The sequence below is a fragment of the Nycticebus coucang genome, chromosome 1, assembly GCF_027406575.1.
Source record: "Nycticebus coucang isolate mNycCou1 chromosome 1, mNycCou1.pri, whole genome shotgun sequence".
NCBI classification, from domain to species: Eukaryota; Metazoa; Chordata; class Mammalia; order Primates; family Lorisidae; genus Nycticebus; species Nycticebus coucang.
The window spans coordinates 34,128,262-34,200,350 of record NC_069780.1 but is presented as its reverse complement, the minus strand read 5'-3'; positions in this window follow the sequence as shown (position 1 = coordinate 34,200,350).

Below are 72,089 nucleotides of genomic sequence, written 5' to 3'. Positions count from 1 at the left end.
CACCAGTGACTATAGGGCACTCTTCCTTTACTTTCCCTTCCTCCCTCTGAGTAATAAGCCAACAGCCCATTAGTTGAGGCTGAGCACGATAGGTGTTGGCACTTGGATCATGGAGTGGGTCACAGGGATCCGGACCCATCCATCTAAGCACTGGTGTCCAGATGGGATGTGAAAGGCAGAGAATGCCTGTCAGGAATGTACATTGAAGCTTATGGAGGGCAAAGAGGGTATCCATGCCTTGGATCATCCCACTGTAGGGTATTAAAGTCCAAGCAGAGTGAGTAGAGCATCACCACAGAGGCTGGTGTATGAGGGGTGTCAAAGCCTAAATGGAGATAGAAGCAACATCCAGAGCAGGGTGTAAAAACCCAAAATATGTGAGATAATCATCCACCCAGGAGAAAGGCTCAGAGCCTGAAGGAAAAGAGGGGACCCAAACAGGTGGGCTGGCATGGATTGTCAGAGCTTAAGTGGGATGAAGAGTTTCCATGCACAGCAGCTGCCTGGCATGGCATGCCTGGAGCCAAGAGGATGAGGAGAGCATCTGGAAGGATGGCCTGACATGAAGCGGCATGGGGTGAAGAGGACTTCCATGTGGGGATCGGGGGTGACAGGCTGGTTGAGGATTCAAATTCTAAGCAGCATGAAGAGAATGTCTATGCTGGCAGGGGGTAAAGCATTGTGTGGGAGGCAACAGGAGTGGTCTGGACAGAGTATCAGAACCTGAGTGAGGTTAAGAGCCTGTCTGCAGAGAGGAAAGGGGAGAGGTAGTGAGAGTTTAGTTACCTATATATGATTATTGAACAAATACATAAATATCTTCTGTGAAATGAGAGCAGGTATTCTCATGGTCAGAAAGGGGACTACAACTATAAAAGGATAAAAGTAGAATAAACTCTGCTGTGTTCCACTATATATATTTTCTATCTCTGTCCAGAAAAGGGGCCAAGGAACAGTGACATCTCAAAATTGAGGAGCATACATTGAGCACAAATTCTTGTTTCTAAAAATTAATTTCCACTGATAAGAATCAAGGATTCTTGGAGAAAATAGATGACTCCAGAGTTAGATAAGAGAAAGCAAAAGATGAGCTTGAAACTTAATTGTGCTGGAAACCAAGGATGTACTCAAAGAACGATGGACACGTGTCAAAGTCTGACAGAAAGGGCTCACACTGGCCAAGTCTGAGACGATAAGAGCATCAGAATGCACAATGACAGTGATGAATAGGAAGCCACGATTCAATATCACCATAAATAAATAAATGAATAACCGGACAGCTCGATTGGTCTATTAGTTTTCTATTCCCATATCACAAATTTTTACAATCTTAGTAGCTTTGAATACCACAGAATTGTCATCTTGATTTCTGTACATCAAAAGTCTAGGCACTGCTTAGCTGGGTTCTTCAATTTAATGCCTTTCCAGGCTCCAAGCCAGCTGCCAGCCAGGACTGTGGGCTGACCAGAGGCTCATAAGTTGTCTCAGGTTCTGGGCAGAATTAATTCTGTTACAGCTAAAAGACTAAGAGTTACAGTTTTCAGCTGAAAGTTCCCGTCAGCTCATGGAGGCCATCTCCAGTTCCCTCTATGCAAGCTTTACGAACGTTGCCACTCATTTCATGGCAGTTTGCTTCATAAAAGCCAGCAACAGAGGGACAGTTTATAGTCTGCTGTAGATGGAGTCTCATATGACATGGCATAACAGTTATGGAAATGACATCCTATCACTCTTGCCACATAACGTAAAGTAACCAAAATGTGACGTCTCTTCACTTTTGCCATAGTCTGTTGGTGAAAAAGAAGCAAGCCACAGGTCCCACCCATATTCAAGGTGAGGATATTATACAGTAAATCCAAGATGGAGGGAATTATTGAGGTCCCCATAGGATCTACCCTGTAACTCACCATGATTCACATCCCTCCCATATACAAGTTGGTATTTCACATATTATTACTGGGATTATAGATTATTGAAATCTCTCTAGAGGAAAATTGGATTATAAACCTTTCTTGCATTAATTTCTTTTCAGGGAAACTTATATATTTAGGCATAAATGAGTGAATGCACAACCATTGGCTATGATGGAAACTCTTTGTTTTATGTATCAGCAAAATCTAGAACATTAAACTTCCACATACATTGAGAGAAAGGTCTAGTTACTAAATAAAAAGACATCAAGCCTCTGAAAATACCATAGAGATGTTTATATTTGCATATCCCAATGTGCAAAATGTGATGTTTAAAAAATAGGATGCCCTCCCATATTTACAGTATAAATTGATTTTTGTAAAATCTATACCATATCCACATGCACAAATGACAAATTGAGGAATATATATTCTAGGGTGTTACAAAATCATTTATTTTTTTTCTTTTTTATGCTTTTACCTTATATATATATTGCTAATTTTAAGTATAGTTTTATTTCACATATTTTACAATTTTAATAACATGCTAGTTAAAAATAAACTTATTAATCCAACATCTATGATAATGTAAACAATGATAAATTCATCAAAGGATAACAATTACCACTAAGACTTAGGGCATTCCAGCAACAAAAAACTAATTCCAACTTACTGATGTGAGTAACATCTCTAATCAGTTGTCATGCATTTTATCTTACTGCATATCTTCATGAATGATGGATTAATATAATAATATCCATTATATTCCCCAAACATTTACCTAGGCTGAGACAGTGTAATTAAGATACATTCCTAAATTTATCCACAGCAATTCTTTATAGAGACTTTGACATACAATTCTTATTTTCTCTATTTCACATATTTAATTTCTTCTTTCTTTTTTCCTCTCACTAAAATTAATCTTTTTTTTATTTCTTTTTCAATATCTTAATGGGGCAGGAAATCAGAGCCTGGAATTTCATTGTGAAATAAAACAACTTCTTCTTTTGGATCTTCTACTCTTAAAAAAAAAAAAAAAAAACCTCTTCTAATTTATTCTCACAAGTTTTTTCCTTCTTTTCTTTTGCCGTGTCCCCAAAACTCAGTCCCCTGTTTTCACCTGTGACTATTTTAAGCCTCTGCTGCCTTCCTGTCAAGTCAGTACTGTTTAGTTTTCCTCTGCCTCTGTTGCTTGCCTGCTGCTGGAGAGCTGGCATCAGGGCTGCCCTCTGTCCTCAGCTGACTCAGAGGCACATTTTAATTTTAGTTGCAGATGCACTGTGTTCAGTGACCAAGGGATGATAGTGATGTGAAACTAAGGATAGCAATAATAGAGCAGGTAACGGGTCATATTTTTTGTCTATATATTTTTTGGTTGTTAATATTATAATATAATATATCATAGCTTGCTTTCAAATTGAGATAAGAATTCTTAAACCAGCCTCTTTGAAGCTTTCTCCTAAACTTGTATTTGCCTCTCACAGGAACTTATTAGTAGTCCTAGTTAGTGCAAGCTGAAAGCCATAAAGTGCCCCAAACAAAATGGATCAAGATTGGCTAAAGATCCTTCCTTTAAGTCTTCTTTGAATTGAAAAAAAGCAATCAATTAAAACACATATAGTGTTCATGAAAAAAGAAAGCAAAAACGTTGGTACCTCATAAGGCTATAGGGGGAATTCTGTTTCGATACAAGACATAGGTGACAGATTAGTTGGCGAACAGTGACGAATTAACTTGATTCATTTTTATGCAGTCCAGTGGCTCTTTGATTTATTTCTTTATTCGACAGCCAACAGTCAGACAGATAGGCATTTGGCTTTCAGGGATCTGTTAATATTAAAGCTTTTCTTCTCAGGCAATATTATTTCATTACAAGCCTCCTAATGCCAGTTTATTTTATTGATTCATGGTCATTTTTTATGGACAGGTAAGGTTTTATTTTTCAAATGTATGTGTGTGCGTGAGTGTTTATTTTTCCCCTCCATCAGAGGTAGGGTAATACATTGGATAAGACTACACTTCTTAGGTTTGAATCCTGACTTGTTTACAAACTGTGACCTTAGAGAAGCTATTTAATTTCTTTGCGCTTCCATGTCCTCTCTGTAAATAATGAATAATAGTATACAATAGAATATATTATTATTATACTTCAAAAGTTGTGATGACTAAATGGGTTAAAGTGTGAGGCACCACATGTGGGATATGCCATGGACATTCTAAAATTTGTTTTCATTACTTTTACTTGATACATTATAATGTAAATGTATTCTTGTATAATATGTAATGCATTTTACTTAATATTAAGTTTAGATGTTAGATCTAGCTCTGCTTTTTATGGCCTAATCTTCACCAAATACTTCCCATAATAGAAAAAATGGTGGAAGCATTTAGCGTAAGCAATATATTCTGATATTTTCCTTGATGGCCTTCAGGATATTAAAGTTAATAAACAAAAGTCCTTTGGGACAATAAACTACAGATAAGGATCATAGAAACCTTTCAGGAAATGTTTACAGAATCCCAGCATTTAGTAAACCTTAGTTTACTAGCAAATGGAATCCTAATGAAATAACATATTGATTACCATTTCAAAACACCTGAGCACGTAAAAGTTAACTTCAAATGGGCTGGTATCCTGCCTCATTGCTTTTATATCCTCCTGCTTCTCACCATCATCAACATCTAGGCAGGAGAATCAAACACACACACAAGGCTATACTTGTGTCCTTTGTTCTTTATTACTCTTGAGCCATTAACAAGAAAACTCTTAAGTTTATGCAGCTTGCATGCACACAATGGGCTCTCTTCTCAGTCCATCCTGCTCCCTTACCTTTCCCCTCATCTGGACTCTATCCCTCCATTAGTACCTTCGCTAGGTCCAGACCCACTGGGTTTTACTTTCTTGGCCTGGTTTCAAGATTCATAGCTGTCTCGCTGCTGGCCCACTGTTAGCTGATCAAGAGCTCCCCAGTGGACATGGATCTAGATGCCTGTTTAACTTCTGTCCTCAGCATTTCAAAATTATTAGTCAGGATCTGGACTGGGGCCAAAAGAATATGAATATTATAAGATGAACAGTTACTCCTATATTTTCCTCACCCCCCTGCATCTGGAAGACAGATAATGACTCCCCCAGAGTCTTGTTTATCCATACTTCATATTAATTTTAGTTATGATCCTAAGTTAAGAGCTCATTTCTGGCTATTAAGTTTAGGAAAGCTCAAACGGATCTGGAGACATCTGGCACGCTGAGCTGCCACAAAGTGGCTTTTGGATATCATGAGAGACGAGCAGAATTGAAAACTTGTGCCACAGAGCACTTAACATTTACAGCCCCGCCCGCGTCATCCCTCATGTCAGTTGATTCTGCCATTTTCATTCCAGTAGGATAGGTAGAGGCATGACACTTTGGATTAACTATAAGAAAAGTACAGTTCTAAGCCAATTTCTTGTCAATATAACCTTCCATTCCTAAAACCAACTCAATCCCCAGGCATTTGTGCCTCCAGCTGCATCACTACAAATGCAAGGTCCTTGTTTCTGAAGACCCCAACTGTTAAACTCGTCTGCAGGTATGTGGTGCCTCATGGAAGCCCAGTCCCTAGCCAGCCTTTCTGTCTTTAATTCCTTGGCTCTCAAGTTTTTTTCTTTTTTTTCTCTCTGGGGAAAGATAACCCTGCTCTCACTAACTATTAGTTTCTTGGAAAATAAGAACACAAGTAAATGGAATAAGGGTAACCAGAATAGCTCTTTTGCCAAAGTGGCATTGTGAAGCTGTTGACTTCTCCTTCTGCACTCCCGTCTTCCTAACTCCATCGAATACTTTTTCCGACTCTTGCCTCTTAGCTCGTCCTTTGGTCATTTAATGGATCTCTTTCTCTATCTTGTCTTCCCTTTTCTGTGAACACCCAACTGTATTCTTCACTGTTTTTCTTCTTGACATCTATTTTTTTTCCTTGTCCGTCTTTATTTTCTTCATTCATTGATTTACTTATTTTGAGACAAGGTCTCACTCGGTTGCCTGGGGTAGACTGCAGTGGCGTCCCCACAGCTCACTGCAACCTCAAACTCCTGGGTCCTTGTCAGAGGACTTTCCCAGAAGACATCTCCTATGTTGTATAAGAAATAGGTGTATGCCAAAATTTTTCTTTTTCTTTTGATTGACACAGGAAGAATATTCCATAAACTCAAAGAAAAAATTTAAAGCTAATGTTTTTTTCTTGAAAATAAATACATAACTAACAAAATAATCTCAATGGAAATCAAGCTGGGGGGGGGGGGATGACTGAAGCCATACCTAGTGAGTCTGCCGCACACTGTCTGGATGCTGGCACACTCAATTGACTTTGACTCGATTCCTGCAAAAAACAAAGTATGTAAACAAAATACATGTACTCCTAAATTTTCTGAAATTCAGAAAAGAAAGTATACTAATACTTTGATTAGTATACATCCCAAGCCCTGAGGCAGATCTATACATTCTTTATTTCCAGAAAAATAAAAGATTAAAATGAAGCAGTCATTGGTTATACCTATACAAAATTCTTTATATTTTGGGAGGGGTCTCATCAATATAATTAATTTTTTTCTTAACTATTTTTTATTAAATCATAACTGTGTACATTAATGCACTTAGGGGGTTCAATGTGCTGATTTTATATACAATTTGGAATGGTTACATCAAACTAATTAACATAGCCTTCACTTCACTTACTTAATTGTTAAGACATTTATACTCTACTCTTAATAGATTTGACATGTATCCTTGCAATATGCACCATAGGTGAGATCCCCTTTTAAACAACATATTTAAACTAGCACAATATTTCCATGAAATGTAAAATTTTAAAAAAATCTGAATGTGCTCTAGGCTGAGAAGGAATAAAATTTTCTTTCCCTCAATTTGTTATGAGAGAATTAGAACCTTTCATATACGACATATAATTATAATTTACATTTACATACAAAATAAAAGCTGGATATGAAATTAGTGACTTTATATTAATAATAATAAGATGCTATTCTATCTCTTACAGTCAGTGAAAAAATATGTGCTGACAAGAAATAAATTTTAACTACATTTAAACTGCTAATTATGTATCTCATATATATTTATAAAAATAGGAATATAACCACAAAGTATGCTAGTATGAAATTTTACGATGAACAAATGATAAATATTATCTTCTTAATATTTTGCCAAATAAGAGGAAATTTTAGAGTTTATGTACCAATTGACTGAATAGAACAAATAAGCTGAGAATTAGTAATTAATCAAATTAATTAATCAATCAAATTAAGTAATTAATCAAATTTTCCTTATGAACCATAGTTAGGGAACACAATTATGATTATATTCTATATAATGGAACTCATTGTAAACACAAAAAGAAGACATCAAATATAACCATATGTATGTACATATTAGAGGAACTCATTCCATATTTGAATTGTTTTATGTTAGCCATAATATTTTCTTGAATTTATTTTCTTAGACCAGAAATGAGTTTCAGAAATGGAAAAAGACATAATTATTTTCCTTATATATCTTTTGCTATATTTTACAGGGCCTATAAAAATTAATGGAAGGTAAACGAGCAGTTTTTCAGATGCAAGTAAAAAGCAAATAATATTTGCATTTTTCAATACAATGACTTCTTATCTTTAGGCAGATATCCAGTAGTCAGATTGCTGATCAGATGGTAAGTCTACTTTATTTCTTTGAGGAATCTCCATATCTTCTTTTGGAAAAAAAAAAAACTCTACTCATGTTTTTTGTCCATTATTTGACGGAGTTTTTTTATTCTTGCCAATTTGTTTGAGTTCTTTATAGACTCTGGACTTTGTCGGATGTATAGTTTGCAAATATTTTCTCCCATTCTGTAGAGGTTGTTCATTTACTCTGTTGATTATCTCCTTTGCTGTGCAGATGGTTTTTTAATTTAATTTAATCCCATTTATTTATTTTTTCATTGCTGTATTTGCCTGTGGGGGTCTTAGTCATAAATTCTTTGATTAGGGCAATATCTAGAAGAGTTTTTCCTATGGTTTCTTGCAGAATTCTTAGGGTTTCATGCCTTTGGTCTATCTTGAATTAATTTTTGTATGTGGCAAGAGATAGGGGTCTGTTTCATTATTCTACCTTTGGCTATCCAATTTTTCCAGCACCTCTTATTGATCAGGGAGCCCTTCCTTCAGTATTGTGTGTGGGTGTGTGTGTGTGTGTGTGTGCACGCGCGTGCGCCCAGGCATGTACGCATGTGAGAGCAGGTGCTTTGTTGAAAACCAGTTAGTTGTAGGTGGATAGTTTTTATTTCAGGGTTATCTATTCTGTTCCATTGATCTATGTCTCTACTTTTATACTAGTACCGTAATGTTCAGGTTACTATAATTTGAAAAGTCAGGTAATGTGATGGCTCCAAATTTTTTCTTCTTTAAGATTGCTTTGGCTATTTGGCTTTTTCTTTTCTCTTTTCCCCTCCTCTCTCCTCTGCTCCCTCTCCTCACCTCCCTTGTCTTCCCCTCCACCCCCTTTCTCTCTCTCTTTCTTTTGGTGAGAGAGTTTCAAATGAAACCTAGAATTGTTTTTCTAGGTCTGTGAAATATGATATTCATACTTTTATTAGGATTTTATGGAATCTGTAAATCACTTTGGGTAGTATGGCCGTTTTAACAATGCTGATTCTTTCAATCCATGATCATACGAAGTTTTTCTATCTGTATGTCATCTGTGATTTCTTTCTTTGGTGTTTTGTGGTTCTTCTTATGGAGATCTTTCACCTCTTTGGTTAAATATATTCCTAAGTAGTGTATTTTCTCTGCAATTATTGTAAATAATATTGAACTCTTGATTTGATCCCCACATTGGCTGTTAGTAGTATATACAAATGCTACTGATTTGTGTCCATTGATTTTTAACCTCAGACTTTACTGAATTTATCGATCAGTTCCAGAAGTCTTTTGGAGAAGACATTGGAGTTTTCTAGATAAAAGATTATATTGGCAAATAGAAAGAGTTTGACCTCCTCTTTCCCTATTTTGGTGCCTTTTGTTTCCTTCTCTTCCCTGATTGCTCTGGCTAGGACATTTTATACTATGTTCAATGGAAGTGGTGACAGTGGGCACCCTTTTCTTGTTGCAGTTCTTAAGGGTAATATTTTCAACTTTTCTTCACTGTGATTTGGCTGTGAGTTTGTCATATACAACATAATTGTCCGTAATTATTAAGTATGTTTTTTTCTATGCCTAGCTTATTGAGTGTTTTTATCATGAAATTATGCTGAATTTCATGAAATGCTTTTTTTTTTTCATCTAATGACATAATCATAAGGTTTTAGTTTTTACTTCCATTTATGTGGTAAATCACATTTATTGATTTGTGTATGCTGAACCATGGGATGGTTGCCTCACTGGGGTGAGATCTACTTGATCATGGTAAATTATTTTTTTGAGGTGCTATTGAATTGTTAGTATTTTAGTGAGAATTTTTGCACCTACATTCATAAGCGATTATTGCTCCATAGTGTTCTTTTGGTTGTTGTGTCTTTTCCTGGCTTTGATATTAGGATAATACTGGCTTCATAGATTGAGCTAGGGAGGATTACGTCCTTCTCAATGTTATGAAAGTTTCTATAGAGTAGGCACCAGTTCTTTCTAGACCTGATAGAATTCAGCTGTGAATCTATCTGGCCCTGGGCTTATATTTTGTGGAGAGATTTTTTTTTTTTTTTTAACTACTGCTATATTGTTGGTCTTTTCAGATTTTCTATTTCTTCTTGATTCAGACTTAGAAGATAGTATGTTTCCAGGAATTTATCTATTTCCTCTAGCTTTTCTAGCTTGTGTATGTAAGAGGTTTTCATAGTAGTCACAGATTATATTTCTGTGGTATTCATTGAAATGTATCCATTTTTCACTTCAGATTGGATTTTTTTGAGTCCCTATTCTTGTTTCTCTGATTAATCTGGCTAGTGGTATCGTTGATTTCATGGCACATGGGGCCATGGTAGGGCTCTGGTGGCTGGGGCTCTCCTGTGTGGGTCTGGCTGCCCCTCCTGTTGCTGGCTTCTCAGGTGGTGTTGGTAGAAGCAGAGGGCACTGAGAGCCTGCTTTGCTCAAAGCCCCTGGTGGTGGAGCGTGGGGCACACAGCTCCCAGTCAGGGGCACATGAGAGCACATCTCATCTGTCCTCCCTGCACCCTCCCAGGCCCAGCTGGGGCAATGTGGAAGTTTTCACACTAAAGCTGATCCCTGTGTTGACTGGCCACTCCAGGCCTGACAGCTCAGAATGGCATGATTTGCAATGACTCAGGAATGGAAGCCAGTATGTTCTTGGTCTTGCTCTTGGTGCAATATCACTGCACAGTCTCCAAGAAGCTCCCTGATCATTCTGGAGGCCTGTCATGATCGGGAGGATTCACAGCTCAGGTTGCAATGTCCTCAGGGAAAGAGTGGGGCCCTAGGCTTTTCTCCTCTAACCTCTCCTATATAAGGATGCTTCCCTAAGAACCTTCTGATCTTGCTGATCTTGCTGAGCAGATCACCCCCCCTCTTCTTCACTTTTGTGCTTCCAGTCACTTGTCTGATGATTCACAATGCTTTCTCCATGATGGCCTATTCATAGGTGAACATCAATTTGCAACTTTTGATCCTCCCCGTGAGAGCAGCATGTGTGGACAGCTCCTAGTCTGCAATCTCTGCCCCTCCCTCAAGATATTTATAAATAAAGTGGGTACCCAAACGCTTACAGTGTAAAGTGAAGACACAGGATATGATGTGTTAACATATAGGAAATTAAAAAGAATGATTTGGGCCACCAGATGATACCCACATTTTTGAATGGAAGCAAAAGGAATGCACACAGTATGAAACACATTAAATTGGAGAAAAACTTATTAAAATGTTTCTGAATTTTTCCAACAGTACATAACTATTAATGTTCATGCTGAAAAGACTTTATCTACACAGAATTCCTTGAAGATATTGAGAAAGAAAAAGATTATTTTTAAGTTTTAATAACATAGTTTACACAGTCTGGAAGACTATCATTAATTAAAAGACCCAAGATTTTCTTTGCCTTGATTTTTGATTAAAGTAGCAGGAAACTATGGATAGTGGCTCCTTTATAAAAACACAATTGTGACTAGCAGATGATGTGTTTAGATAGCTTTTACCATATATGATGTACCTTTGAAAATAAAGAATCTGTCACCAAGAGCAAGTATTTCTAGCTTTGCAAGACTTACTATACTATCTTCACTCAGAATTTGGCGTCCAACTCATGTCATATTCTTTTGAGGAAACCAAATAGTCATTATAGAACATTCAGTTGTATAATAAGCCATGAGAGAAAATATCTCCCTATCCTTAATTGACCGACATCATCACTCAATTCAGAAGTGGTGACAGTCACATTTTTCTTTGTAGAATGATGAGTGAAATTTACATGAAAATATTTCACCATTTTTCAAAATAACTTTTTCATATATGACATCACAGCAAATCAACCACAACATGGCAGAAAACAATGATATGGCTTTATGTGTTAGTTTTGATTGAAGATTTTATAATGATAACAATTAGCACTTGTAGAGGATTTTACGTTCCTCTATGTCATGTTTAAATAGTTTTTATTTGTTGTCTTTTCATTGAACTTATTCAACGGATATTAACTGAGCATCTACTCTATGATAGGCACTGGAAGAAGTGTGAGAAAGAGAACAACAAATAAGGTCACAAGGCCCTATCCTCAGAAAACGTACAGCCTCCCAAGGTTGTTACAAAAACCTACGAGGTAAAGCATAATGCCCTACAAATTAAGGAATTGGGCTTCAGAGACATTGTGTGACTTGACAAAGGGGCATAAATAAATGCAGAAACTAAGATTTGAAAGCTGGCCTTTAAATTCTTATTTTTTTTTTTTAATTCCATGAACCATTGAATTTGCTAACCATCTTAGCGGTAAGCTAACGCGCAGTGATGGTGAGCACACTGACGTTCTATCAGTAGGGAATTTCTGATCATGCTGCTGTATCCCCAGATGACTTTATAAACTCTCTGGCTACCCGACAGAACTGAAAAAGTTGAACAACCCTATTCTGCAACTATCTGAGGAGCTGTTCTTGCTTCCTAGCATCACTAGGTAAATCACTGCTGTTTGGGGGTCCCCACGAACTTCAGACAGGCCACATTAGGCACCCACATTGCATTGTCCTGTTCCTAGTTGCCTCTTGAGTCTTTATTTCTAAGTCATCTTTTTCTATTATGATTCATTCAAAGCAAGACACGACACCCTGTGGCATATGTTTAGTGTCACTTTATTAGAACATCATTGCAGTCATCTTATTTTTAAAAAGTTTTCATTCTCGCCTAATTTGTTGATCAAGTTTCCTTAGAGATATAAATTACTTTTGGCATACATTCCCTAAATTAAGTCATTTTTTCTTCTTAACATGGAATATTTTTGAAAGATTCCTTTCACATATGCTTTGTGGCTGGATTTGGAGAACTGAGAATTGAATGAGTACCAGGGTAGCTTGAGAGTCATTTAGCGCCTCAGCATTCTCTGTGAGGAAGTTAAGCTTCATACTAAGACTTAGAAGCACTGAGAAAATTACTTTAAACTCTATGACATTTTCAGATTTTAAAATATCAAGTTCCAGACTTAAAATAAAATCCTTTTAAATTTTCAGAGCTTGCCTCTGGTGCCTGGTAATAGATCATAATACCACACTGAGATAGAAGTTCATATGTGAACAGAGATAGCTAAAATTATCTGTATGTAGTTCTGACGTTAAGGAATGTTATGCCATATTTCTCCCAGATAGGGCACCCTCCCTTGTCATTTGATTTAACTACTACATTATCAAACAAAGGCAATAGAAGGAAAAAAGGAAGAAGCTTTAAGAATCCACTTGTCAGGAAATTTGTTCATAATCTCTCCAAAATTATGCCCTGAAAGTATTCTCTCCTAGAATAAGGGAGGGTAAAGCAGTAGATGACATTAAAAACAACAATAAACGATGCCTTTGATCTTCATTACCTAGAACATTAGAAAAGTTTTGATAAATAAAGTAAAATAAATAATCCTACTGTTTCTAAAATAGAAAAAATCCCTTTCTTAATACTGAAACCCCTGGCCTTGTCTGTACCAACCCCCAACCTTTGCCAAAAAATTTCAGACTATCTCAAGAGGAATGATAATATCTCAAAATTAAAATAATATTAACTTTCCCAATAGAACATGTTATAGAGAATATTTGGATGTATGGAAGGACAGTATCTTATTTATGTCTGTTACTTCAGAACCAAGAATAATGACTATCATAATATAGGCAACCATATTTTTAAAAACTAATCAATTATTAAATAAAGCAGGAGAAGTCAAAGAGTCTTAAAACCACCAAAAGGTCAAGTATGCTTGCTTTAATATTAGAACTGCAGTACATTTCTTATATTTCAGCTACTTGTTATGTTGTAAAGAAACACTGCCTCCTTCAGTAAGATAAAACCCAGAAACTCCAAGCCATAACATAACACAGGGAGTAAAGGAACCTCAGTGCTGCTGACTAAAGTGTTTACTCTGTGGTTAGAACTCTTCGTAATGTATTCTGTATTATTTATATGCCACTTAGTGTTTATAACTACTTTAATATATGGTAGTTTTATTCTAATTTTAGGGACCAGGAAACAAGTTAGAATAACTAAGTGACTTGTCCAAGGCACATTGATTATAAATGGAAAACAAAGCTTGAGCCCAAAGCCTGTTTACCTCCATAGTAGTAAGTAACTCCCTTAACCAATGCCCTAACAGCTGTTCATGGAAAGAATACTATATACAAAACAAACACGAATTATTTTCTTAAGGACAACATCTTATGTTTGTTTAACATTTTATAAGGCTTTTGACTCTAGACCATCTATTTTAAAGTGTAAATTGTCTTTAAATTCAAAGGCTTACCATGTTCTAAATCAGTTTGGCTTTCCAATGTTATATGCACCCTCAAAACTAACTGTGGTTGCAACTGTGGACCCCTTTTTCACTGTTGGTATTGATCCTATAGTAATTTTGAGTCAGTTTGAATCATCTATTTTGTTTTAATAGAAGTAATTAACAGAGGAAGCAAAATACTTTCCCTTTAAAATCAGCCAAAAACCTTTTTGACCTAGATGTTTGGGGCCCCAAAAGCAGTATTTGGAGCTGGGTCCCCCTCAATCCTCAGCCTTTGAGAATACTTTAGTCTTTTTAGGGCCTTTGATAATACTTTCAGCCTGTTTAAGATATTGTATTCCTTTTAATTCCATCATCTTACCTTTAATTAAGAGTTTTTATTTACTCAAAAGCTTTTTTATTTGAAAGCCAGGTGAGAATGTAAACTTTGTAAAGCCATTATAAAGGTTTACCCTGTTTCATAACTAAGATGTATTTTCACAGTTCTAAAATTGAACTATTTTTAAGCAAATGTACAATATTTGCTCTAGAGGGTTTTTTATTTATAATTTATGTACAGCAAAACCCTTTTTAGTATACAGTTTTATGTATTTTAACAACTGCACAAATTGTGAAACCACCACCACAATCAAGATGTAGAAAAGTTAAATTACCTCCCAGAATTACCCTGTGCCCCTTATTACTCAACTAATCTTAACACTGTGGTTCCCAGAAGCCCTACTTCCTACCCCGCTAGTTTTGTCATGTTAATAATGTTGCAGAAATAAGTCAGATTCTTTCCCTTATTCTAGGGTATCTGACGTCCATGCATGCTGTCATGTGTAGCAACAGTGTTAGGAAGAGGATATTTCCATGTACCTCCATGATGAACACTTTCTGAGCACTTGTTAAGTGAAACCTGGATTAAAGGCCAGGTCTCAGCAATTAGAGCATATTAAACCTGGAACATTCTATCACCATTCAGAGTAATAAAGTTTAACAACCCCTGGAGCCAAATCCTTGCTTTCTAGTATAGAAACTTTCCGCTTTCTTTCCAGATAAAATTTATTTACTTTTTGAAGAACAATAAACCCGAGAGCAATTAAGTTAGTGGTTTAAATTCCAAAGGATCTTAAATAATTAGGAAGCAAATGTTTCTCCTCTTTTCTTTGGAGAGATAAGGTGGGGGGAGTGCATCCTTGATAAGCTTCCAGATTCCTAATCTCGAACTCCTTTTCTCTGATGGTACAAGAAATCCTCCTTTGTCTGCACGTAGGGTCCATCTGTCTCTCATCACAATGCCCATAGAGGGGAAGAATGGCATGTAAAGAAGCAAGGTATTTATTGTTATAATTGTGAATTCATTCTTAATCCAGAAATATAATATTTGCATCCAGGATAATATAGATAATAAACATGTATCAGGTATTTATTCTTTTTTATTGTCAAGTGGTATTATATCATGTTATCAGGAGTGTTCAACCTTATTTTTCTATGCCTCACGTGGGAAGAAGAATTGTCTTGAGCCACACATTAAATGCACAAACACTGATGAAAGCTGATTGTTAAAAAAAAAATAAATAAATAAACAATGGTCCCTGTATACTTTTTGTTATAGCTGACACCATAGACAAGCAGAAAAAGTCCTCAGCATGCAATTGCAGCTGGACACCCCTGGTATGTATTTCTTAAGCCATTCTTGAATGCACTTTGGCAATGCGTGTCCTTTAAAGACTCGTCCATTCATCAAAGCAGTCAAATTTATGAAAGCCAGCTGTATTGTTATTTTTACTCATATTATTATTTTTGATATCATTAGGATCAGTAGCAATATATTTTAATTGATGTGATCATTTACACTTAATATAATTATTGATAGCTTTGAATTAAATTATCATCTTGATAGATGTTTTCTATTTGGTATTCTTGTCCTTTGTAGTCTTTCTTCTTTTTGTGCCTTTTTTCCATTAATAATGTTTATATTCAAATTTATCTCCACTATTTTAGTCTTTGGGGGGAGCCATAGGGTTTGCAGAATGCATCTTTCTTTAAATACAGTCTTCCTTCAAATAATAATATATCTTTTCACATGTAGTATAAGAACCTTATAACATTATATAACTAATTCTTCATACATTTTTTAATTATTTTAATTTTACATTTTTTATAAAAAATACATTGATACTATTTTTCTTAGACAACCAGTTATATATATAACAATTCATATAATAAAAATACATTCACATTCATTTATGCCATGTCCTATGCTCTACATTTCTTTTTTAGGTCCATGTTTTAATTCTGGTATTATATTCTTCCTGACACTTCTAGTAGTCCAGGTCTGTTTTTTATGAATTCTCTGATTTTTGTTTAAACAGAATATTCTTTCATCTTCTTAATGTCTCACAGACATTTTCATTAGGCATAAAATTGTGGGTTGGTAGGATTTTTGATAGGATTTTTTTCTCCCCTTCTAATTCTTACAAATATCACTCTAGTGTCTTCTGTCTAGCATAGTTTCAGACCAGAAGTTTGTGGCAATTTATATTTATCTTCCTCTCAGTCATGCATTCTTGGTTTGCCCTTGAGTTTTGTTGTTGTTGTTGTTTTTAATCTTTGGTTTTCAGGAGTTTGCATATGTTGTGTCTAGGTGGGTATCTTTTATGTGTTTGCCTTGATGGTTTTATACATATCATGGTTGGTGTTCTCAGAGCTTCTTGAATTTGTGAGTCAGTATTTTGTTAATTTTCCAAAAAATCTTGTCCATAATGTCTTCCAATATTTTTTCTGTACTGTTCCCTCTGTATATTCTTTCCCCAAGATTCCAATTAGAATGTGCTGGATCACTTAACAGTGTTTTAACAGATCTCAGAATACTCTGCTCTGAAATTCTCATTCTTTGTTTTCTGGATTCTAGTTTGGGCAATTTCTATTCCTTATCTGCAAGTTGAATTCTTGTATTTTGTCTCTGTCCAATCTACTGATAAGTCTGTCAATGTCATTTGTCATTACTATTGATTTGATGTCTATTTCTAACATTTCCACTTCATTCTTACTCAGAGTTTCCATGTCTCTGTGAAAATTTCCCATTTGTTCAGGAAGTGTCCACCTTTGCCACGAGGGCCTTTAACATATTAATTATATTTATTTTAGATTTCTGTTTGATAGTTCCAACATCTGAGTGATATGAAGTTGGTTCTGTAGTTGCTTCATCTCTCAACAGTATTTCATTTTTCTTTCTTCTTTGTTCATCTCAATTTTATGGCAAAAACTGTTTATCTTCTGTAGAACAGTAGAAACTAGAAAAAATAATTTTTATGCCTAGAAGTGGCCTTGTCTATAGTCTTGTTAGATCTTATAGCCTTAACATGGAATCAGTCTACTCAAAACATGAGGTATGTTTGGGGTTTGTTGTTGCTATGGTTATCCTCAGTTTACACCAGACGAAGAATAGGGTGGGGAGTCCAGTGGGAGCTGGCTTGCCGCTGTATTTTCCTCAAAGTCTGTTCTACTATCAGCTTTAGATATTCCTTTAGCCCTGCCCCTCCTCAAAGGTCTTTATGCTCTTATCCATTTCACTCAGACCACTGTTACTCGTTACTCTTTGATTGCTCGTGTGCAGTAGTGGTGGTGTCCCTCAGTTGTTCTAGATAAATTTCTAGATTAGGTAGGCACTATGTCCCTGGGTTCTGAGGCTAGCTTCTTGTTCATGATCCTGCCTCCCTTCCTCTCTTCTAGCAGTAGGAGATTTCTATTATTCTGGGCCCAGGACGTATCCTTATTCCTCTCTTAGGAGTAGAGGAATCTTTTCATTCTCCTTCCATAACTTCAATTTGTCTTCACTGATATCCTAAAGTCGACCAGTTTTGCTGCTCTTCTCCCTGAGGCTTAAGGCTTTTGTTCCACAGGGAAGATGTTACAGAAGGATCTTTGTGGTTTTCCTTGAAAGCCTGCTCTTTGCCTCTCCCAGATGAGATCACTAGGGAGGGTTCCTTCCATCTCTTGACTTGCACTTAGTCCTTCCTATGAACAACACTTGAGGTTTGTGGAAAAGATTGGGGATGTATGCAAATTGCCTTAGTGCGTGTGGCTCCCCATGACTCTGTACTCTAGGGATAGTCCATATTTGGCCTCTAAAAGCAATATCTTAATTCATATGGGTTATTTGGTTTTCAGCACTTGCCCGAGTTAAGGAAGTGATAAAGTCCATTCTCTCTTTGGAATTATCTGCCCTTCCTTAGATGTCAAACAATTAGATTGCCTTATAATATCAGCTTTCTGAAGAGCTCAAAAAAAGTTGTGGCTTTGCAGATTATCTGCAAAAAAAAAACCCTATTTTGTTTTTGTTTTTCTTTGCTATGTGACTGGGTGCAATGGGCTTTTCAGCTTTTTACTTCTTATCTGCAAGCCCAGAACTTTTTCCTTTTTTCTGTCAAGAGCTATTATTAAATCACTAGAAAATATTAAAATTAAAGTTATGGAGAGTAGGGCACTGAAGTAAATAACTGTTGACTGGAGTTCTGGAAGATAGCTGGAACACCATTTTAAATCCAGTCTGAACATTCTTAGTGGTTCTGTCCTTGTCGGTGGGGGCAGGGAAGGAGGTTTGCTTACTTTTCCACATGACCCAGACCGATCTTTATGGCCATGTTAATCTTTAGTGGTGGTTTTGAATAGAGGAAATAAGGTAAATGAACACTCAATCTTATTTGATGCTGCCAATTACAAACAAATTGATAAAGGTGACTACTGTATAAATTATTTGAACAGATAAGGTTAAGCTGATAGAGAAAATGACAACTACTTTATAACTTAATTTCTGTAATCAGATGCATACTTACTTACAAAATGTGTTTTAAATTGAGAAATTATAGCTCTCTCATTTAGTACTTTAATAAAAATTCCTTCATACAGCTGAAACAGAAAGAGACTTTTATAGAAACTTCAAAGAGAATTTTTAAAAAGTGGAATAAACACATACAACATAAAGGTTTTAGCTTCTGTAACCAGCTTGATCTCTGAGAATTCCAGGCCACATTCTGTAAGTTTAAGTTCAGTGTCTTACTTTCTGCTCTCCTTCCTTATAATAACCTTCAATTAAACACCCATCTGTAAGAAAGTAAACACCTTGACTTTTCATAGTTCAGACAATGGGAAAAAATTTTGCCTGCCCTCCCTGTTTGGAGCCTTTTGCTTGATTCCAATTAGAATAGGAGATACTTAGGTCTTCCCTAGAATTTAAAACCATGGAGTCAATGGGCACTTGGGCTGCTCCCATGTCTTGGCAATTATGAATTGGGCTGCCATAAATATTCTGGTGCAAAAATCTTTGTTGTAAAATGATTGTTGAACATCTGGATATATACCTAGTAGAGAAATTTCAGGATTGAACAGTAGGTCTACTTTTAGTTCCTCGAGTATTCTCCAAACTTCTTTCCAAAAGGGCCTTATTAGTTTGCATTCCCACCAGCAGTGTAGAAGCGTTTCCTTCTCTTCACATCCATACCAACATCTGTAGTTTTGGGATTTTGTAATGTGAGCTAATCTTACTGGAGTTAGATGATATCTCAAGGTGGTTTTGATTTGCATTTCTCTAATGATTAAAGATGATGAGCATTTTTTCATGTGTTTGTAGGCCATGCGCTTGTCTGCTTCAGAGAAGCTTCTGTTTAAGTCTCTTGCCCACATAGAAATGGAGTTATTTGTTCTTTTCTTATTGATTAGTTTGAGTTCTCTGTGGATTCTGGTTATCAATATTTGTCGGAAACATAACCTGTAAAAATCTCCCATTCTGAAGGCTGTCGGTTTGCTTTACTTACTGTGCTCTTAGCTGTGCAGAAGCATTTTAGTTTGATCAGATCCCAGTAATATATTTTTAGTGTTGTTTCAATTGCGGGGGCTGGGGGGAGGCCTCCTCATAAAATATTTTCCCAGGCCAATTTCTTCAAGCCTTTACCATGCACTCTCTTCCAGTATTTTTATTGTTTCATGCCTTAAGTTTAAATATTTTATCCAGTGAGAATCAATTTTTGTTAATGGTGAAAGGTGGGGGTCCGGTTTCAGTCTTCTGCGAGTCACCAGCCAGTTTACCCAGCACCATTTGTTAAATAGAGAGTCTTTCCCCCAGTGAATGTTTTCTTAGGCTTATCAAAGATCAAATGACGATAAGTGGCTGGGTTCATCTCTTGGTTCTTTATTTTGTTCCATACATCTACCTCTCTGTTTTTGTGCCAGTACCATGCTATTTTGATCACTATAGATTTATAGTATAGCCTGAAGTCTGGTAACATGATACCTCCTGATTTTTTTTTATTTCTGAGTAATGTATTTTTTAAGCTCTTTAAAGTATGACAATTGTGCTTTAATAGGAATTGCATTAAATCTGTAAATTTATTTGGGTAGTGCAGACATTTTAACACTGTTGATTCTTCCCAGCCATGAGCATGGTATGTTTTTCCATTTGTTAACATCTTCAGCTATTTCTTTTCGCAGAGATTCATAATTCTCTTTATAGAGATCTTTCATGTCTTTTGTTAGGTAAATTCCCAGATATTTCACCTTCTTTGGCACTACTGTAAAAGGAATAGGGTCCATGACTATATTTTCAGTTTAACTATCAAATTGAGGTATATGTATACCACGGAATACTATGCAGCCATAAAAAGATGGCTTCTGTTTACTTGGATAGAGCTAGAATGTATTCTTCTTACTAAAGTATCTCGAGAATGGAAGAAAAAATATCCAATGTACTCAATACTGCTATGAAACCAACATATAATCCCCTACACATTCATACAAATGAAAAAACATAACTATGGTCCAGAAAGAAAAAGGAAGAGAAGGGAGAAGGGAAGACAGGGGAAGGCCAGGAGGAGGGGGAGTATGGGGTGGGACCTCACCTAAGGTGCATACTACAATGGTACTTTTCAAAACTATTAAGAATAGTGTGTAACATCTTACCACAACAAATAAGCAAGTGAGGTGATGGTTACGTTAATCAGTTCAATGTAAGCATTCCACATTGTATATCAGTTCAGCACATTATACCCCATAAATGCATTAATGTACAGTCATGATTTAATAAAGAGAAAAAATAAATAAAAATAAACAAAATAAAAATAAAAAATAAGATACCTACTTTACTAAAAACTAAACTAAACTAAAATAAAATAAAACAAAACCATGGAGTCCAAAAGCTTTGTGTTACCAGGAAAAAAATACTAAATCTTTGTAGGCTTCAATGCTGCCACTGGTTAAATAATAATCATAGTAGTAACTACTAGAGAAAGTTGTTACAAGTCAGTGAGCTGGCACATGTAAAGCACTTAACACAGTGCATGGCATAACACAAAAATGTGAATTACTTTTATTGTTGTTATTATTACTAAGCTGATACTAACAGAATATCACAACCATTAGCATTACTCATGAAAACAAGATGCCTTGATTTTTCAACCTAATAATGGCAGCGACCTTGAGATGATAACTCATCATCTCCTGGTAGATAAATGACTGTTCATATCAGAATTATTTTTTGAAGAAGTTAAGAGAATGAAAAGATAAACCACTGACTTAGAAAAAATATTTATAAAGCACATACACAATAATGAAATTTGTACACAAAATATGCAAAAAACTCATGCAAGTAAGAGGATGAACAACCAAATTAAAAACTGGCAAAAAAATTTGAGCCAGTAAAAAGATAAGTGGTTGTCATGGATTGTTGAGGGGTAGGGATGAATAAAGGCAGCACACTGGATTTTTAGGGCAGCGAAAATACTCTATATGATACTATAATGGAGAGTATGTGACAGTATGTGTTTATCAAAAGAAAAAAGGAAGAGTGAACCCTAATGTAAGCAATGGACTTTAGATAATAGTAACATATCAATATTCATTCAATTGTAACAAATATAGCACACCGCATAAGATATTAATAATAGGCAAAACTACATGCTTGTGAGTGGCAGTGGAGAGTGGGTAGAGAGTCCTTTTTCTCTGATCAGTTATTTTGTAAACATGAAACCACTCTACAAAATAAAGTCTCTTAATTATTTTAAAGGTAACCAAACAGAGTTGTTGAAGTTAAAGTTATAGTGTTCTTACTTTTGTACACGCTTAAGAATAGTTTTATGTATTTGTTATTTAAAGTCATTTTTATATTTTATATTTAAGCAATCTTGTGATTTTGAGCAAAAATACACAGAATTTGACTGTTTTAAAATGTATTAGAGTAATTAAGAGCAATTAATTTGGTTCATTAACATTTAGTTTATAGGGTTTAGTTTACTTTTTAAATTGTGAGCATGTTAGCATTGTAAATTTATTCTGTCAAATATCTAGAATGTTTAAAAATAACCTTGAATCTAATGAATTTTCTAAATGTAGTTTAAAAGGTTTAAGGAGTTTAATGAAGTCTATAAGTAGATCTGATGATTTAAGTGTTTAATCTGTTCAATTTGGTTTAGTAGAACACTAAATTTTTTAAAATCATGATTATTATTTTATAAGATATATAAGTAGCATAGCAAGATTTTTAAGTTGAACTTAGTGACTCATTGAAGTTGAAAAAATTTAATTGGTATAAATTGAGTGTTATTTTCAAGCATAATCAATTATAAAGAGCTTTCTGTGAAAAAATATCTCTCAAGCATCATACAAACATTGTCAACTGAATTAGTAAGATTCATGTAGATTTCTTTATTCAAAACTTATTAGAGCTTTTAATATTCTAATGACTATTCTAAGAAGTTATTGGAGTATTCAGTATTCACTTAGTTATGTGCCCATAGGTAACATTTTAATTTGGCATCACTATTAACATAATGTCTATTAAAAAGTGTTTTCTGGAGACATGGGATTTTAGAAATTAATATATATGGAAGAAATAACTTAGTAAGAGAGAAAAGTAAGAAAAATATTCAAATGTACTTTCAAACATTTTGAAGTAACTAGAACATTTAAAAATAAAATAAATACATATATTAAGAACATATTAATAATTATAATAAATAATACATGTATAATATAATAAATAGGAACAATAAGTATATTAAGAAGACAGGGGGGCAGCGCCTGTGGCTCAAATGGGTAGGGCACCAGCCCCATATGCCGGAGGTGGCGGTTTCAAACCCAGCCCCGGCCAAAAAAAAAAAAACTGAAAAAAAAAAAAAAAAGACAGGAATTAAAGGAAAAAGCAGAAAATACAAATTTAATATTAAGTAAAATTTGCGTTAAAAGTACTAATATGACAAAATAACATTTATGTTGATAAATGTTCTAATATAGACATATTTGATTGTTACAAGCATATTATGAAGTTGTTCAAAGCCTGATATACATTTATATATGTATTTGAACAGAAATATTTACATACACATTTATAATGGTAAGTTCACAAACTTAATTTTCAGCCTTTATATGACAACAGCTCTGGGATGGTCATTACCAAAAAAAAAAAAAACGTTCCAAAATTGCTTTGAAAGGTGAACTAGGAGCTGGCATTGGTGCAGAGCTTCCGAAGGGGAGTACCTTGAAGCTGACTGTAATGATATTTAGCAATGAGGTATGTAGCACTTTTTCTAGATGAGCTGGTGAATTTAATTGTTAGACTAGACATACACACACATATACGTACATGTATACAATCTCTCCATAAATTTGTCTCTGATATATGAATCCCCATGTTGAGAGTGCTTACTTTGATCAACCTCAGTCAGGCTAGGAAAGATACTAGAAATCAGAAAATAGAAACTAGCCAGGGTTATTCATTATATATTAGTACTTTTAATGCATGGAAAATTAATGATACAATAAGTAAAGGGTCTCAAAAATGTGTAAAATTAAGAGTGAACCCTAATGTAAGCTATGGACTTTAGTTAATAATAACATCTTAGTATTTATTCATTGTAACAAATATACTGCACCAATATAAGATATTAATAATAGCAGAACTATGTTCTGGTGAGTGGCAGTAGAGAGGGGGTATAGGAGAGCTCTCTTTCTTCTGATCAGTTATTCTGAAAACATGAAACTGCTATACAAAATAAGATATTTTAATTATTTTTCAAGTAACCAACCATAGTATTGATGAAGTTAAAGTCCTAATACTCTCAATAGGTCTCAGATAAAATTTATTTAATTGTTACATATGCTTTATTTTATTCCTACAAAGAAAATGCCTTCTTTATGGAACTTTTAGAAGTAATTATATTTTGGCCAGAAAAATATCTTTTAAAATTACTAGTAATAGAAATTGTACAAGACATATTCCCCATCTACACTGAAATTAAATTAGGTAATAATAGGAAAAGCTCAAAGGAAAAAAAAAAAGCATCGAGGATACTTATCCATTCAGAAATTTTATAGTACTCTTTCAAGTAATTTTTGTGTTATTCAAAACTTTAAAGTACAACAGTAGACTATTCAGATATCGTAGCTGCACTATAGTTGTAGAATGTAGCCAAAAAGAAAGAAGAAAATTGTAGCCTTAAATGCACTTAGTATTAATCAAGAAAGAATGAAAACAAATTGAATAGTCAAATCAAGAAATTAGTAAAAGCACTCCACCCAACAAAAGCCAAGCTTAATAAAAACAATGAGAAAACAATAAAAAACATGAGAAAACAATAAAATAAGAGCAGACACTAACAGACAAGAAAACAAAAAAACACAGTAGAATTGCTAACTGTATTTAAAAGCCAGTTCTTTGAAAAGACCTAAGATATAAATAAGCCTCTAAAATATATAGCAGGTAAAAAAGACATAACTACAGCATACAGTCAGGAATGAAAAGGCTATTTAGCCTTAAATATGGAAGAAATATTCTTTAAATATATTAAAATATATAACTAAGCTTTAAAGTTTGAAATTTTTAGAATATATAAGTGACTAGCATTAAACAAGAAAAGAACAACTTTCTCAAACCATAAAAAAAATGAGAAATATTGCCAAGGAACTACCATTACGTAGGTCCTAGGTCCAGGACCCATGTGATTTTAGGGATGAGTTCTAGCAAACCTATGAGAGACTGATAATTCCCTTCTGTACTGAATTCTTAGTGCTTAGTATTTAACCATTAGGTCTTTTTTTTTGAGATTACAAAGTATACAGATATATTTCACCTTTATTCTAACAACCTAGAACAAGTCTCTCTTTTGTCTGGGACATGGAAAAGCCCTTTTATTATATATATATATATATATTTTTACCTCAGAAAACAATCTCAACTATATATCTTGATTATTGCTTCTTTTCCTTTTGGCCTAATAGTCTCTCCAAAAATATCAATTTCTAACTCATTTCTGTTGAAAATTCACTGAAGTTTTTCCTATTCATTATTGGCTAAAATGAATACAATTTCAGTGTATAGTACATGGTAAATTTTAAATCTGATTTGGGCCAGATTTTCTTTAAATTCTCTCTAATTTCCTACTATCCCCTTAGCTCATTCTGTTATCTTTCATCCTTTTATCTCCACTACTACACTAGTAGATTTTAATTTTTCTGGTCTCTTCTGAAACAATATTAAATATTCCATATAATTTTTGATATTTTTTTCTGGATTTAACAGGAGATCATTTTCAAAGATGGCTAGTCCTCTGATTCATCAAGATATTTTTCTTGTGTTCTATCAAAGTTTTTCATTGATTCCAATGATGTTTTATTTCTTTACAAATTTTGAAATGCTGTATCTCTGAATTGGGTGTGGTACAGGACAATCAGGTTTCTACTTTCTTTCTCTTTTGAATTATAATTAAGAGTTCAGACACTACAGCCAGACTGCCCAGGATCAAATCCTGATTTTTCCACATGCTGGCTTTGTGAACTTGACTTTTCTATGTTTCAGTTTTCATCATTTGTGACATTTGGGTAATATTATAACAGTACCTTCCTCATAAAGATTATAGAAAAATTAAATGAGTTACTTTATATAAAGGGCTTAGAATAACACCTGGCATATATTAATACTAAGCACTGTAGAAGTGCCAGCAATTTTGACTTAGTTGAAAGATGACTTCAGATCAATAACAGAAGAACAAATCAATGTTTGTAATCCTCATCTAATTTCTAGTTTGGGTCAAGAATATCTGCCATTTAGACATACCTTTTTCTCTCCCCATGGCCAGAAAATCTTTTCTGGATTTTCAGAAAAGAGAGCAAATAATATTCCCAGCAACTTCACAACTAGAATTCTTCTTCTCTCCTCACTATAAGACTGACAAGTTTATATAATGCCATTGCTGTTTCCTTTTCTTTCTGTCCAATTGTTTACTTGAATTTACCATTCCTGTACAAATGTAAAAACAAGAGAGAAGAGCTTGAGTTAATGATTATACACTGAAAAATCCAGGATTCTGGCCTCCTCAACTAGTAGCACCTACCTAGTAATGAACCTGGGTGTTTTATTTGGCTGAGGATAAGCAGTGCTAGAGATGCAGAGTCTCTCTACCATCTATGATTCTCTGGCATACAAGGCAATATTCAGATGTGCCATGATATCAGACAAACACGTGTTTATATACATTCTTATCCCTGTTCTGCCTGCCCAATAGTTAGTGACTACCTCAACCAAGTCCAGGCATTTGTCATCTTTATTGATGTTTATTATAATTTTTCACAGCTTGTACTCTTTTCCTGGTAATTTTATAAGTACTTAAATAAAAGCTTGAGGGATTCTGACGCTACAAGGCAGATATAATGGGATCATATATACAAGATTTCTAGTTTCATGCCTTTCATAAAAAATAAGAAACATTTTTCTCCTTCCATTGTCATACTCAGCATCATTTCTTTTTAAAAAAGTAATAATTTTGATGGAATATTGCATTAAATCTGTAAATCACTTTGGATAATATGGACATTCACAGATGTAGATAAAAATAATTCTACTCTTTGCTTGGAACTAGAAAAGAGCCTGGATAGCCAAAGCAAAGTTAAGCAAAAGGAGCAAATCTGGAGGCATCACTTTGCCAGACTTTAAACTATACTAGAAAGCTGTAGTAAACAAAACAGCACAGTACAAAAATACAGACATAGACCAATGGAATAGAACAGAGAACTCAGATATAAAACCATCTGCATATTGCCATCTGAGCTTTGATAAAGCAGACAGCAATATACGCACTGGGGAGAAGAATCCCTATTCAGTAAATTCAAAATGGGTAATTCAATAATTCAAGATGGATAACAGACTGAAATCTAAGACATGGAACTGTAAAATTTCTAGAAGAAAATGTTGGAAAAAACTCTCCTAGATATTAGCCTAGGCAAAGAATTTATGAACAGCCCAAAGGCAGTTGCAGTAACAACAAAAATAAATAAGTGAGACCTCAGTAAATTAAAAGCCTTCTTCCTTGCCAAGCTAATAATCAACAGAGCAAATAGACAACCTACACAATGGGAGAAAATATTTGAATGCTATACATCTGATAAAGGGCTAATAACAAGGTTCTACAAAGAACTCAAGCAAATCATCAAGAAAAAATAAAACAATCCCATTAAAAACTGGGCAAAAAACATGAACAGAAACTTCACAAAAGAAGAGAGATTAATGGTCAATAAACACATGAAAAACAATCAATATTAGTAATCATCAGAGAAATGCAAATCAAAACCATGATGAGATATCGCCTAACCTCAGTAAGAATGGCTTTTATCCCAAAGTCCCAAAATGATAGATTCTTTTGTGGACGCCGAGAGAAAGAAACAATTTTATGCAGTTGGGGGGACTGAAAACTAGTGCAGCCTCTATGGAACATAGTATGACGATTCCTCAAAACACTAAAAATAAATCTACCATCTCATCTAGCAATCCCGTACTGGATATTTATCCCAAGAAAAAAAAAATACATTCTGTAAAACGCATACATGCACTAGAATGTTTATAGCAATTGCAACATGTGGAAACAACCCAAGTGTCCACCAGTACATGACTGGATTAATAAAATGTGGTGTATGTACACCATGGAGTACTACTCGGCCATAGAAAAATGGTGATCTAGCATCTTTTCTTACCAACCTGAATCAAACTGGAGACCATTCCAAGTGAAGTATTCCAAGAATGGAAAAACAAACACATATTCACTATTAAATCTGAACTAACTGATCAATACTTATGTGGACAGATGGAAATAAAACCCAAAGGAAATCATGCAGGAAGGAGGAAGGAGGGGATGAGTGAAATCATACCTAATGGATACAACATACACTCTCTGTTTAATGGACACACTTCCAGTGACTCAAGCAGTACAAAAGTAATCCATGTTATCCAAAACATTTGTACCCCTGTAGCATTCTCAAATAAAAAAGTATAATAATTAGACACTTATTTATGGTGTATTTGCTAGACTGATAAAGGCAAAAAATATCTTCTTTTCATGGTCATTCTTCAAAACTTAATAGTGATGAAATAAATGACCCTGGCTGAAAAATACAGATATGCTACTTACAACTGTCATATATTATGAATTACTTTAGGAAAAATGACCGCTAATTGTTATAGTCATGTGTCTCCTATAAGGTAAACTTTTTAATACTCTTTCTCATTCTCCAGGAAAACATCCTTCATAAATATACAATTTTGTAATAATTTCTCAACATTTTTTCATTACCTCCCAGTCTTTCTAAATGAGAACTTTCCACTCCTTCACATTCCAGTGTCATTTAGTGCAATTTGTTTCTTTATCACATGTGTTTTTCACTTGATTTCAGGATATTTAGTGGATTTTCTCTTGGGAAATTCACATTAATTAATTGAAGCCAATTGAAACAAAAAATATGGATTTTGAAAAAAAATACGATCTCTGGTATCCTTTGTGATCAGAATTTCTCTATAACTATTCTCTTTTAGAATCTATTTTCTCACTAAATAGAGAAAGGCTAAGGAAACAAAAGAACGGAATTTCTTGACCATTTGGTTAATTCACTTTAATTTAAACTAAAACCATGTGTAAGAAGAATCTCAACACAAAGGCAGGTACAGATAAGGCAAAATTGAAAGGGAGAGTGATTCCTTTATGGAAATACAGAGTTCCTTTCTCTTTCTTGTTGAACTTTAAACAGTTTTATACTTGGATCTACAAAGTATTTTTCCAACTCCAGTAGTTGTGTCTCTTGCTAATTAAAAAATAATGTCTGTGTGGTTGACTGGTATTTCAGTGATGTAGCAGATGACTATCATGTATAAATAAGTCAGGAATTTTACAGAATAGAAAATTTCAAGGCTTTTACCTCTCCTATGCTTAATGCCATTAACTATTTTTTTTTTTTTAGAAAAACATTAATGATAACTGGTGTTGATAGCCCTTCACACTGACAAAAAAAATCTTGGTTGCATGTGTTTTACATATTTTTAAGTAGTCATGAAGAAAAGTATTTTGTTTATAAAGATCACTGCACATATGGTCAACAACTGGAATTCACACAGAGGCTTCATCAGTGTAAACAATCATCAAAATAATGAAATTAGCTATTTTGGTCCTCTAGGATTCTTTGTAAATCAGAACAAGCAATTAATCATTTTCACCATTCTCATTAAGAAAATGTGCTAAAAATGTAAACTTCTTAAATATCTACATTTTTTCATTATTCTCTAGCATGGCTAACTCTTAGATGTACAAAATGAAAAACACCATTTAAAATCTTCTATACACAGGCAATTTTTTTCTACGGTTGATTGTCTAGCATAATGAATAAATAGATCATTCTTGTAGTTTCTCATAATGCTGCATTTATACATTTATCATAATTTAACTTCCATTCTAATAAACTCAATGGGCCAGCTCCATTTTCATGTCATAATTCATAAATAATAAGAGAGGAAGAAATAAACATTTGAGACATCCAGCAAGAACATGAGAACATGACTACATAAGACAGCTTCTTCCGTCTTCTCATGAATTAAAAAAAGTAGGAGAAAGAAAATCAATAAACTACATTTTCAGCAAAGCTAAAAATACACACATAATCTACAATCTCTAAACTATGTAGGAGAGCTGCCAAAACAGCTGAGATCAGGCAAAAGATATGCAAGAGGGAGTGGAGAAGAGACTCTCAAGAGAGGTTCTGTATACCCCCAAACTTACCAACAGATGAAGAACACTTACTAGAAAAATGACACTAGAAAGGAGATGAAAAGTATGTATTATGTTTTCTTTCTCAAAATTAAAATGATGTGATTTCCTCTAAAAAGAAATTTAAAATAGGAAGCACTTAAGAAAGAGAGGTGAAGTCAACAGGACCAAACTAAGAACTAGTGAGCAGGTAGAACTCAAAAAGGAAATAGAGGAAATGCAATGATAGTAGAAATACTATTGGAAGGAGAATGAGGAATAATTGACACAATTGAAAACGCTGTATGGGCCATAGAGGGTGGAAAAGAGAATATGATTTTTAAAAACTGAAAATAAAGAGTTGTAATGGTTAGAGGGGAAATGCAAAGAAGATTGTAGACATGAAACATTTAAAGGCTCTAATTTAAAAACTTCACTGAAAAAAATTATTTGAATGTACAAATTCCAAAGGAAAGGAAATGGATCGAGAGTATAATAACCAGAGACATTGAGCAGACAAGCAAAAAGATCAGCTGAGAAGCTGCAGAGGACTTTGCAGATTATACAAGGGTACTTCAGAAAGCTTGTGGACAAGTAGAATTAAAAGATAAAATAAAGAATGTAAACTTTATTTCTCAACTTATGCTCCATCAAGAAGCTTTTGTAGGTGATGATACCAGCCATTTAATTCATCCCTAAAGAACTGAAGGTCCTCAGAATTCAACCATGTTAATACTGTCTTTTGTGTATTATTAACTAAAGAAAAATGGGTGTCCTTTAAATACCTTTTTTTAAGATTAGGAAATAAAAAGACAAGAGTCAAAGCAGGACCATAAGGCAGATGCCTAATAATTGCCTATCAAAACTCTCATAAAATTGCCCTTCTTTGATGAGAGGAAGGAGCAGGAGCATTAAGGACTTTCCGGTAAAGTTTTCCATGGGATTTGTCTGCTAAAGCTTTGGCTAACTTTTTCAAAACACTCTCCTAATAAGCAGACATTATTATTCTTTGGCCCTCCAGAAAGTCAACAAAGAAAATGCCTTGAGTATCCTGAAAAACTATTGTCAGGATCTTTGCTCTTGGCTCTTCTGCTTTTGCATTAACTAGACCACTTCCATCTCTTGATAGCCATTGCTTTGATCACACTTTGTCTAAGGCTGGTAAATCCATCTTTTACTTCCAGTTACAGTTCTTTGAAGAAACGCTCAGTATTTTGATCCCACTTGTTCAAAATTCCCATTGAAAGTTCTGCCACTGTCTGCAGCTAATCTGGGAGCAATGGTTTTGAGACCCATTGAGTGGAAAGTTTCCTCAACTTTAATTTTTCAGTCAGAATTGTGTAAGCTGAACAAATTGAGATGTCTCTGGTGTTGGATGTTTTACTTCCATTAATTATAATTTCTCTTTAATAATGGCCCCCAAATGATGATTTTTTTTTCTCACAAATTGATGTGGATGGTCTGCCTATGCAAGCTTCATCTTCAACATTGTCTCGTCCCTTCTTAAAACAAGTTAAACATTTGTAAACTGCTGATTCTTTTGGGGCCATTATTTCTATGAGCTTTTCATAAAGCATCAATGATTTTGCCATTTCTCCACCCAAGTTTTACCATAAATTTGATGTTTTTTTCTTGCTTCAATTTTAGCAGTATTAATGTTGATGGGAGCTTTTTTTTAAAGTGACGTTTTATCCTTCTTAGTACTTTATACTAGATCCTGTTCAGACGTGACCTAACAAGTTAATGTAAGTTTATTTTGGTGCAATAAAAATTTTAAATACACATACACCTTTTATGTTATGTGAATTTTTCATAAATTGTTTGAAGATTCTTTTATATTATTATAACACCTGCAAAATAACGAAGCAAAGAAATTACGATCCAAAAATTTCATATACTGCCAAGATGGCTTTAAAGTAAAAACATTTCAAATGTTTTGAACATGCAAGAATACAGTAAAAAAGTCTTAATCTCTTTTAGAGGCAAATTCTAGAGAGCAAATATCAACTAATCAAGAAATAATTTCAGAAATAAAGCAAAGGATTAGAATGAGCATTTAACATATTTAACTATAAAACTAAAACTTCCAGTATTATGATAAGTATTATATACCAAGATGCTGTTCAAGGGATACAACTAACAGAAATTGATAGAGAAAATGGAGTAAAAGATGATTGGTGGAATAAATTTGCTATATTTCTGATACCCAAGTGATATTATTTAAAGCTGAAAAATTATGTACAAAAATATAAATACATTTTACACTACAAAGGTACAAATAACACTAAGAAAGAAAATATTATTGACTATGTAGAAGAGATTGAGGAGAAAAAGAAAAAAGGAAAAAAGTTTTCCAAGAGACTATTAAGCAAACAAACAGAAAGATGAAGACTTACTTATGTATAACATTCACCTTCTGTGACTCTTATGCTTATTATATTTACATGAAAAAATTCTGGAGGGAATATACCAGACAGTAAAACTTTGATTACTAGTGAAGGAGGAAGGCCAAGAAGATCTGAACATAAATGGGAGAAATTTTTATGTATTATAAAACATTTGAATATATTATTTTTCAGAAAATTACATTTTATAAAAATGAAAAATCTGATTATTGACATTTGATGTATTTCTAGGACTAGGGTGGTATCAAAAATTGATGTAATTCTTTTTTTATCCAAGATAAGTCTCTTAACTTTGCCTCAAATATATCCTGACAGTTTCAGAACTTGCATATTTTTGGGTTAGCCTAAGTCCTAAAAATTTACTATCTCACCCCTAAACATTTGCTGATTCTGTCATCTCCTCCCTGAAGTCTTCTTCTAATACCCTTACTTTGTCTGATTAGTCCTTTTGTAGCAATTGCTTTATGCATATACACTGTAAGATATTCCTTGATATTTTATTATCTATGGCTTTGTAGTGTTTCCTAAAATGTTTATATATTTTGTTTATGTCTCCAGTTATAAAAGAAACCCCTTTAAAATGGAGAAATAAAAGTGAGGGGAAGAAATCGTATATATAAGAGCCATTGCATGTAGCATCTGAGCTGACATTTATAATGTATTCCTTGATCACTTCTAAGAGTTTTGTAGTAGAATCTCTGGTGTTTTCCAGATAAACAATCACACCATCTGCGAAGAGTAAAAATTTGATCTCTTCTGACCCTATATGGATACCCTTGATCGCCTTTTCTTCCCTGATTGAGATGGCTAAGACTTCTATTACAATGTTAAAAAGCAGTGAAAACAATGGGGAACCTTGCCTGGTCCCTTATCTGAGTAGAAATGATTTCAGCATGATATTGGCTGTGGGTTTGCTGTAGATGGCCTCTATCAGTTTAAGAAATATCCCTTTTATACTCATTTTCTTAAGTGTTCTGATCATGAAAGGATGCTGGATATTAACAAAAAGCTTTTTCTACATCAATTGAGAGAATCATATGGTCTTTGTTTTTTAATTTGTTTATGTGATGAATTATATTTAAGATTTACATATATTGAACCATCCTTGAGAACCTGGGATAAAACCCACTTAGTCATGGTGTATAATTTGTTTGATGTGTTGCTAGATTTTCTTTGCTAGGATCTTGTTGAATATTTTTGCATCAATATTCATTAGTGATATTAGTCTATAATTTTCTTTTCTTGTTGGGTCTTTTCCTGGTTTGGGGATCGAGGTGATGTTTGCTTCATAGAATGTGTTGGGTAGTATTCCTTCTTTTTCTATATTTTGGAAAAGGTTAAGTAATATAGGTACTAGTTTCTCTTTAAAGGTTTGGTAGAATTCTGATGTGAAGCCATCTGGTCCCAGACTTTTCTTTTTAGGGAGATTTTGTATAGTTGATGCTATTTCAAAACTTGATATAGGCCTGTTGAACATTTCCACTTTATTCTGGCTAAGTCTAGGAAGGTGACATGCTTCCAAGTATTGGTCTATTTCCTTCAGATTTTTTTTATTTCTGAGAATAGAGTTTTTTGTAACATTTATTAAGGATTTTTTGAAAAGGACCTCATCCCCCTTTCTAATTGGAGTAGTGGGTGAGTGTAAGGTGATATATGTCTCAAGTGTATCACATAGTATATCTAATGTATGCTTGGAAAAACCCTGCCTTCTTGTTCCTGAATATATAGTTTTGTGATGATATATTTCACAACTGAAACAACTCTCCCATTGGTTCTTTGATCAATGAAATAAGAACTGTTACAGTAGTAAGGGCCAAGTGAAAACCTTTAAACCATTTCCTGCTATCCCAGGAAATACCATCAGAAGCAAAACCACATCTTCGCTAAATTGCAGAGATCAGTGTCACCTTTATAGTCTTGGGTGGTGGTCTCTGTGATATCCCTCTTCAATTTACGTACATGACCACTACAAAAACTAGACTGATTGAGTTGAATAACAATGGATTATCATAATCTTAACCAATGGTAGTTTAAATATCAGTGCCTGTGCTAGATGTGGTATAGTAGTTTCTTCAGCCTTCTGTAACACAAACTGGATGGTTCAAAAACAACAGAAATTTTTACTTTCACAGTTCTGGAAACTAGACCTCCAAAATCAAAGACTTTGCAGGGCCATAATCCCATTGCAATTCTGGGTAGAATCCTGCCTTTTCATAGCTTCTGTTTGTAGTCATAAATCCTTGCCATTTCTTGGCTTCCAGCTGCATCACTTCAATCTTTGTCTTTGTCATCACATGGATTTCCCCTGTGTGTCTGTGTCTTATAAGACATGAGTCAAACTAGATTACAGCCCTCTTAATGACCTCATCTTAACTTGATTACCTCTGGAATAAAAAAGATATGTTAAGGCACTAACTCCCAGTACCTCTAAATGTAAAATTCTTAGAAGTCGCAATTCAACCCATATCATATGATCTCTTTACTAGAACAGACCAACTAACCCTCTGGCATTTGATAAGTATTTATTGATCTGGCAGATAAGTTATTTTTTATCCTTTTTGCAAGAGATCAGAAGATTAATTTTATATGAAAAGAAAAACAAGAAATAATATGTATATAAATTCACCCTCTTGCTACAGAGGAGGGTGAATCATATATTTTGCAAGGCATTATTATTTCTCTTGATAGTCCACAGAGTATCCTGCTATTGCTATTTCAATGTAATGATGGCATCATAATAATCAGACTGGATGTAAAGAAGTGCCAAGTTCTCTAAATATACTAGTATTGGATGTATTCCACAGTGTAGGAGATAAATTCTGTAAGGATTTAGGAGACTGTCACATTAATGGTGTTTTAAGGTCCAATAGTCTGGAACACTTCAATACTTTCATTCTAAATAGATGAATAGTTATTGCAGCTCACAACTACCTGCCATTAAAAATGAGTCAAAACATTTGTTGCACCTCTCAGCTTTTCCAGAAGTGTATATTATACTTGAGAATACTCCTTGTTCTATTTAAAATACATCCTATAACATGACTATTGTAGTACAGTGGAAAAGAAGGATTTGTAATAGATGCGGGCTGTAGTGAAAATTGACCTGCTACTTAGGTCATAGGCTCAAGCACATTTAATAATGTTAAACATATTAATTCTGACAAAAACTAAAGATCCTTAGTTGTGTTTGGGAAGCTTCAAACCTAGACTACTATGTGGTAAGGTTATTTGGAGTAAGGTTATTCCTTTTTTACAGCAAAGAACCATGAGCCATTTGTAAAGCTGAGTCTTACCAGAGACTGAGTCCCTGATAATCGGGGATGAAGGGATTATAGCAATCTATCATAAATTTAATATTTTCTAGTCTACCAGATTTTAGTTTTGAGGGTGAAACAGAAATCTATAATATAATTAAAAGATATTTTGGAGATCGGTTTTAAACAGATCCTGAGGGCAAACATAAGTTCTAAAAAAAGATTGACCAGATCTCCATTTCACCCCTTCATCTGACTTCTGTGAACTCATGGGGTTTCTTATATAACTTGCTTATGGAAGAAGAAAGAAACTGAGATGTAGTTCATAGGGGGGTTTCTGAATATTTTAGGGTTAATCAATGCTCCTGATGGTCTGAAGAATAAGAATGAAAAAGCAAATCCTCACGGTGGGCACAGCTATGACCAATCTCTGTAAAACAATTTGTATAGAGGGAGAAGTGTCTGAGGAAAGGTTACAAATGAACTTTTGGCAATGGTGAAAATGGGTACATGAATGCAGATACTTGTGAAGATTTAGGAATATTGGTACATGAATGCAGGTACTTGTGTCTTATATCAGTGCCCACCGGAGACTATCTACCACCATAGAGTTAGCACTCAAAAACCAGGAGGGCAGTATAACTCATTTGCTGGATATCAGTCACTTATCTGTTTTCAGTACTGGTGGTTCATAGAGATTAGGGTCAGATACTGCCTGGAAAACTCACTGGCTATATACAAGATGCAGGGCACACATAGATTGAAGTGTGACAAGATGGAAAAAGGAAAACCTATAGAACAATATCATTAATAAATATAGAACAAAAATATTCAATGAAATCCTAGCAAACACAATATAGTTACATGTAAAAAAAAAATTATAGATCATGATCAGGAGGGCTTTATTCCAGTAATGCAATGTTGGTTCAACATATGTAAATCCAGGGCGGTGCCTGTGCTCAGTGGGTAGGGCATTAGCCCCATATACCAAGGGTGGCAGGTTCAAACTGGCCCAGCCAAACTGCAACCAAAAATAGCTGGGCATTGTGGTGGGCGCCTGTGGTCCCAGCTACTTGGGAGGCTGAGGCAAGAGAATTGCCTAATCCCAGGAGTTGGAGGTTGCTGTGAGCTGTGTGCCGCCATAGCACTCTACCGAGGGCGACAAAGTGAAACTCTGTTTCAAATATACATATTTGGAAAAAAATATATATATATATATATGAAACAGAATTCAGTAATTTGAATTTTCAAAAGTTTAACATTATTGCATACTAAATATAGACAAAAATATCTACAGTAATATATGATGGCAAGTTGTACTGCCAAATGTGTGAACAACCATCAGGGGTCCTCAAACTGCGGCCCGTGGGCCACATGAAGCGGTGTGGTTATATTTGTTCACGTTTTGTTTTTTTACTTCAAAATAAGATATGTGCAGTGTGCATAGGAATTTGTTCATAATTTTTTTTTAAACTATAGTCTGGCTCTCCAACTGTCTGAGGGACAGTGAACTGGCCCCCTGTTTAAAATGTTTGAGGACCCCTGGCAGATTAAGATATAGTGAATATTTGAAATTTTTTACTCTCAAATTTCTTTGGGCGTAGCACATGCTAAGAAAACTAACTATACAGTTCCTAGGTCATATTCTATAATAGTCTCTTCAGGTGTATGCAGGGGGAAACTGAGAGACATACGACTTCCCTGAGGGTAGAGGCAATGACAATAAAACATTAAAATAAATGGTGTCAGGAGCTACATTCAGAAATCTGACTTAGAATCTAATCAAGCACATCGCTTATGCTTAACATACAGTTTTCCCCGTAGTATTTGAAACCACTATGGAAAGAAGAAAAAAAATAGCTTTTGTATAGAAACTTGAGAAATACTACCTCAACCAGGTGATTGAGGTTAGCAGCAATAGTGAGAAGTCATGCTGACAGTCTTTCCCTTTATGATGAAAATGATGTGTTACCTCTGTGGTCTTCCTTTTCAAAACATATAACCCTAGTCTAACCATGAGAAAAGCATCAGAAAAATTACGAGGAGCATTCTACCAGTAACAGACAAGTATTCCTCAGAACTGTCAAGATCATCAAAAACAAGGAAAATCTTAGAAATTACTTCAACACAGAGGAGCATCAGGAGCTATGACTACTAAATGTAATGTGGTATCTTGGATAGGATTGATTCTGGAACAGAAAAATCACATTATGCTAAAAACTAAAAGACTCTGAAAAAATTACAGACTTTAATTAATAGTAATGTACCAACATAGTTTATTAACAAATGTCTCATACTGAGGTAAAATGTTAATAATGAAGAAAATTTGGTGTAAAGTTATATGAGAACTCTATACTATCTTTGAAATTTTTCTTAAGTCTAAAACTGTATTAAAATAAAAATATTGATTCTAAAATAAATATAAAAATTAATCATCTTTTCATTGTGTAGGTTCTATTTTTTGATTTTTTTTATATTTATCATTTTGATATTTATAGCCATAGTTTTTTTGTTTGTTTGTTTTGTGGGGGGAATGTTTTTTTTTTAATTATTGGGGATTCATTGAGGGTAGAAAGAACCAGGTTACATTGATTGCATTTGTTAGGTAAAGTCCCTCTTATAATTGTGTCCTGCCCTCAAAAGATGTGTCACACACTGTGACCCACCACCCACATCCTCCTTCCCTCTTTCTCCTCTCCACTCCCCCCTCCTCCGACCATGTACTAGGTCACTGTGATGCTTTACTAAAAATAATGTGTTCCACTTCCATCCAGGATAATACCAAAGATGTAAAGTCTCCATCTTTTTTAATGGCTGAATAGTATTCCATGGTATACATATACCATAGCTGGGTTGGTGAGCATTTAGGCTGTTTCCACATTTTGGCAATTGTAAATTGAGCTGTGATAGACAGTCTAGTGCAAGTGTCTTTATGGTAAATGAATTTTTTTTTCTTCTGGGTAAATGCCCAGTAATGGGATTAAGGATTAAATTGGAGGTCTACTTTGAGATCTTTGAGGGTTCTCCATACTTCTTTCCAAAAAGGTTGTATTAGTTTGCAGTCCCACCAGCAGTGTAAAAATGTTCCCCTCTCTCCACATCCACGCCAGCATCTGTAGTTTTGAGATTTTGTGATGTGGGCCATTCTCACTGGGGTTAGATGATATCTCAGGGTGGTTTTGAATATACCTAACAAAAGAGGTGAAGGACCTCTATAAAGAAAATTATGAAACCCTAAGAAAAGAAATAGCAGAAGATATTAGCAAATAGAAGAACATACCCCGCTCATGGCTGAGAAAAATCGACATTGTTAAAATGCCTATACTTCCCAAAGCAATCTACAGATTGAATGCCATCCCTATTAAAATACTAACATCATACTTTCAAGACTTGGAAAAAATAATTCTTCGTTTTGTATGGACAAGAAAAAAACCCATATAGCTAAGGCAGTTTTTAGTAATAAAAACAAAGCCAGGGGCATCAGCCTACTAGACTTTAGGCTGTACTACAAGGCCATAGTGGTCAAAACAGCATGGTATTGGCACAAAAATAGAGACATAGACATCTGAAATCAAATAGAAAATGAGGAAATGAAACTAACATCTTGTAGCCACCTAATCTTTAATAAACCAAACAAGAATATACTCTGGGGGAGAGAATCCCTATTGAATAAATGGTGTTGGGAGAACAGGATATCCACAAGACTGAACTGGACCCACATCTGTCTCCACTCACAAAAACTGACTCAAGATGAATAAAAGACCTAAATTTAAGGCATTAAATGATAAAAATCCTCAAAGAAAGCATGAGAAAAACACTTGAAGATATCGCCCTGGGGAAAGACTTTATGAAGAAGATGTCCGTGGCAATTGCAACAACAAAAATAAACAAATGGGACTTAATTAAACTGAAAATCTTCTGTACTACTACAGAGACAACAACCAAAGCAAATAGACAACCTACACAATGGGAAAGGATATTTTTATATTTTGAATCAGATAAAAGCTTGATATTTAGGATCTACAGAGAACTCAAATTGATCAACATAAAAAGAGTCAACAATCCCTAAATCTCTGAGCAAGAGGGATGAATAAAACCTTCTCTACAGAAGACAGATGAATGGCTAACAAACATATGAAAAAAAGCTCATCGTCCCTAATTATTGGAGAAATGCAAGCCATAGGGTTTTTTTTATTATTATTTTTAACTGCAATACAATATCTTGTTAAGTGAATGTATTATTTCTCCCTTCTTATTATTGTAGACATGAAGTTATTTAATATTAAAAAATACTGCTAGGCCCGGTGGCTCATGCCTGTAATCCTAGGACTCTGGGAGGCCAAGACGGGTGGATCGCCTGAGCTGACATGTTTAAGATCAGCCTAAGCTAGAGAAAGACCCCATCTCTAAAAATAGCTGGGTATTGTGGCCATTGCCTGTAATCCAACTACTCAAGAGGCTGAAGCAAGATCATTGCTTGAGCCCAGGAGTTTGACGTTGCTGTGAGCTGTGACACCACAGCACTCTACCCAGGGTGACAAAGTGAGACTCTGTCTCAAAAAAAAAAAAAAAAAATTCTGCTATAAATATTGCACTATCTATCTCCTGGCACATTTATACAGGAATTTCTCAGGTATATTCGTAAGAGTAAAATTGCCAGATTGTAGGATATGTGTTTGTTCAATGTCAGTTAGGTAATACTATATTGTATCAATTTATTGTCTCACTGATAATATATAAAAGTTCCTGTTACTTCACAAATAATTCAACATTTTATACTATTGGACTTTTTGTTTTTGTCAATACTTTAGATTTTAAATGAGCTCTAATATAAATTTGCATTATCTAGATTATTAATAATATTAAATATTTTAAAATATGCTTATTGCTTATCACATTTTTAAAATCTATAATGTACATCAATTTTCTATTATTAGAAAAATAATAAAAGTCTCTTATTGACTTTTGAATATCTACACATTCAATATTAATATTTCGTCACTTCTTTGGCAAACACATTGTTTAACAGGCTGTTTATATTTTCATAGGTTTTTGGATAAATAAAAGTTCCTAATTTTAACATACTTAAATTTATTCTTTCCATTTAATTTATACATTTATGTCTTATCTCCTGCCTACAAATATATTCTTCATTTTTAATTAAAAATATTAAGGTCCATCTAGAACTGTTAATTTACATATAATAAATTTTACTATTTTTAGTTCTACAGTTCTATGAGCTTTGGCAAGAGTATGAATCATGTATCTATTTTCAAAACAAAATACACCAGATTTCCATCACTACATAAAAAATTTCCTTAAGCCATTTGTGGTAATTTTCCCCTCGCATCCTCCCACTCTCAGCTCTTAGTTTTGCAACTTCCTGGTATAATTGAATAGTAAAATATATAATCTTTGCTGTTTATTTCTTTCACTTAGCAAAATTTTTTTTAGGTTCATCCATATTTTTGTATGTTTCATCAATTCATTCTACTTGATTGTTAAGCAAAATTCGTTGTATGAAGACATTGAGAATTGCTTTATGGACATTTGAGTTGTTTCCAGCCTTAAACTATTAAAAATAAACAACTATGAGTATGATTATACAGCTATTTGTTTAAATATGTTTTCTGTATGTGGGTAACAAAGCCAAGCATCTATACTTGTGATTAATTGCTATTCAAATTTTTTTCCTTGGTGAAACATATATACAACGATTTGTACAATTTTTAAGGGTTGATAGTCATTACATTATTGTATTGTAAAATATCAATCTATCTACCTGTCCACCCATCCTGAATATAGACCCTTTATCTGATATATGATTTGTAGTTTCCCTTCATGTTTTGTACTTTGATGAAGTCGATTTATAAATATTTTTTATTTATGACTTGAGTTGTGTACTAAGAAATATTCACTTATTCAATGTCACAAAGTTTTTCTTTTTCTCTTTCTAGACCTATTATAATTTTACTTATTTTTATTTTTTCGCTAATTCTATCTCCCTTGCTGTTTATTCATGGTGTTATAACACTTTTTTTACATTTGTCTCCATGAGCTAATAAAAAAGAAGTATTACATTTTTCTGTTTTACATATAGTCTGTCACTTATTCTGTCAATTATTATGTATGAGTCAAAGTACATTTTTACACATGAAATTTCAATAATTTCAGTACAATTTGTTGAAAATATTTTCTTCTTTCCATTGAATTAACTTGAATTTTCATTCTAAACCAATTGACCATACATGTATAGATTTTTTTATATACTACCTCTTCTGTTGAATCTATATATTTATCCTTACACCATGCCGTATCTTAGTTACTGTGACTTTATAGTAAGACTTTAAATCAGATACTATGCGTCTTACAATATTGTTTCTCGTTTTCAAAACTGTTTTGGGTCTTTTAGGTCCTTCACTTTTCCAAGCAATTTATAGGATCACTTAATCAACTTTAAATAGAAGTCTAATAAGATTTTAATTGTAAGTGATTCTGTGGATCAATGTGGGGAGTATTGACACAATATTCAGTCCTCCAATACATGAATATAGTATATCTTTGAATATATTTATACCTTTTTCATTTTGGTCATCAATGTTATATAGTTTCCAGTGTTCAAATCTCAGTACCTTTGATACCTTTTTAATGCTTTCTGCTGTTATTATAAATGGCATTTTAATGTTAATTTTTAGTTATTTAGTTTTAGTATATAGAATTCCAACTGAATTTTAAAAATTGATCTTCTAACCTACAGCTTAGTTAAACTCATGTATTATTTCTTAGGGTGTGGGGTTTTTTTTTTTTTTTTTAGATTCTTTGGTATTTTCTTCATAGTTCCTTCTTTGAAAATGGGGGTGGTTATTTTAGAAATTTGTTTTTGGATACAAAGATATTTGTTATTTCTCAAATAGCGTTTTATTATTCATTTCTAGATTACTTGTCTTTTGGTCTAAGGATATTCTTTGTATGTTTATTTTATTATATGATTTTATTTTATTTTAATTTTTGAGACAGAGTCTCACTATGTTGCCCTCAGTCTCACTATGTTGCACTCACTATCTAGAGTGCTATGGTGTCACAGCTCACAGCAACCTCAAACTCTTGGGCTTAAGCGATTCTCTTGCCTCAGCCTCCCAAGTAGCTGGGACTACAAGCACCTGCCACAACACCTGGCAATTTTTTGTTGAAGTTGTCATTGTTGTTTAACTGGGCCAGCCCGAGTTCAAACCTGCCAGCCTCGGTGTGTGTGGCTGGTGCTGTAACCACTGTGCTATGAGCACTGAGCCATGTGTGTATATTTTAATTTGTTGAAATCTACCGTATAGCCCAAAATTGAATTTGTATACTGCTATTATTTGGGGAAGGGGAGAATGTCCTTATAAGTATCCTATAGATTGATTTTCTTGATAATTCCATCCAAGTCTTCTATAGCCTCACTGACTGTCTACTTTTAAAATCATAACTGAAAGAGGATTGTTAAAATTTCCCATTATATATGGATTTTTCTATACCACTTTTTCATTTTATTGGGTTTTGTTTTATGTATTTTGAAACTTTTCTTTTGGGTGAATATATATGTGGGAATATCTTGTTTTCTTAGTGAATTGACTTTGTAATATTACATGATATCACTTTTTATGACTATTTAAAAATGTACTTAATTTTTGATATTATTTATTCTTTGGGTTTCTATAGTGTATTGTCCTTTATTCATTTTGGAAAATTATTAGCCATTTCTCTCAAATATTTCTTCTATCCTGTTCTTTTTCTCTTCTTGTGGGTTTCCATTTGTTCATATAATAACAGATATTTGATCATATTTCATAGCTCTTAGAGGTTATGTTATCTTTTTACTCTTTTTGCTTTGTTTTTTGCATTAGATAATTTCCACTTATTGCTCAGTGAACTAATTTTTATATGATGATTTCTAGCATGCTGATAATTTCATTGAAAAAATTATTGACATCTGATATGTGTTATATATTTTATCTATTTTTATAGTGTTCATCTCCTTACTGAAATTCCTCATAATAATCTATCTGCTTATGCATGTTATTCACCTTTTACACTAGATCTTTTAACATATTAGGCATAATTATCTAAAAATATTTGTCTGATAATTACAAAACCTAGACCATCTCTGAGTTGGAATATATGGATGGATTTATCATTTGAAATGTTTGTGATTTTTTTAACTTCTCCTCTGTGTGATACACAATTTTTGCCTGAACGCTGGGCATTGTGTCCAATAGAATAGAGACTGAAGTAAATAGTATTTGTTTCTGGAAATAGACAAGATTTTTTTTCTGTCAGGGCTTTAGTATGGGAATTTGAGTCAACTTATCAATTGTTGATCGCTGGGTATTTTTTTGTCGCTGTTTTTGATTTCAGTGCAAAATAGGCTTTATATTCTTTCATTGGTATGTTGTGTTTAGTGTTGAGCATCAGTAATGAAAGAAAAAATAGAGGAATTGAACTTTATCAAACTTAAAACTTTTTGTGTCAAAAGACATTACCAAGAAAATGAAAAGACAACCTACCTACAAAGTAAGAGAAATGTTTGCAATTCTTTATCTGATAAAGGGTAATATCCAGAATGCACAACATAAACACACACACACACACACACAGACACCTCAACAACAAAAGGAAAACAACCCAGCCAGTGGGGTGGACATTTCTCCAAAGAAGATATACGAATGGTAAATAAGCACATGACAGATGCTCAACATTATTAGTAATCAGAGAACTGCAAATCAAAGCCACTTAACATTCCCTAGGATGTCCACAAGCAAAAGATGGGCAGCCACAAGTGTTAGGATATGGAGAAACTGGAATGCTCAAACATTGCTTGAAAGAATAGAAAATGATGTAGCTATTGCAGAAAAGTTTGGTGGTCCTTCAAAAAGAACATAGAATCACCTTGCAACTCCTCTCCTAGGGATAAGCCCCAAAGTATTGAAAACAAGGACTCAAATACTCATATGTATGCCCGTAGCAATTTTATCTTTTGGTATTCATAAAACCAAAAGGTAAAAACAACCCAAATACTCATCAACAGATGAATGAATTTAAAACATTGTAATATATTCATAAAATAGAATACTTTTCAATCATAAAAAAAGAACACAGAGATGATACACACTACAATGTGAATCTAAAAAATATTATGCCATGTTCAAGAAGCCAGGCATAAAATATTATATGTTGCATGATTTCACTTATATAAAATATCCACAATAGATAAATACATAGAAACAAAAAGCAAATTGATATTTTCCAGGAACTGAGGGAAGGAGAAATGGGAGTAACTACTTAATGGGTATGGGGTGTTATTTTTGCGTGATAAAAATATTATCATTGTCGCCTGTGGCTCAGTGAACAGGGCACCGGCCCCATATACCGATGGTGGTGGGTTCAAACCCAGCCCCGGACAAAGTGCAACAAAAAAAATAGCCGGGCGTTGTGGCGGGCACCTGTAGTCCCAGCTACTGGGGAGGCTGAGGCAAGAGAATTGCCTAAACCCAGGAGTTGGAGGTTGCTGTGAGCTGTGATGATGTCATGGCACTCTACCAAGGGTGATAAAATGAGACTCTAAAAAAAAAAAAAAAAAAATATATATATATATATATATATATATAATCATTGTCAATGTACTAAATACCAGTAAATTGTTCAGTTTAAAATGCTTAAGTTTATGATATAAGAGCTTTACCTTGTTATGAACCAGATGAAGCCCTAATGCCCGATGTGATGTTACTAGGGGCTTTGGGTGTTAATTAGGTTTGATGAGATCATGAGTATGGAGACCCCATTATGGGATTAGTGTCCTTAAAAATAAAGGAAGAAATTCCATAACCTCCTCCCTCTGCCATTTGAAGATATGGCAAGAAGGTGGCTGTTTGAAGCCAGGACATAAACCTTCACTAGATTCCAACTATAATGTTTTTGTTTTTTTTTAATCTCAGACTTCCAACCTCCAGAACTGTAAGAAATATATTTCCATAGTTTAAACTACCTAGTCTACAGTATTTTGTTATGGTAGCTTGTAGCTAATAAACACATACCTTAATTAGAAAAAAAAATTAACATAATAATGTTAAATGTGACCTGTACATTGAATGATTTCCATGTCAACAGTCCTTAATTTCATCACTTTTCTCGGTTTTAATTTGATAAATCAAAATTTCTTTAAAATTTAACATAAGAAGATAAAAAGATGAGTATATTTTAATATTTTATTCTTGCTTGTTTTGTGAGAAGTTTTGTTAGGGATTTAGACTGATTTTTTTTTCATAGAATAATTACTTAGAATAAGAAATATTCTGTAGAAATTTAGTTTACTTGCACTGTACTTAATGAGCTGAAATAACTTTTTAAAGTTCATCTTACTTTTTGTTACTGATTCATTTAGAAATATAATGTTTGCTTAATCATTTTAAAATCCAAACAGGAAAATACAGCATATGGTATTTCGAACTTAAAGTATTGCCCACCAGAGGGCTCTCATTTTTCTTCTTTTGTGCTTTTTGGAAAACCAAAAATTGTCTTTTAATATATTCTAGATTATACACCATTAAACAAATCAAATATATTTTCTAAGTATATGCAGACGCTTTCTGAACATGAATTTATTTACAATTAAATACATTTAAATAAATACATTATAATTGAATACATTAAATAATTAAGTACATTCAGTTTACTTATTATAATTGAGGTACAAATAAAATACACTTTAGACACAAACACAATGTTTTCTACATTACTCTATAAAACTCTATAAAAGGGAATTTGCAGGGTAAACTGTTAGGGTTTAACAAGCAGAAAATAAACCAAATGCTGTCTTTTGAATGAAATAGTTCAACCTCCAAAATAACTTATATGTACAGTTTATTTTAGGTACTAATTTCCATAAAGAGGGAAATAACTTTTCACAATTATGTTTAGAAATAGAACCTGTATTTGAAAATTGAAAATTGTGTTTCTGTTTAAAAAATAAAGTTAATGTACCTCTATCATCGATTAGGGATATGGGGGTAGCTAGGATAGACATAATAGTTACTTCTTTTGAGAAGCTCAAACTTCAATGAGAAACAGCCTCATGGATAAATAATGATATAATTTAATTACTATAACAATGTATTTCCAACGAAATATTGTATTATTTAATCTTGGGGATAAGTGAGAACTGAGAATATATTTTGAAGAAATCTTCCAAGGAATTCTCACACTCTCTCAATTTCTGATATACTATTATAATTGAATACATTAAACAATTAAGTACATTCAGTTTACTTATTATAATTGAGGTAAATTATAATTTCTGCTAGGAGAAAGGAGTTAGATGCAGTTACTTAAGTATGCCTAAGCTAATCTGGGAACTTTCCTAAATCTGAAATTAAAAAGTTCATTAAATAGATAGAGGGTAAGGAGAGCAATCCAAGTTAAGGAAAGAGAATGATCAATGATCAAAGCCATAGATATAAGGAATTGAAACAAAACACAGGAAAGACCTTCTGATGTCTCCAGACATCAGTGCCTCATCGCAGTGTCCAGGGAATTGATTTAGCCACAGTGCACGGTGAAAGGTACAACTGGAGAGAGCTTGGGATCATGTTTTGGAAAGCCCTGAATGAATGTAAAAAGTTTAACTTTATCTTGTAGGAAATCCAGGGTCAGAACTCATTTTGAAGCAGGAGAATGACTCAAACAGATCATTAACTTAGACAACTAATTTTTTTTTTTTTTTTTTTTTTTTTGGTTTTTTGGCTGGGGCTAGGTTTGAACCTGCCACCTCCGGCATATGGGACCGGCGCCCTACTCCTTGAGCCACAGAAAGGGATCTGGGGAATAAATCGATGGTGTGAAAAAGTAGAAGTAATAAAATATGAGATACACAGAATCTGATTAAGAAGTTATTTCTAGAATTGAGGAGATGAGGGCCTTAATAAGTCCTGGATCTTAAGTGTGGATGGAGAAAAAGAGACTGAATAAAAGACATTAATATCATTAAAGAAATACTTCACCAAGATTCAAGACAAGCATATAATTTAATCTCCTCTGTCACTTTGAGCTTGCAGGCATTTTTGTTACTCATTCCAGGATTCCTTCAGAAGTATACCCATGGGTTTGGTGAGATAAACCAGAGAAATGAACAATCCCTAATAATGCTTTGTTATTTTCACCTCAACTAGTCAAATGATACTCCACTTTTTTCAGGAAACATTTTGTTTCCTTATTCTGTTGAGAGAGAGAGAGAGCTAGTACGGAGGGACCTATAAAAGGGCAAGACAGTGTCCCATTTGGACGTAAGTGATATTAGATTCAACAAAAAACAGGTCTAACTCCAGAAGCCTCATTCTAGGAACATGATAAATTTGTTATCTATTATTATGGAGACTTCGTTATATGTCATGTGCTACTCTTAAGTACTTTACACGCATTAACCAATTAAATCCTCACAGTAACTTTATTGACAAAAACTCATTATTATGTCCATTGTGCAGATTAAAAAAGAGGCAATGATTGATTAAGTACTTTGTCAAGAATTCTCAGCCTATGATAGCAAAACCATTATTTGAATCCAGGCAAGGTAGATCTAGAAGCCGTGCTTTTAAGTACTAATCTATGCTGCCTTACCATCCAGTAGAAGACAGGTACAGCAGAAAGCGTTAACAGCAGGCTGAATGGTGTCTGGACTGCCAGCCACAAGACTTTCTGGCAAACATGCTAATGGGAGGTTTTGTGCAGTTCTTATCTAGATGTTTTCAGCAGGATCTGCTCAGTGTGTCTATATTGATGATAGGAAATAAACCTTAAATTTATGCCGTTATGGGGATACAGCTGGCTGGAGAAGGAAAGTAGTCTTATAATATCTTTGTCCTTGAATGACTACCCACATATAAAAACTGAGCAGCTCAAAATCTGAGTGCCTTACTCTGAGCTGATGTACATACCACACATTGTCAGTGCTTGTAACTTCCAATTTGGGGAAAGGGATGACTAGAAAGCTGCTTTTGAAGGCTTGGCCCCTTGGGAAAATAACAATACATGTGTGCCTGTTTTTTGCTTATATCTCAAGAATCATTAGTAGTTTGGTACTGGGTAAGATTTATGATTCATGTTTTGACAATTCTTTTTTGGTAATTCACTATGGGAAGAGAAGAGCATTCTGGTGTGTGTTTTGGCTTTGAACAGCTGAGTCTGGCCATAAATTAATCCACTGTGGGACAGGATTCAATGTAACATATTTATGCTTACACACATACTTCCAATGTCAATAATCCCCAATCTTCCTTCTAGAGTCATAGGTTGAGTTGAGGTCTTTGGTTTGGCAGGATGGGAAATGCAAATCTGGGGTAGGTATAGATCGTTTATAAAAATGAAAATAACTAATATTATGGAACAATTTATTGTTTGCTTATTTGCTTATTTATCTTCACAGTTAAATTGTTTACTTTTCAAGGTCAACATATGACATCACTATCATTATCATTTCTATTTTATAACAGAAAAACTTACTATATGTTAAGTCCAATTAGTGTTCTCAAGCTGACCAATGTCTCCTTCCTACAGAGGAGTGAGGAGGCTCATCTAAGGGGAGAAGGGAAGCAGTCATCCCTTCCCTTAGAGGTGATTCAGGCAACTTCCTAAGATTCTATTTCCTGTTTGTCCACCTCTACAGTGGTATTAGTCTGTGCTTCAGTGACAGTACTCTGCAGATTGAGTGGCTTCAGAAATGTGCTTATCATAGTTCCGGAGGCTTCTCTTCCTGGTTTATAGATGGCCACCTTCTCATTGTGTCCTCACACAGCCTCTTCTCTGCCAATGGAGAAAAGAAAGCTCCCATGTGTCTCCACCTATAAGGACAGTAATCCTATTGGATTAGCCCCCCACCCCCAATGACCTCCTTTAATCCTAATTATCTCCTTAAAGGCTCTGTCTCCAAATGTGTCACATTGTGGGTATAGCGCTTCAATGTGTGAATTTTGGAAAAACACAATTCTGTCCATAGCAGTGGTTCATCCATGCTTCCTTTTCCTATACTGTGCCCACTGGCCTCTCCCCTTCCAAACCTTTTGAAAATCTTCCCTCTTTGCCTTGACATCTGCCCCAAGAGACTCCTAGAGGTAAGATTAGTTTGGCTTTCTTCCCGTTGACAGCAAAGAAATCAGAGTTGCTTCTCGCCAAGCTCCCTGCCTTCTCACTTTCAGTCTCTGGCTCCCTAGTGTACTTTTTCACCAGAAATATACTTTTAAAAACTAATCGAATGTCTCTCAATTACCTATACACAAAAGAGTCCCACAAAAGAAAGCAAATTATTTAACTTAACCAGCCAGTACATAATCATATGGCCTGACTCCCATATATTGTAAGGATGAGAAATATAGTATTTTAGCCAGACAATGGCACTCTGAATAAAATAAGTTTCTTTATTAAAGGAGAGAAAAATAAATGGATACTTGGGTCTTGATAGAAGTACATGTAAGCTTCTTTTTTGAAATAAACAAATCTATAGATCTGAAATGAAATGGGTTTGCAAAATGACCTTTTTAGGTATAAATGAGGTGAACTTGACTATTTACCTTCTATTAAATACCAATTTAAATAATTACAGTCTGGAAATGGAAAAAAATTCTCAGTTAAAATTCAGTTTACTTGCCTAGTAACCAAAACACCCCTCTCTCTCCCCAACCCATTCTACCCTGTCACCATCTGACAATTTACTCACCCATAATCTCATCCATTTACTTTATGTCATAAAGACTATTTTTTTAGAATAGTCACTGATACAATCTCTTTTGATGGTTTACAGTGCCTCTTACCACCCTTGAAAGGCTAAATATGTCTAAAATCGCTTGCCCAAAGTCAGGATGAGTAAAATTTATTTGCTGAGCAGGAATGGAACTAATTACTCTTCTTTTTGGGGAAAGGCTTGAAATAATCTTCCTAGAATGCAGCAGAGTAAGAATTATAGGGGTGGTAAAAAATAAATAAATAAAAGAGCCTAAGCAACTGATTATGAATTCTTAAACTGGCAAGTGCTACCTTGAGAGAGAAGATAAGAGTTGCAAGTGGAAAAAATACAACTGTGTAACTATGATCCATCTCATTTTCATCTGTGTTGGTCTAGAAAAACCAGTGCTTTTCTTCCTACAACTTTGACTAGAAAAATCTGAAAAACATTGTATGCAGTGTTTTCAATACGAAAAATTTGAATAGCTTCTAAGAAAAAAAATGGTTGAAAACCAACTGCTTGTAAAAACTCTGTGTAGTGACACAAAGTGTATTTGTGAGATGATTACCCAGGAATCTCTCCCCTCTTTGTCTTTTAATGTTAATATTTATTCTAAATATATTCAAAATGAAAAATCAAAATGTTTTTTCCTCTTCTTGATAATTCTAAACTATAAAAACTCATTCTTTTCTTAATAGCAGCTCTAGTATGAAAAATAAGAAAAGGTAAAATAATTTTTACAAAACATGACAGATTAAACATACATTTATCTCTAATACCTCCCCAAATTTTATAAATATTATCGCAAATAAATTTTCTAAGTATAAAACCACAAGAGCATGAAGGGTGTGAGAGGAAATAAGAGTGAATGAGAAATGTCACTGAATTTTTACAAGCTACACTGTAGACTTTGCTGACTTGGCAAAGTGTGGAAAGGTAAAATCCAAATGCCTACAGAGGGAAATGTCAATAAAACACAGGAGTCAGGATTGGAGGGATATAGCTTTACAGACAGAAAAGACAGCAGAAAAGGTTAAGAGCCTATGTAGAAGTCAGACTGAGATATCTTTTCTCACCCTTTACTCCTACAACTTCTCTTACTAACTAGCTGAACAGAAAAGATAGGCATTTCTGGATCTGCTCATGAAACAGATGGATTTGGTTCTATTTCTCTATATGAAGCTAACCAGTTGACCAAAGCTCTTCCACATAGGTAGTCTCCAATGAGCATAAATAGTAATGGATAGCCAAGAAACCCAGGGATTTTAGGAAATCCTCCATGTGAAAAATGAAAGAATACAGCAATCAAATAGAGAAAAAATTCAAAAAAATACGAGACAGGAGAATATATACATATGTGTATGTGTATTACACAATGTATATATATATATCATATAATTTCTAAGAATTATTTCTTATTTTATGTTGTTTTTGTGTCTTTTAGTTATCTTCTTCCCTAACCCTGCATGAGTATATTAAATTTTTCTTAGTTTTTTTATTCACCTTTGTCCTCAGATAGAATTTATAGAGTACCTGATGCATGAGAGGGTACCTGATGCAGGGAAGGCTTTGGCAGTTCTATAGTAACATCTGGGGCATGTGGCTCACATCTGTAATCCCAGCACTCTGGGAGACCAAGGAGTGTGGATCACCTGAGCTCAGGAATTCAAGACCAGCCTGAGCAAGAGTGAGACCCTGTCTCTACTAAAAAGAGAAAAACTAGCCAGATATCATTCTGGGCACCTATAGTCCTAGGTACTCAAGAGGCTGAGGCAGGAGGATCGCTTGAGTCCACGGGTTTGAGGTTTCTGTGAGCTATGACATCAGAGCACTCTATTTAGGGCACAGTGAGATTCTGTGTCAAAAAAACAAACAGAGAGAGAGATATAAGAATCAGTATTATTTTCATGGAAAGTTAAACAGACAAAACAGGAGATAATTACCAATGCCAAGAAAAACAAGTTCTAAAAGAAACAAACTAATATTGAGGAATGTGGCTCAATTATGCAACCTGTTTACATAATCATCAGGATGTAAATATTGACTATTGATAGGCAAATATAAGAAGAAATTATAGTGCATTGCAAGATTAGGAGAAAAGTGTGTTTGTATTTAATTCTAATCCACTTTAACAAGAAAAAAGTAGATAATATTTTTTAAAATGACCTTCAAGGAAAAACAGTATTTATTATAATTTTTAATACTTATTGTAATTTTGTTTCTGTTTCTCTATTACACATCTTAAAGATAATTTAATTTTTTTGATTCAGTTTCATGGTCTCCTCTTTATCGAGTTTTATCCAAAATAATTATGATTTCTACCCCCAAAATATTAGTAATTTCTACTTCGATTAATCAGATGTAAAAATTAAACATCCTACAGCATCACTAGTAGTATTGGGTATTATCTCACACAAGAGATGAAAAGTTGGTATATCATTGTTTAAATCTGTATGTATTTGATTAATAATCAAAGTTGAAATTAAATACTTGCCAGACACAGTTCTAAGTCCTTTATTTCTATGCATATAGAATATGCAAGTTCTATGCATATTCTTTCCATGTATTAACTCATTTAACATATGAAGTGTACATATCAGTTTTAAATAGATTTGGCCACAAGTGAGAGAAAGCCCAAATAACAATGCTTTAAACAAAAGAGAAAGTTATTGTTTTCACACATAAGAGATGTCTAAATGTAAGAGGCCGAGGGCTGGTGAAACATCCTGCTCCAAAAAGTTTTCAAGTACCTCCAAAGTCCTCCCAGCTCTTTGTACTGCCATGTGGTGTATGACCCTCATCCTTATGGTCAAAGATGAACACAGACAACTTCCAGGCTACAGGATAGCAAATTAGTTGAAGAAGGGAGACAAAAGGTGACTTTTTCTTTCTCTTATGGAAGGCTAATCAAAGCGGTCTCATGCCAGTCTTATTTAGTTTCCTATGACTACATTCAAATTACACTTGGTAATTTTTACAAAGAAATAAAACATTTTTGTTTTCAATGTTTCCAATGTTTTAAATGATAAGAATACTATATATTATTGTTATAATATTTTTTCATTTTCCATTATAACTATCAGCAAGAGAGTTTTTACTTTTTTCACATTTTGTCAAAGGTTACTGAGCAATCATAATTTTCTTACTGATTACTAAAATAGCTTTGCATGCTTTCAGCTTGACTGGCTATTACAGTGCAAAGTGAGGACTGTCTTCACAAGGACTAATAGGCCATAGCAAATGGCTTAGAAGTTTGGCGAGGGGTCTGAAAGAAGAAAAATGGAAAAATCAGACCTAAAGATGCTCAGGAAAGAGGCACGTAGCTGAGCCTATGGGAAAAAGAAGAAGGTGTGAGGATCTTTGTCTTGTACTTCAGTGAGAGAGCATCTCCTGCAGAAGTGAATGAAACCATCGAGTTAACAGAATGACTCGACCAGTAGATGTCAGCCAGACTCTATCCTTAGCCCCTCCAGTGCTCCTGCAGTGAGACCATGGACAGAGGAACCATGCTGGCAGAGATGGAAGGTCCTGATGGTCCTAAAAGCATGGGCTCCCTCTCATTAAAGCATTTAGCCAGAGATCGGTGTCCAAACTGCCAGGAAAATAATCCAATGTTGATCCTCTAATAGGGTCTGAGGAAATCAAAGCCACTTTATATTAGCTGTAGCCATTTTGCAGATGCCCTATATCCAGATGAGATATTAAATTTAAAGTGGGTCCCTTATGGACTGTGGGTATGTGTGCGTGTCATGTCTACGTCCTTTTCTACCCAGTTTGACCATTTGAATTTTTATTGGAATGTTTGCCATATACATGTAATGTAATTACCTACATAATTGAATTTCAGACTACTGTCTTGATATTTGTTGTCTATTTTCCCCTATGTTCTATATTCTTCTTTTTTTTTTTTTTTTTTGCAGTTTTTGGCCAGGGCTGGGTTTGAACCCGCCACCTCCGGCATATGGGGCCAGCGCCCTACTCCTTTGAGCCACAGGCACCACCCTGTTCTATATTCTTTTTTCCTCTTTCTATGAATTTGTTGAGATTAGGTGAATATATTTCAGTATTCTGATTTTTTCCAGTATTAGTTAGACTTTCTTAAATTTTTAATGCTTTCTCTTTAAGGGTTACAGCAAGCATGTCAGGTAGTCTCCTTTGACCTAATACTATGCCTTCTCACACATAGAGCAAGAACATCCCAACAGTGTATTCCATGTCCACACTCCTGCTACTGCCATCATATATTACCCTCCTATGTGTGTTATTAACTCCAAAACACTTCTTGTTTAAACAGTTAATTACTCTTTTAGCTATTTAAAAATGAAAAATAAACGTATTTTATGTTTACCAAAATGTTTACCATTTCAAGCATTTTTTTTTTTTCATTTTTAAAGTTTCTACCTGGTTTCTTTTCTTTTTAGGCCGAAGAACTCCCTTTTTTTTTCCATTTTTTTTTTTTATTTTATTAGATCGTAAGTCTGTACATTACTGCATTGATGGGGTACAATGTGCTGATTTTGTGTACAATTTGGAATATTTACATCAAACTGGTATAAATGTCTAAATACAACAATTAAATAAGTGAGGTGAATGATATGTTAACCTTTTTCTTCTATTGTTGGGGATCCATTGAGGCTACAAAGAACCAGGTTACATTGATTGTACTTGTTAGGTAAGGTACCTCTTCTAATTGTGTCCCTCCTGCAAAAGGTGTGTCACACAACATGACCCCCCACTCCTCTCCCTCCTTCCGTCTCTCTGCTCTCTCCCTCCTCTACCCTCCCACCATGTACTAGGTCATTAATTGTCCTCATATCAGAATTGAGTACATAGGATTCTTGCTTCTCCATTCTTGTGATGCTTTACATCCTTTTATGAGTTTTTTGACAGATCTGCTGGCAACAAATTCTCTTTGCTACTGTATTTCTAAAAAAAAAAAATAGCTTGCTTTCTTTGTGAAGACGATTCTTACTTGATATTTTCTGGTTGTTTTCATTGGGAATAACTTGATATTTTGTTCCAGCACTTTAAAGATACCATTCCAATGCCTTCTGGTCTTCATGGTTTATGATAAAAACTCCAAAGTAATTCCTACTTCTTGTTATATCATGTGATATTGCTTTTGGCCATTTTTAAGACTTTCTTTTTTATGTTTATTTTCAGAAATAGATTTAATTTTCTGTGCTATAATTTCAGTACCCTAAACCTGCTTTAAATGAGTTGAGATTCTTGTTTCGGTAGGCTTATAATTTTCATAAAACTTGAGATTTTTTTCTTTTTTTTTAATTAAATCATAGCTATGTACATTAATGCAATTATGGGGTACAATGAGCTGGTTTTGTATACCATTTGAAATATTTTCATTAAACTGGTTAACGTAGCCTTCACTGTATTTGCTTAGTTATTGTGTTAAGACATTTATACTCTACACTTAGTAAATTTCACATGTACCCTTGTAAAATGCACTGTAGGTGTGGTCCCACCAATTACTCTCCCTCCACCCATCCTCCTCCCTCCCCTTCCCTCCCCCTCCTCTTAGCAATTTTTTTCTCTAATATTTTTATACTTCTCTAATCTGTCCACCCTAGGACTCTAATTACATGTGCATTAGGCCGCTTGATATAACCCTACTGAACATTAAGGCTCTGATAATTTCTTCTCCGGTCTTTGCTATTTCTTCAAGTGGACTCTTCTTTATAGTGTCAAATTTGCTCTTAATCTCATGTAGTGAACATTTATTTCAGATATTACAGTATTAATCTCTAAGACTTCTACTTGGTTCTGCTATATTCCATTTTCTTCTTATTTTTTCACAATTTCTCTTAAATTCTTGAGCATATTAACATTTTTATATTACCTGTTTTAAAATTTTTGCTGGCTATTTTTATCTAGGTCTGTTGATATTAAGTAGTTTTTTCCCCCTTCTAATGTGTTTCAACTAAATGCTTTTTTGCATATGTGTTTTTTTTTTTAAACACTGGACATCGTGAATTTTATAATGTTGTGTGATGATCTTTTTGTCTTTTCTCAAATTGCTGAGTTATGTTTGACAAGCAGTTGTTATTTAAGCATCATTTTTATTTTTCAAAGCTTGTTTTTAAACTTTATTAGTTCAGGCTTGTGGTAACTTTTTCGGTTACCTCATCTGTACTACTGAATGGTGGCCTTCTATAAAGTCTTACTCAATACCCTAGTTAGTCAGCAGTGCTCCCCTCTCCACTGATTAGAACTTGGACAGAAGTTCTAAAAATTTGCAGAAATCACCTCCTTGGTATACAGACTATTTTGAATTAAAGGCCCTTAGAGATGGATAGCCATTGGCAGGGGGTTCCCCGCTATCTGCATAAAACCAGATAGACTCATCAAAAAGGACAATTGCTTTTCATTACTCTCCCTGTTATCTCAATATATTGCTGGAAAGAAAATCAAGAACACAACCAGATCTGGCCTAACCTATTTTTAAAGATAATATCTGTATCTCAGTTTAATTTAATTTCTAAAGAGAATAATTTATAAGTCATTCTGCTTCCCCATCCATTGATTCTACCAAGTATCTTTATCCTCCCTAGTAACCACTTATTGCCCCCAACCAAAGTACTCATATTCCACATCTTCTCTCACCCTCTAAAATGAGGGTATATAAACTTCTGAATCACACTGGGATATTGGGTAATCATTCTATGATTCTTCTGGTGTGCATGGTAAATAGATTTGTAATCTTTTTCTCTTATGATGTTTAAGTTTTCTTTCTCTCCCATACTACCTTAATATCGTGTTGTTTTTATATTCATTAACTTTTTAAAAATAATAAAACGTAAAAAATATTTTACTGGTCTGTGTTCATAGTGTGATAAAATATGAAATTAATAATAAAAATGAATACTACCACTATAAATTTTTTAAAAACCACTTTTTAAGATAATTGAGTCTTAAAGGTAATTAAAATGCAATTACAGATTACTTAAAGGTATAGCAAAAATAAAAAAAAATTATCAAAACATATTAGATTTGGCCAAAGTCAAAATGAGAGCTTAAACCATAATTATTGAATGTTTAGCTTACCTATTTGGGGTTTTTTTCAAAATTCCATTATTATTGAATAAAAAGTCACATTAATAAATATATAATGCATAAAATTAGCCAGGGAAAACAGAGGAAAGGAAATAATCATTAAGGTAGAAATCAGTAATATAGGAACTTAAAAATAGCAGAATTAATCAACATATCTCCTTTATTGAAAAACACTTAGATATTATTAGGACATTTAAAAAAATGTGAGACAATAATATCACTGGCATAAAATATAACAACAAATTAAAATCATATTGGTATTATATCAAGAAACAATGCAAGGAAATAATCACGTTATAAAGCTTGTGATAAGATAATTGATAGGGTGGAAGCTCAACGGGTGCTGCATGCAGGAGTAGAGAAGAATTTTCTCTAGACCAACATTAGGATATAAACATATCGACATTATTCTATTATTTAGAAAGAGAGAGGGGGAAAATAGTAGAGAAAGAGATAACAAAGATCATGGAGATGGTGTAGCATCCCAAAGAAAGAAGAAAGAATGGCCACAGTGGGAGTCAAGCAGGTAGGTGAATTTAAGGCAGGCAAAGAAAAAAAGTAATTGCAGCCAAATTCACAAAGTATTGTGAATGTGAATGTTGTGTCTGTGCTTCCTCTGGCAAACTTGAAGACAGACATCTTTCCAGGTGTTTCTGATCCTGAGGCCTGATGACCACCCTGTTGTTCATCTGGGAAACTCAGGGACCACATGAGGCTAATAGAACAAATTCCAATAGACAGAGAAGCTGTTGAAATGTAAAGAGAAAGAGTGTGCTGGGTTCCTCAGGGGTTTGGGGTTGGAGTAAGGGGTGCTTCTAGGAAGAGAAAGAAAGCAGGCAGAGAGATTGGTTGTAGTCCTTAGTGAAAAACTATGAGTTAATAATTTTTCTATCATTGCACTATAAACACTGACCATCCTTACAGTAATGTATAAATTAATAAAGTTGTGATGGTAACAGTGACCATGATGCCTACTGCAATGGCCGCCCTGTGGGTGAATCACAGAAAGATGGGGAGGCTGCTTCTTATAGGTTTAATGTCTTCACTCCCTCTCCATCATGGAATTCAGTATCATGCCTGCAAACATGGCCCAGAAGTAATACATAGCTAATGAAGGCTGGGGTCATCCTCATCCTCCATGAGATACAAGAGTGGCCACCGACAAGAGGCCCAGAGCTATAAAGTGCAAAGAAGAGGATGTAGAATCCAGTGCTGAGGGGCCTCTAGACCTGGGAAGCCAGTCAGCAAAAAGCGGGAGCACTCTAGTGGGCCACATTGTGTGACCACAGGCAGAGAGCAGCTTTCCTAAAACCCTGAAACGAAGAGCCCAGACTTTTCAGTGATAATAAATCACAGCAATCTCAATCATAACCTTCTAACTTGGGAATAATTAATTAATATGCTCAATGTAACCTTTACTACTTTCCTGAAGAACAAGTGTAGACAAGTGAAGGCTGTACTAAAGATGAAGAACCATAGTATTCCACTAATTAGAGAAAAATGTTAAAGATTAGACTTTTTCTCAAATGAATTGTTTAAATTAATTTTTCTTAAAACATCATGTCCAACGATTGTGTAGATGCTTAAAAATATTTGCAACAACCGTGATGACAAAAATAAACAAGAAAAATACACAAAAATGGATAATAACCCTGCTTAGCCGGGTTTTATGTGTGTGATTGCTGACAACAAACTTTGATTTTAATATTCTACTTTACAATATGATAAAGAAATTTTTCAGTTAATAAAAGTTTTCTTTTGAGAGGGAAAAATTAATAAAGTTGATTCTGGAAATACTAATTTGCATGCACTAGTATACATATAACAAGAAGACATTGAAAATAGTATAATTATTACTTGCAAAACAACTATAGTAACAGACAATTTTATAGGTAAATTCTCTCAAACTGTCATTAACTAGATGGTACCAGTAATTACTTGGTCATTAAATCTGAAATGCCGGATTTTGAATCAAAATTTAGCTTACAATATCTCAAACAATAAATAGTACAAGTAATCAAAGTATGCACTTAATCTACTGACACAGGTTTGCCATCTGAATTATATTTGTGTGCGCCAGCACCACAGAAGCCTGGAGAGTGGTGATGAAATCATGAAATGTGTTTTTCACAGCTTGTGGAGAATGGAATATTTTTTCTTTCAAGAAGTGGTCCAGAGCCTGGAAAAACTGGTAGTCATTTGACTCAAGGTCTGGTGAATATGGTGGATGACAAGGAGTTTCCTAGTCCAGTTTTGTAATTTGAGCAGTGTTATTTGGGTGACATTTGATCAAGTACTGTCTTGAAAGAGGATTTGCTTGTCTCCACTGACCAGTCTTGGCTGCTTAATCACAAGCATCCTCATCATTTTATCCACTTGGTTGCAGTAGACATCCACTGTAATCAGTTGACCAGGTTTCATGAAACTATAGTGGATAATACCAGACCTGGACTGCCAGACACCATTAGTTTATTTTTAATGTTTATTAAACTGATTTAATTGATTACTCCACAATGTATACATTTTTTTCAGAACATTACATTGTACGCAATAATTATACACTTGTAAAACTTACTTCTAAAACAATTATGATATGCCCACCTACGTACATACATACATATGTGTGTGTAGATGTGCTCATGTATGTGTGTATATATGTACATATGTATACATCACTTCTCATCCTTTTGCTAAGATCAGTGTAGTAGATTATGTATACATACACATATAAATGACTTTCCCAGGATGCTTCATTTTGAACAAGAAAAAATTATAAAATAATAGTTATTAAAAAAAATAAGCAACAAGTAAGAGTTTACTACATGCTCAGCAATGTTCTAAGCTCCCCAGTGACATAGTACATTTAAGAAGTGTAGGGGGGCGGCGCTGTGGCTCAGTCAGTAAGGCGCCGGCCCCATATACCGAGGGTGGCGGGTTCAGACCCAGCCCCAGCCAAACTGCAACCAAAAAATAGCCGGGCGTTGTGGCGGGCGCCTGTAGTCCCAGCTACTCGGGAGGCTGAGGCAAGAGAATCACTTAAGCCCAGGAGTTGGAGGTTGCTGTGAGCTGTGTGAGGCCACGGCACTACCGAGGGCCATAAAGTGAGACTCTGTCTCTACAAAAAAAAAAAAAGAAGTGTAGGGAGAATGTACCTTAAACAGTATTAAAGTTGGGGAATTAGGTATACATAACTGTATATACCTAATTCCCCAACTTTAATTAAAATATAATGAAAGCATACGTGTATTCCTTTTTAAATTCACTATTTTTCAGTTTAGTTTTTATAGTTTTATTATGTAAAATAATAAATACTATGCTATTGATTTGTGTATTTGAAATGTGCATGAATGAAATTATAGTACAAACAGATTTTTTTTTACTCAGTTATGATTCTGATATTCATTCATATCAGCTTATGTAGCTGTGGCTTATTTATTTTCCCAGCTACATTAATATAACAAACGTGTATCTTTTTTACTGTGCCTGGGCATTTTGGCTGTTTTGGTAGTTTGCTATCAAATGTGATTCTATAATTAGCTTTTTTTGATGAATCTTCAGTTTTGAATTGTATTTTGACACATCCTTAGCCAACCATTGGGCCAAGTGCTTGCAATTGTCAAAAATAATCAATTTTTCATCATACACAGTATGGTGCAGAAATGGCTCAACTTTATGTAATGACATCAACAAAAGATAAGCTTCAAGACTATTTCACACCTAATGTGCACAATGCAAAGGTACATTTCAAAACAACTAAGAGTATAAGTGTCTTACCACAAAAAATAAGTGAGGTGATGGTTATGTTAATCAGCTTGATGTAAGCATTCCACAGTGTATATCAAATCATCACATGGTACCACATAAATGTACACAATTATGATTTAATAAAAATTACATTTAAAAAAACTATTTCTTCTGATGCTCATTTAATTGATGTGGAACCAACTTTCTGGCTTTTTTACCTTGTGGATTTGTTTGAAATGATCCAATCTTGCTGGAATGGTTACTTCAAACCTTGCTGCTAATTCACACATAGTTAGAGATGAATTTGCTTCCACTAGAGCTTTCAGCTCATCATTATCCACCTTGCTCTTAGGTCACCCACATGGCTCTTTTTCGAGATTAAAATCACCAAAATGGAACTTTGCAAACCATCTGCATACATACTGGGCATTCATTAGCCACATCCTTCACAAACACTTCATTCATATGAGCTACTTCATATTTTGAGCTACTTTGGTTCCCCAGTGAAATTAATGTAAAAAAAAAAAAACAAAAACAAATTTTTGACTTATCCATGGTTTCACAAAAATTGCTTTAGAAAAAAAAAATCTGAAAGCCAAAATGTGAGTTTGAAAGAATTAGGATATACCTTCCCCCCCCAAAAAAAAAAAACCAAGTGTCAAAGTGAAATGTCCATATCAACCATCAAATTTAGCTCTTAAGTGAATCAGACATTTTATGCTTCATAACCCAAAATTATGTGTTTAAATGAATTCTAGAGTAAAGAAAATACCAAATCTATTTTGTGAAGTAGTATTAGCCAGATATCAAATTCTGAGAAAAAGCATAAAATAGGTTATATACTTAAGTAATGCAATATTATTAGATAGCTAAAAATTAATACATCACAATGAAAATTAGATTATGTCTACCTTAAAAAATAATATCAAACTAGAACAGCTAAAAATGGTTATGAGCTAAAAATGATGAAAAATTATTTTGAGTAATTACATACATGTTTGACATCAAAAATAAAATCCTTAACAAATTAGTAAGAAATGAACTCTCACATAGTAAAAGTTAGCTCTTTTAAACATACTAGCTCCACAATTAATTGAATATAATGAAAGCATATCTTTATTCCTTTTTAAATTCACTGTTTTTCAGTTTAGTTTTTATAGTTTTACTATGTAAAATAATAGACACTATGCTATTGATCTGTATATTTGAAATGTGCATGAATGAAATTATACTACAAATAGATCTTTTTTACTCAGTTATGATTCTGATATTCATTCATATTGGCTTATGTAGCTGTGGCTTATTTATTTTCCCAGCTACATTAATATAACAAAACACGTATCTTTTTTGCCATGCGTGGGCATTTTGGCTATTTGATATTTTGCTATCAAAGGTAAATTAGCCCACTCCTACTCATGTAATTCCAGGAGGTGCTTCTCACATAGAATATAATGTGAATAGCATCTCACTGAAATTGAATAGTACGTAGGATCTTATAAGCAATACTAACAGGAAAATGTTTTACATATTTTTGGGTGAGTTTGTGCAGAATTTTCTCTCAGATATACCTAGAAATGGAACTACTATGTTATAGAATATACAAATCTTCAACCTTACTAGTTAGGCATCACATGCAGTTGTCAGAGAGGTTATACCAATTTACACTCGCGTCAGCACTCCTTAAGAGTTTCCATTACTCCACAATAGTAATGCGTAAAATGATGAAGTTGTATAGAGTTGTGGTTTTAGTTTGCACTTCCTAATTATGAATGACACTGTTCATCTCTTTTTACATTTATTGCCCATTTGTGTTTTTTTGCCAAGTAACTGTTCAATCCTTTTTCTCATTTTTATACTGTCTTGTGTATCTTTTGCCTATTTATTCACAAAAATCTTTGCAAAGATTAGAGGTTCTGATGATTTATTATATATATTGGAAATGACTTCTACCAATATATGAACATCTTTCATTATACTATATATGTTGTCCTTTGATAAACAGACATTTTAGATTTCATTATATGATGTCTTTTATGAGGATATTTTTATTTCAATGTATTTTTAACTATTAATCATCAGTCTTTTTTTTTCCTTTTCTCTATACATATACATGTGCTTATTTGGTTTCCACTTTTTGCCTTCACAAAATTAAAAAGGCTTAAAATTTAATGACAATAACAATGTTTAAGATAAGGACTAGAAGTAAAAACCTCATAAAGAACAAATAAAGATAAATACATTCAGAAAAGAAATCAGACAATTGCTGCAATGAAATATTGAGCAATAATAATAATAATGCAAAAAAAGTAACATTCACATTGTCACATAAGAATATGTCTATCATAGAATGTCTATGTCTATCATAGAAGAAATGTCTATCATAGAACTCTGAGGTTCATTCAGTAGGGAGTCATCAGTTAGTCTTGCATAGCTTGCTTCTCTGTGACTTAAGAAACAGCTCTGTACTGTTACTGAACATTTGATATTTGTCCCTGAGGCCATATTTCAGTGAGGACAGAGAATACAGAGCAAGAACAAGTGGTTTCAGAGAAAGGAAAGAAAGTTTATTAATTGGCCAGCAAGTGAGGAGGGCAGTAGGCTAGCATCTCAAAAGGCCTCTATCCTGTCTTTAAGCAGAATATAGGGCTTTTTAAAAGGATTTTTATTTTTTCTGTCCAGCCTGGGTCTACCTACCCAGTATCATATGTCATGGCTTCAGGCTCCTGTTGTTTAACTGTAATTGGTTCTTTCCATTGACCTTATCTCTGGGGATGAAGACCTAGTGACCCTTGTCCAGACAATTCTGTTCAGACATCTCCTGTGGTTTAAGATACTGGAAAATAAATAGCAAAGAACATTTTTCTGACCTTAGATTACTGGCCTCAGGCAGGAAGGAAGGTATTAATTCCCCCAGAATGGTGGGGGATGGCTCACAGAGACAACTCCCAAAATATGTGGTTGACCTTTTCCAGACCTTTACTTCTGTTACAGTACACACAACCCCCAGGTTCTAAAGATTATCTTCCTATATTTTCTAATAAAAGTTTAATATCTGTGCCTTTGTTGTTTAAGTCTTTAATGTATATAGAATTTGTTTTTATATATAGTGTGAGCTGAGGATCTAATTTAATATTTCCCATATATATAACCAATTTTTGCATTACTCTTTACCCACTAATTTTCAGAACTAGCCATAAATGAAGTACTCTTGGGTGGTGTCTTTCTTTTATGTATGGGATCATGTCATAGTCTGTTTTGTGTTTGATGAGAGGTACAGCTGGGTAACTTAGAAAGAATACATTTATCTCTCACAATTCTGGAGCCTGGGAAGTCCGTATGTGTGTTGCATGGACCACCTACGGCGAGGAGGCCCTTCTTGCTGTATCATCCCATGGTGGAAGGTGAAGGTCAAGAGAGCTTGGGAGAGCAAGAGTGGGCCAGACTCTTGTATCTGGAGCCCATTCCAGTGACGACTAACACACTCCTGTGACAGCAGCATTAATCCGTGTGTGAGTGTCATGCCCTCATGACCTAGTCACCTCTTAACAGGTCTGACCTCTCCACTCTGTTGCACTGGGGATTAAGTTTCTAACACATGAACTTGGAGAACACCTTTAAACCATAGCCAGTCACTCCCATTTATACCTGGGTGCTGTATTCTTTTCCATATGTCATTTTTCTGTCCAAAACCACTCAGAGGTGTATGAGAAAGAGAATATAATAGTATTTAGTAGGTAATAAAGATGATATTGGAGAATGTGGTAGAGCTGTGTAGCCACTAAGGGTTTTCTAGAATTGTGTCCAAAAATTGGACTTATCTTCTCTGGCACTTATTTGAACAAGCACAGGTCTTTCTATAGAGGATTGAGGGTGCCCCTTTATAAAAATTACAAGCACTGAGTTGCAGAGAAGATGTCTGACTCATCTGAACAGCTTCCTCTAAAAAAAGGTAAAAAGTAGGGGCATTCCTAATTTCTCTCTCTAAACTTGCTAATCAGAGTTCACTTACCCTTCCACAGGAAGAATGAATAAGGAACAGAGCGGGGAAAATAGCATTGTTAATGCAAGAGAACTCATTCCAAAGGGAAATTCACCCTCAAAGGAAAGATGTCTCCCTCACTTTCCATTTTATTAAGCCATATTTTCCAGGGGTCTCCAGTTCTAATAACTATACCTACTTGACTTTCTTTTCCATTAAAGAATAAAAATCATAGGTGGGAAATCTGAATTAAGAACACATGACTCTATGATCAGGCTATGGCTCCTATGCCAGGGCACAGTTTATCTATTTAGTAACCTTCTGTTACCTATACTTAGCAAGTTCAAGTCTTTTTCCATGTTCAGAAGTTATGCTGATGGTTCCATCACTGAAGAAATAAAATTTTTATTAAACACTCAAAAAAAAAAAACTCTTAAAAAGTTATAGGGATACAGAGTAGAATATTTACATATTGTTAAAGAAAACCAAATCTGAACAGAAGTTAAAGGGTCAAAACAAATTTTATTCAGGAACTATTAAGGTCAGAAAAAAGCCAGGTTGATCACTTATCACCTAGGAAATAGTGGACATTGAGGACTTTGATCCTATATTTTGGGTCATCCCTGGCAAGGATTGAGGCCAAGGTGGGCTTAGAGGACCCTGGCTAGCATTTTCTCACTATTCTATTCTAGCATCAAATTGTTTCTCCATAAATTACAGTTGAGACACCTGCAAAATTCCATCTTAACAAAGTCATCAAATCCAACATCATCAGTAGTGTGAAAAACTAATATTATGTGGCTCCCAGTAAGACATACTGAGAAGGATTTCATATTATTTTAGTGGCATGCCTGCCAAAATATCCACAAGCTAAATCTAACGACAAGAAGTGGTGGTGGGGGGGCATTGAGGGATAATGTATAAAGTAACAGATCTGTACTCTTTGAATTTCAAAGTCAAGGAAGATTTTTTGAAAAGGCTGAAGAACTGTTCCAGATTACAGACCAACAAGAACTGGAAACAAAATATAATGGATGATCCTGGATTGGATCCTGGACTTGGAACAAAATAGCGATAAAGGATGCCGTTGAAACAATCCATCAAATTTGAATGTGAATTGTGGATTGGATTTTTGTACTGTACCAATGTTAATGTTTCTTGATTTTCATAAGTATGCTGAGGTTATATAAGGGAATTCCCACATTTGCGGGCATATGCACTGAAGAATTTAGTATAAAGCAGCACAGTTTCCCAACTTACTTTCAGTTGTTTTAGAATAAATAGAAAATGTGTAAGAGAGGAAAGGGGAGGGGAGAGGGAGGAGAGAAGGAGAAAAGCAGAGGAGAGGAGCACAGAGAAGAAAACAAGAAATGGGATAAAATAGACAAAGGACATATTCAAGCTATTTGTAACCTTTCTATCAGAAGGGAACTACAGCAAAAATAAAATTCACCAAGATGTATCACGAAATCCCTTGAAGAGTTGTAGTGTTGTAGTTGCTAGGATGCATGATGTGGCCATTGGGAACAGTTATGGTTCTGTTTTTTTAACTAAGTATCCCATTTCCATAAATTAATAGTCCAAACAGCACTAAGTTAATGTTCAATTTATAATAAAAATGAAAGTAACCATTTTTTAATTACTTATTTTGTGTCCAGCATTGTACTAAGCATTTTACACACATTGTGTTTATTTTACACACGATTATAACATTGGACTACAGTATTGCTCAGCTTACAGACGAAGTTACTAAAGTGACGAGAGAGTGATCTGCTTAAAAACACACAGCTAGTAGTGGAAATGTCACGATTCGATCCTGAGACTATATCATGCTAAAACACACGCTGTTAAATGCCACATTACACTGATTTCTAAATAGACTATGCATGTTTGGAGGATCAGTACATTAATTACTCCAAGTCAGTGCATTGGGGTTTTTGGGTTTTATTTTCCAAGAGCAAGATGTATATAGTACGTTTGTTTTTCTCTTTAGCAGAGGATCTGCTTCAGCTTGTCTGAAACATTGTGGTCTTTGGCTCACACCATCTTAATAAAACCCAGGTGTATTTAGCCAGATTATATGACACATGTTCAGGTTGATGTTTGATTTCAAATTAAGTATCTAGATGATTTATGGTAAAGAGTTTACCTCCTTCTTTCCCATGTGAATTCTAATTCTCTAATTCTAATCTTCGACCTGCTCTCCCAACACTTCCAGCACTTAAGAGTTTTTCCATTTAAACCCTTCACTGTTATTTTTATAATCACAAGAGACTGTTACCTAGGCCAGCACCTGTTATTATTTCCTTAATTTTTTTTCATTGAGAAAAGGAATGAACTCTTCTTAATGTGACTACACTGTATTTTATCAAATTCCTAGGGAACAGCATTGCTCTTTTGCTCCCCTACAAGTATTTGATTACAACAATATATAACTTCATAATAATGGGGATCATTTTAAACAGTTTAAAAAATTAAATAATTTCCATTTTAAAGACAACTATATGTACTTTTCTCGTGTTTTGCAGGAATGGCATAAGGCAAAGACAGTTACATTTTAGGAACAGAACTTGAATTCTAATATGGTTGGTGAATCAGATTACATAAAATCTAAACATACTGGAGTTTTCATCACCATGATGAACTGAAACTCAAACCTACATGAAAGTTCAAAAACACTTCATGACTTATTTTATTCATTCTGGTCTTTCTACAGTTCTTGATTAGTCTAACACCACAGTCACTATTTCCAGAATTGTGTAAGACAAACTTTTGAGCTGACTAAAATTAGGAAGCCGAGAAAAGTCTCAGGCCAAAGGCTGTTTTCCATTGACTGTGTTTTATTACAGTTTTATGTGCTTGAAAAACCAACAAAGAAAACATTTTCTTTCATGAGATTTCCAGATTTGTTTTCCAGATAAAAGCTGAATAAAATATGTAAACACTGGCATTGTAAACTCCGAATTGTTGAATGCCATTCTCATTCATTATATATGATCGCACAATCTCAGATACTAAGTGCCAGCCAGCAGGTAAAATTGTCTTTAAGGCATAACATGGCTGGGAACACAGGATTCTTCCCCTAATTAGAGGAGGGATAATCATGTCTCAAAGTACGTTTGGAAGATTAGTAGGCTAGCCATTAATAGATCTGCATTGGTTACTAGTACTTTTTCTGTGCTGCAGCTAAATTTTACTGGAATTGTGGACTTAGGAACTTAAACCATCCATAATTTTGAGTTTATATATGAAAAACTTACACTGAAATAGAATGTTCCTTGTTCACAGGAAATTAGTAGTCAAAGTAGAACATGGAATACTTATTTCCCTATTTAGGACTTTTCTAGATTTTTTTGTTTGTGAACTCAATAAATGCAATTGCTTTTAGAATTTTAACTAATTTTCTTCCTGTGGAAATGAGGGATGCCATGGTCACTGTATCTATCCCTCTTTTCAACAGGAAGAATTCTGAAGCATGCAAGATGGACAGGTCCCTTATCAACAAAGAAATATCCATTCATTCTGCACTTCACTGTTTCAGGTGTTGAGGATCCCTTTAGGAGTCTCCATCAGGACCTTGATCGTCTCAGAGACAGTTAGGACAAAGAGAACGGTCTCAGCAATGAGTCAGTTCACACATGTGGCACCAGCAGTGTAAGCTGCCATGTTAACCCCATCCTGGTGTCCACATAGAGATGTTAGTCAGTGGGAGAAAAGAGAGAATCTCAGTGCTCCGTGAAGTGATTTATCAATTACACTCACCTGCACAGAGACAGCAGGTGCAACAATTTGCCTGCAGTTCTCAGATACAAGTTCTAGTAAATAGACCTTCACAGCCTTTTCTGCTCACAGACCTGTCCCTCACTAATCCACACAGCTTCCCTCAAGATGAAGCGAACTCCATCATTCATTACCCCAAGTACTTTATGTTACTGACTCTGTTAAGTTCCCTTTTAACTTTTACCAAAATTCCATAAGGTAGGTATTATTCTTTCCGTTTTATAATGGCAAAACTGAGTCATAAAGAGGTTAAACGACTTCTTATAGCCCGCTTGGTTGTACATTATGAAACCAACAGTTCAAAATCCTAGTTTCTAATCATGATCATTACGCCTTATATCTTCAAATGTTATTTTTAAAGTTTCAGGAAAGGAAATATAGTAATCACGTTAGGATTAAACTTCCTTATGGTTAGGTTAATTTCTAGTTAAGGTATTGACTTTGAAGGGCAAGGCATGTGGCATTTTAAATTTAAGATTTAAAAACAAAAATATGAATGAAATAAACTAAAATGTTCCATAAAACGATTAAACTAGTTACCTTCTAATTTAAGTAAAGTGTGCATTGGCACCACAAAATAGCTGAATTTATCAAGGGATTGCTATACCGTGAATAATACAAAAGAGAAAGCTATATAGATATTTTTCCAACTTGTTTTTCATTTTATCCTAAACCAGTCTGCACATTAGTCTTGGGAAATCTTTTAGAACTCTAGTAGGCTATTTCTTTATCCCAGTAATGAAAATCCTCTTAATTAAGAGGAAGTGGATGTGGGAAGGGGGAGGAAATAATAATACACATTTTAAATGTGTTAACAAAACTCAAAAGTTTTTCTTACACTACCACAATTTAGATTTGAGATGAAAGAAAGTGGGAGCAAGAAGACAGAACGGGTTGTTACCTATGTTTTAGATCCAAACTGCTTTAAAATAATATTTATTATAAGAGCAATAAAAGCATTTTGTTTTGAAACAGAGGATCGATGTGTCTGTTGCAGAACACCGAGTCCTTACCTGCAGTGCTGTCCTGCTACGGCTCATTAGTGCTTTTGTTCTTGACTTAACCCAAATGGGGACTGCATAGTTGAAGCCCCTAAATCCTCTACTTCTCTTCCAGCCTTCTTTTGGCTGATAAAATGGATTATTTAAACGCTAATGGCTATGATCATTTTATTATTCAAGGTTTCTACCCTCTCTTATGACCCTCCCAAAGGAGGAACTCTGTACAAATAACAAATAGCCAAAAGAAACACCGACCACTTTTACCTGTTCATCAAGCAACTTTACATGTTTCAATATTCTATCTACAAGGACGTACACATCATCTGGATAGCTCGCAAAATCTCGTTTTAATGAAACACATTTGGAATCTGATTTTAATGGAACACAGTTTTACCTTTATGTCATGCTTTCTGAAATAAAATTCAGGCTTGCTGCACTCCGTGTGGCTCATCAACAAACTGCAGGCATGCTGGGCCGTTCTCACCCACCTGCACGCCTCTCTCTCCATCACTGCGCTCATTTCCTCTGGCTTATTATAAGCCACTTCACATTGCCCAAGCTGAAAAGTAAAAGGGAGAGGCTTCTTTACTCTAAATGTAGGGTTTAATTTTTTAATGATAATGTTTTATATCAATATAAGTGCTTTCTTCTCAAGTAGAACTTACTGATACAATAAACAGCTATTCTCACCGCACTAGAATTATTTTTAAGGCAACGTAGGATATTGAAAAGACAGAAATAGCACTATAAAAATAAAGGTCTATTATCTGTTAAGAAAAGGAATGTTTCTTTGCAAATTATAGTAAGTACATCCTCTTCATGTATTTCTTTAAAAATATATCATAAGATCAGTGAATTACAGACTACAGAATTGATTTCAATAACCTTTATGTTTTTTGCAAGCTAAATTGAAACACCCTTTAAAATATCCCCCATCTTAAAATCACACTACAATGTACTGAGTGAAATGCTTGGATGTGGACCAGATCCTAATTTTGTGTAATGAAGATGTTCAAATTGATGCTACTCTGCCAGGTTATCTTTTCAGATAGTTAATACACCTATGAACTTCATGCAGTTGATGGAAATTCACAGTGATAGGTCACTTTAACGTTATGATCTGTGTCAGAGCTCTGTCAAAGAGGTCTGTGATGGGTACATCACTGCTTAGTAAGAAGACCTGGTAACTCAGACACCAGATACTTTAGTCTAATAGAATCCAAAGCAAGGATAGAAATTAACACAGAGAAGACAACTTTTTAAAATGTGAGCATTGCCTTAAGCTTTAAAAATATTTATCAGGAAAGTAAAGTTGAATATAAAATCCATCAACCTACTTTGGGAAAGAAAATAAATCAGATAGATATGCCCACATTTACTAATCGGCATGCCATATTCTTATATTAATACGAAACACACACGCACTTGAAGTTTATGTAGGATTTGAAATAATTTTAATTAGTATTGTTAATCTCTTTAACCAGAAAAGTAATAATTTTACATTTTAAACCTTAATTATAGTTACTTCTTTTTCACTCTAAGGAGTTGATATAGTCTCATAATTTTCAAAATGAAAAAGTTAGGTACAGTGAGACTCTGTCTCTACAAAAAAAAAAAAAGTTATGTTGACTTCCTACAGTGACGAATATCCACATGATTAACACAAAAATAAATAACTTCTGAGCCTATTGCATCTTTTATGTCCTTTATCTTTTATGCGAATAGTTAATGATGAACTATTAGCAATATTTCAATTGTATTATACTCTTTTAAATATCCCTTGCTGGCTTGAAAAATCATTTAATGCCTTCTGTGAAATTAAAATAAATGTTAAAACATTTGAACGTTTTCTGCTGAACATGCTAAATGAGCTAAATAATGGGAAACACATTTACAATATACTTTAATGGTAAGCCTATCCAATTTGTGATTTAAGAGGTCAAACTATTGGTTATTTTTTGCATTCTTAGTAATTTAAGGAGAAACAGACTGGGAAATATGCACTCACAGGCCTTATAAAACTGCTGTAGTTATTTTGACTAATAGACATTTATGGCCAATGTTCTGCTGGTAGAAAAACACCCTTGTCAGGCTGTAAACTGGTAGGAGGGCTCACAGAACCTCGAGGCACCCATAGACACGCCTGTGTGAACACAGCCAAGCAAGAGCTGAGGCAGTCCCCCAGGCTAGTGAATTTATGCAGTGTGGAAAACCCATCAAC